At 31.9% G+C, this 72089-nt stretch overlaps 2 pseudogenes; both read right to left on the bottom strand.

Moving 5' to 3' along the window:
• Positions 1-11492: 11492 nt before the first annotated feature.
• Positions 11493-15983, bottom strand: LOC124919820 (annotated as a pseudogene).
• A 14064-nt stretch (positions 15984-30047) lies between these two features.
• Positions 30048-37787, bottom strand: LOC124919811 (annotated as a pseudogene).
• Between the last annotated feature and the right edge of the window lie 34302 nt (positions 37788-72089).

The following is a 72089-nucleotide window of genomic DNA, read 5'->3' as shown; positions in this document are numbered from 1 at the left end:
TGTCGATATTACGGGATGCAAACGTGCAACCAGAAATAAATGTTTAAGCAACTTCGGTCAAAGGTGCTTGAAACATTATGATTTCTTTTGTAGAAATCATGTGATATGGTGAATATTTATTTGATTAAATATTCTAATTTCTTTTATAGAAATTAAGTGTTGAAATAAATATTTTAATTGATTAAATATTTTTAATTTCTTATGTAGAGATTATGTGAAGAATGATTTATATATGAGTAAACATTCTAATCTCTTGTATAGAAATTATATTTTATTCAATTAAATATTTATGATATAGTTATCTTATTTATTGTATGATAAGTATAACAAAAGAAATCTGTAAAAAAACTGTGTGAAAATTTCTTGATTAGAAAATCATTGATTTAAATCATACAAATGTGTGTGATTTAAAAAGGATACCAACACGAATGTGGGGGCAAATATTTTTATTGATTATAACACAAAAATAATTGTGTATATTATGATAAATAAAAAGATAATTTATTGTTAGAGAAATATGTTCTCTATAAAAGATAAAGTTGCGCAACTTTACAAAAAGAAAGAAAATAACAAGAAAATGTCATGTTTATATTTGCTGAGTTGGTGCTCAAATCGATATTTAAAATTTGAGGATTTTGAAATCAAGAAACGTGTCATATTTTGACATTACTTTCATAATTTTTTTTGAAGAATCAATGTCTTCAAAAAGATTTATGAAATAAATGAAAAGGAATGTTTATAAAGTTTTGATATGACTTATAATAAATTTTATAATAATGATATGAAAATTTGATCATACTTTTATTAGAAAGTGGATGTGACAATTATATATATCATGAAGACAATGAAAATTGTTTCATTACGTGTCTTTTTTACATTATTTTATCATTTAAAATTACGATAAAAATGATTAAATCCATTAAGGATGTGAATTGCACTACACGAAATATCATATTGTTATCAAATAATATATTGATATTATTAATTAAAATACTGTACGTCTACAAGTGAATATGTTTACATTGGAAAGTACAATCTACGTATGGAAATCTTCTAAAAAAATTATGATGGATAGATTAAACGTTATAATCTATGTTTCTGACTTATGTCGAAAAATAAAATATTTTTATGCAAAATATATAATTGTTTACACGAAGGAAGAATAGTTCAAAGACATTTTGTCTACTAGTTAGCCAAGTAAACAATATTTTCATAAAAATGTTTAAATGGTAAGCATGTACGAATGACTATGCTTCTTATTAGAAGATATTCCAAGATTATTAGAAATTTCTAATTATTGTAATAATAATTTGAAATTAGATAAACTTAAAGTCAATGACAAGTTTAGACATACACGTCTTAGACATAATGTCATTAGACTATACTCTCTAATGGAGTTATCAAATTTGACTATGTAAGTCAAAGATAACTTTGTGGATCCACTAATAAAATTATTGAATAGAGAGATAGTTTGAAGTCTTATGAGACATCAGCCTACTATAAGTTGGTATGAAGGAAAACTCAACCTATGCAGACTGGAGATCCCAAGAACTAGGTTCAATGGGACAACCTAATTGTACTAACTTGGAAAGTTATTGTTGAGGATTAATCCTATAACGAAACAATATATATTTTGACGAGAATAAGCATATCGCTTTTAATGATTCTTTGTGAGAAAAGAGATCACCTATGTGAGGGAGAAGTGGGACCGTTTTGAAAGAATTACACGGCTCAATTCTAGATTCTCTCATAGAACCAGACACGTGTTCCTGGCCAAAATGGACACAACCATGAGAGCTTGACATGTATTAGGGAGAATTATATGTGAAAGTGTGTAATCGTTTACACAAATGGCGAAATAGTTCAAGGACATTGTAACCTTCATGATATTATTGCTATCAATTTATTGCTATCAATTTATTAGCAAGAAAATCATGTAACGTGTATTTTCTATCGAAGAGAAAATACAAAGGGCAATGAAGAGGAAATCAAGGTCAGCCATTGGATCAAAGATTAATGGTTGATTTTATTTTTATGAAAATTTAACTTTTCAACAATATAAAACCCCTCATCTCTAATCTCAAACACTACATTATCTTATATTTTTTCTCACACTAGAATTCTAAAATTCTTCTTCTTGTTTTGTGAGTGTTCTTCGAGTTCTTTGTTCGATATTTCCGTTGAAACCCGGTGGTAGTTCAGGTACGCTGATCAAGTTCGACGAGTAGTGATTTCAGTGCAGAATCACTACAAGATTCGTTGTACCCTGGGAGACAGCCATCTGCGATAAGTTTCAGCACAAACGGGAGACGATGGAACTGTTTTAAGGGAAATGTGCTAAGCACATGCCTCGAATCAACAATTTATTCGGTGATATTGTTCTTCATATATTTTATTTATTTCATCTATTTGTAACATTATTTTATATATATTTCTGTAATTTAGTTCAAGACAAAATATCTAACAATCTTAAAACAGTTTTCATGTGCTAAGGTATAAATGCTTTTACATGAACATATAAATGGTTTTACATAAATGTGTTAATGGTTTTACATGAACATTTATATATATTTAATATATAATTATATAAAATATAAAATAATTTAAATAATTTTTTTTAAATATCTTACAAATAAATTTAAAAATATTTTGTTTTACAAATTTATTTAAATATATTAAAAAAAAATTTGAACATATTGTTATATATATATATATATATTTAATATATAATCATATAAAATAATTAAAATAAATTAATTTAAATATCTTACAAATGTAAATATCAAGTGAAGTTTGCTTCACTTCTATCAGCGCTGTAAATATTGAGTGAAGCAAGCTTCACCTAGTAGTGCTTGTTTCACTCATTTGAGCGCGGTAAATACCCAGATGAAGCTAGTTTCACCTGGTAGTGCTTTTTTTTTTTCAGACTTACATTAAGACATAAATGTTTTTACATTAACGTATAAATGTTTTTACATAAATGTGTCAGTGGTTTTACATGAACATTTACATATATTTAATATATAATTATATAAAATATTAAATAATTTAAATATTTTTTTTTTAAAATATCTTACAAATAAATTTTAAAATAACTTTTTTACAAATTTTTTTAAATATATTACAAAAAAACTTTGAACATGTTTTATATATATATATATATATATATTTAATATATAATCATATAAAATAATTAAAGTAAATTCATTTAAATATCTTACAAATTTAATATCAAGTGAAGTTTGCTTCAATTCTATCCGCGCTGTAAATATTGAGTGAAGCAATCTTCACATGGTAGTGCTTGTTTCACTCATTTGAGAGCTGTAAATCCCCAAGTGAAGTTTGCTTCACCTGGTAGTGCTTGTTTTTTTATTCGTTTGCAGACTTACTTGAAGGCATAAATGCTTTTACATTAACGTATAAATATTTTTACATAAATGTGTTAGTGGTTTTACATAAACATTTATATATATTTAATATATAATTAAATAAAATATAAAATAATTTAAATATTTTTAAAAAAAATTCTTACCAATAAATTTTAAAATATTTTGTTTTACAAATTTATTTAAATATATTACAAAAAAATTTGAACATTTTGTTTATATATATATATATATATAATATAATCATATAAAATAATTAAAGCAAATTCATTTAAAAATCTTACAAATTTAATACCTAGTGTTTAAATATTGAGTGAAGCAAGTTTCACCTAGTAGTGTTTGTTTCACTCATTTGAGCGTTGTAAATACCCAGGTGAAACAAACTTCACCTGATAGCGCTTGTTTTTTTTATTCTTTTGCAGACTTACATGAAGGCATAAATGCTTTTACATGAACATTTAAATGTTTTTACATAAATGTGTTAATGGTTTTACATGAACATTTATATATATTTAATATATAATTATATAAAATAATTTAAATAATTTTTTTTAAATATCTTAAAAATAAATTTAAAAATATTTTGTTTTACAAATTTATTTAAATATATTAAATTTTTTTTTGAACTGTTATATATATATATATATATATATATATTTAATATATAATCATATAAAATAATTAAAATAAATTAATTTAAATATCTTACAAATGTAAATTTCAAGTGAAGTTTGCTTCACTCCTATCAGCGCTGTAAATATTGAGTGAAGCAAGCTTCACCTGGTAGTGCTTGTTTCACTCATTTGAGCGCTGTAAATACCCAGGTGAAGCTAGCTTCACCTGATATCGCTTGTGTTTTTTTTTTTTTTTTTTTTTTTTTTCAGACTTACATGAAGGCATAAATGTTTTTACATTAACGTATAAATGTTTTTACATAAATGTGTTAGTGGTTTTACATGAACATTTACATATATTTAATATATAATTATATAAAATATAAAATAATTTAAATATTATTTTTAAAAATATCTTATAAATAAATTTTATAATATTTTATTTTACAAATTTATTTAAATATATTAAAAAAAAATTTGAACATGTTGTTTTATATATATATATTTAATATATAATCATATAAAATAATTAAAGTAATTTCATTTAAATATCTTACAAATTTAATATCAAGTGAAGGTTGCTTTACTTCTATCAGCGCTGTAAAAATTGTGTGAAGCAATCTTCACCTGGTAGTGTTTGTTTCACTCATTTGAGTGCTGTAAATCCCCAGGTGAAGTTTGCTTCACCTGGTAGTGCTTGTTTTTTTTTGTTTTTTTGCAGACTTACATGAAGGTATAAATGCTCTTACATGAACATATAAATGTTTTTACTAGGGGTGTTCATCGGTTCGGTTTTCGGGTTATTCGAGTTTTCGGTTCGGGTTCTTCGAATTTTTATTTTTTTTAAGCAAATTCGAAAACCGAACTGATTTGAATAAATTCGAATTCGGTTTATTCGAATTCGATGAATTCGAATTCGGTTCGAATTCGGTCGGATATTCGGTTTAGACCAAATATAGAACATCACCTACCCATAAGATAATTTTTTTTAAAAGAGTTAACAAAATAAATAATTTGTTAAAGAGATCTTATATACTTAAATTATAAAAAAAAATATAAATCACGCAAACTTAGTGACTAACGCTAATATATATTCGATAATTAAACGACGAAAATAAAACAGTGTCGACGACGACAATAAATGGCGGTCGAGAGGTGTGGACAACTAGAGAAAGGGGAAAATGAAATAGGGATTATGGATTTAATGTAGGGATCTAATAGGAGGCCCATGATAATTTAATATATAATATGTAATAAGTTATATATTATATAATAAAAATAAATAATAAAAATGAATTCGGTTTTCGGTTTAATTTTCGAGTTAAAACCTAAACTCGAAAACCAAACCGAAAACCGTATTTGAATTCGAATCGGTTTAAAATTCGATTCGAAAACCGAAAATGTAATTCGAATTCGGTTTATTCGAATTCGGTGAATTCGAATTCGGTCGGATATTCAGTTCAGACCAAATATTGAACACCCCTAGTTTTTACATAAATGTGTTAATGATTTTACATGAACATTTATATATATTTAATATATAATTATATAAAATATAAAATAATTTAAATAATTTTTTTTAAATATCTTACAAATAAATTTAAAAATATTTTTTTTAACAAATTTATTTAAATATATTTTGTTTTACAAATTTATTTAAATATATTACAATATTTTTAACATGTTGTTATATATATATTTAATATATAATTATATAAAATAATTAAAATAAATTAATTTAAATATCTTACAAATGTAAATATCAAGTGAAGTTTGCTTCACTTCTTTCAGCGCTGTAAATATTGAGTGAAGCAAGCTTCACTTGGTAGTGCTTGTTTCACTCATTTGAGTGTTGTAAATACTCAGGTGAAACAAGCTTCACCTGATAGCGCTTATTTTTTTTGTTTTTTTATAGATTTACATGAAGGCATAAATGTTTTTACATGAACGTATAAATGTTTTTACATAAATGTGTTAATGGTTTTACATGAACATTTATATATATTTAATATATAATTATATAAAATATAAAATATTTTAAATATTTTTTTTTTAAATATCTTAAAAATAAATTTTAAAATATTTTAATTTATTTAAATATATTACAAAAAAAAATAGTTTTGTTTTACAAATTTATTTAAATATATTTACAAAATTATTTAAATATCTTTCAAAAATAATTAAAAATATGTTTTTATATGTATATATTTAATATATAGTTATATAATTATATAAAATTTTAAATAATTTGTCAAAATATATTTCAATACATTATAAAAAATTTGTGCATATTAAATATTTAAATATATATACATTATGAAATAATTTGTACAAATTCATTTGAATATATCACAATTATAACATATAATTATAATCATTCATAAAAATTAATTTAAATATCTTAAATCACATAATTTATGATTATTATTTTAAACTAATCTTAAAATAAAATTATATTAATTCATAATTATTATTTTATATATATTAGAAATAAAATTATATGAATTATTATTTAATCATTTAAATACATCACAAATAAATTTATAAACAATTTTTAAATCAGAGTCAATTTAAGTTTGCTTCACTCAACAGTGAATATATATCAATCAATTTTACATGGACAACCTCATGTAAAACAGTGTAGACTGTCTCTTCAATAGTCAAGTAAAACAGAGTGAAGCGAAGGAAGCTTCACTCATTTACATTTCTGCTGAACCCGGAATAAAATACGGGTTCTGGGTTCTCTCTCTTCCTTTCAACCCAGTTTTAATTTATTAATATAATAATAATGATGAGTTTTGATTGGTCCGCAACAGAGGTGTGAGTTTAAGCATTGATTGTGAGAAAATATAAAGTTGTAGGCCTTTATTGATGTTAGTGTATATAATATAATAATATATTATATTGATATATTATTATATTATACAATATAATATATTATATTATTATATTGTCTTTTATACCATTAGGGTATATTTAATTATTAATGGGTTTGGGCCTATATGTATAAATAACTTAGGGTTCTAGGCTAATTACTCCTATATAAGGATGGTTTGTAAAGGTTGAATATACAACACTCAAGTTTTTTCAAGACTTTTTCTTCTTTAGCAAATATCTATTTTCCAGAGTTTCATATCTTCATAGTTGTTCTTAGAAAGATCCAATAGTCAAAGCCAACATTTGGTATCAGAGCTAGATTGAAGAACATGTCGTCGACAAGATCAACCAAAGATGCGGCGGCAATGAAGATTGGAAGAGAAGGGAATGTGACGCTCTCATATCCGTTACTCACGAAGAGTAACTACTCGGTTTGGGCATTGAAGATGCGGGTAAACTTACAAGCACAAGGAGTGTGGGAAGCCGTGATGCTCGAAGATGTCGACGAACGGATGGATAGAATGGCTCTCGCCGCCATCTATCAAGCACTCCCCGAGGACGTCCTTCTCATGGTGGCTGAGAAGGATTCCGCCAAGCTAGCGTGGGAGACGCTAAAGACAATGCATGTTGGAGTGGAGAGAGTCAAGGAGGCAAAAGTGCAAACCTTGAAGACACAATTTGAGGTGATTCGTATGAAGAATGGGGAATCGGTGGATGATTTCGCCATGAAATTGACATCCATTGTGACTGGTATCCGCTCGTTAGGAGAGAAGGTGGAGGAGATCTCCGTCGTCAAGAAGTTCCTTAGAGCCTTACCACAAACATACATGCAGATTGTTACAGCGATCGAGCAATTTGGTGACCTCAAGAATATGACCGTCGAAGAGATCGTCGGTCGTCTCAAAGTCCACGAGGAGAGACTTCGCGGATACGGAGACCAAGAGGAGAAGCATCTATTGCTCACGCATGATGAATGGATGTCACGAATGAAGAAAAACGGAGAAGCCGATTTTTCTTCTGGATCATCGAGTCGTAGCGGCAACGGTGGAGATAACCGAGGTCGTGGCAAAGGGCAAGGGCAAGGTCAAGGGCGAGGTTGTGCAGAAAGCTCACCTCGACAAGAAGGTACCAAGCCCCGCAAAGACAAGAGCACAGTGAAGTGTTACGCTTGTCAAAAGTATGGGCACTACGCGTCTAAGTGTCCTAACAATAGGTCTGACGGTGAGGCAAACATCACTAGCTTCTATGATGAGGAGCCAGCATTAATGTTTGCTGAGCTAGTGACGAAAGCTTTGCCCAAAGAAGATGATGCAAACCTCGCTAGCTTCTATGAAGAGGAGCCAGTATTAATGTTTGCTGAGGGAGACGAGAAGACAAACCTTGAAGAGTTCATGCAAGAACCGTCCAAGGAGGAACCAGATGTGGTGTTGTTCAGTGAAGAGAAAGTCATGGAGAAACTCCTCGTAAGTGGCGATGAGTGTAATCACACTAATGTGTGGTACCTTGACAATGGAGCAAACAACCATATGAAGGGCCATCGAGAGAAGCTCAATGAGCTCGACGAGAAAATTACTAGAAATATGAAGTTCGAAGACGGAAGCGAGGCGCACAAGTTTCCTAATTCATCTTACAGGGAAATCTATGTGAGCAGAGACGCTATATTCGAGGAGGAGAAAAAGTGGGAGTGGTGCAACGACAACAACAAGCTCGTACAAAATTCAAAGGAGTTTGGAATCCTACGAGATGTCTACGCGGAGGCACCACTAGTAGAGATGGATCCTGATGAATTGTTGTTGCTCACCACCGATGAGCCAACAACATATCACGAGGCATTAGTCGAAGAGTCGTGGAATGAAGCCATGAACAAAGAGCTCGAGTCTATCAGGAAGAATAATAAGACATGGGAGCTCACCGACTTACCACCCAATCACAAGACCATCGAGTTAAAGTGGTTTTTCAAGTTTAAAAGAGACAGTGAATGCAACATCCTCAAGCACCAAGAGAGATTGGTAGAAAAAGGCTATGTGCATAAGCAAGGTAATGATTTTGAGGAGAACTTTGCACCGGTGGCGAAACATTACAATGTCAGGTTAATTCTTGGTATCGAGGTGGACCAGAAGAAAGATAGCATTAAGGTAAAGCAGGAAGCTTATGCGAAGAAGATGTTGAAACAGTTTGTAATGGAGGATTATAACTCGAGCAAGTATCCTATGGAAGCAAAGTTGCAGCTCGGAAAGGATGTGGAAGGAAGCTTAGTGGATCCGAAGGAGTATTGGCGTATCATCGGGTGTCTCAGGTACTTGACACACACTCGACCGGATATCTCTTATGTAGTTGACATAGCGAGTCGATACATGGAGAAGTCTGCCACTCTACACCAACAGGCAGTAAAAGACATTCTTCGTTACGTGAAGGGAACGATGAATTATGGGATTCAGTTAAGAAGAGGACGAGAAGTTGAAGAACTCGTTGGTTTTACTGACAGTGACCTATCCGGTGACACAAATGACAGAAAAAGTACTGGAGGGATGGTGTTTTATCTCAACGGGAATCTGATCACGTGGCAATCTCAGAAACAACGAACTGTTGTTTTATCTTCATGTGAGGCGGAGTTTATGGAAGCTACTGCAGCGTCGTGCCAAAGACTTTGGCTAAGAAACTTATTGAGCGAGGTGCTCGGATGCGAGATGAGGCCGGTAACCCTCTATGTCGACAACAAGTCTGCAATAGAATTAATGAAGAACTCGGTGTTTCATGGACGCAGAAAACACATCGACATTCGGTTCCACTTCATCCGTGAATGCATCAAGAATCAACAGGTCGTTGTAGAGTTTGTAGGCACTAGAGAGCAGCGTGCAGACATTCTCACTAAGGCACTAGCAAGAGTCAAATTTGCAGAGATGCGAGAGATGCTCGGCGTGAAGTATCTCGAACCAAATCAAGCTTATGGGGGAGATTGTGAGTTTAAGCATTGATTGTGAGAAAATATAAAGTTGTAGGCCTTTATTGATGTTAGTGTATATAATATAATAATATATTATATTGATATATTATTATATTATACAATATAATATATTATATTATTATATTGTCTTTTATACCATTAGGGTATATTTAATTATTAATGGGTTTGGGTCTATATGTATAAATAACTTAGGGTTCTAGGCTAATTATTCCTATATAAGGATGGTTTGTAAAGGTTGAATATACAACACTCAAGTTTTTTCAAGACTTTTTCTTCTTTAGCAAATATCTATTTTCCAGAGTTTCATATCTTCATAGTTGTTATTAGAAAGATCCAATAGTCAAAGCCAACAAGAGGAACACCCTATTCGGTAGCAAAAGATCTGATCTGCTTGTTAAATGTTCCTAGATAGACTTCTTTATTGTTTGTATGACTTTGATCTTAGTTTTATGGAATAGTTTATTTTGAGCATAATTCAATTGGAGTTTTATCTTCAGATAGGCTAATCTTCAAAAAAAAAAAATTTATTAAAAGAAATGCAATAAAATTGCCTAAACTATTGCCCACTTAAGTAAAGAATTATCTTAAACCGATTAAAAAATTTCTTGTATTTTTTATTCCAAAATAAATGTAATATAATATTATAATAAAAAAAAAAAGTATCATCCATGAATATAGATTTACAAATATCACTACTAAGTGAGCAATAAAAATTACAAGTTCAAAACGAAAGATTCTCCAATTTTTTAGGTTTTTTCTTGTAAAATAATTTAATTACTTTCAATTCAAACAAAATCAATATGGTTTACACAGCACTAACTAGCTCTACGTTAAATACTACACAGCACTAACTAGCTCTACGTTAAATACTAGTCACTGTTTGTTCTGTTCCATCGACTATGCGAGGTTTTGGCCGAACTTTGACCTCGCTCTTTTTATTCTTTCAATTTTTTACGAATTTCCAAACTAATGTTTCGAACTCAACCTTTGATATAAAGAAAGACTGAAAAAGTAAGATCTAAGTATATAATTATTATCAATTTTAACCCCATTAGCCAAAACAGTGGCTATGGACACACTAACAAAGCAACATAAACATATATAACAGAGAAAACAATAAAATAAAAGAATTTTATTGAAACATGTTTTATTGAAATGAATTTAGTGATAATAATAGAAGTACATAATCTTATTTATAGAACTATAGGGTAAGAATTAAAATAGAAATAGAATAATGACAATTAATTAAAGTTTATTATTATGAGAGTCTTGAAATTTTTTTATCGGAATTTTGATTTCCGGCTTTGATTTCGTCTCGGATTGTTGCGGGCCAGCAACAACTTTACATTTTTAACAAAAGTAAATATGATGTTTGCCTTCAATGGCTTCCTTCAATTTGGTACCCTGCAATATATCAAGTTCCAGTAGATCAAACCTCTTCCCTTAACTAGACATGTTCACAGTTTCAAAAAAAGAAAGAAAAAGAAAACTAGAACTTCTCTATAGGTTATTGAAAGTAGATCAATATGAGCTTTTAGAAAAGTTATCAAATCGTCAACTAAAAAAAGGCTGGTAATGAACTTACCTGGAATCTAGCACACTCCCGAACAGTAAATAAGATCCTATCTTTGTTTGGGTGGGTCAGTGATAAGATTGGAATATTTTCATCCCAATCCAATCTTCCAAACAGACATTTCCACTGTTTTTTGGAGTGTTTGAAAGACACCAGATTATCAAATCCACAGTTTTTCATTGCTCAATCAGACATGTAAGAAGGTGATGTTATTTGCATGTGCTTCATTATTTTGTGCTATTTTATTATCAATGTGAAAGAAATGATAAAATCAGACCGAAAAGGAAGAAGATAAAATCCACAAATGCCTCGAATAATAAATAGTACTTTTCATAAATAAGATTTATTTGCTTCAAGGGCTTCCTTGAGTTTTGTCCCGAGAGCAAATGCCAGTGGTGGAGGGACAGCATTTCCAATTTGACGGTGTTTGTGCTGAATATTCCCAAAAAGCTTGTAGTTATCTGAAAAGCCCTGCGACGTAAATATAAACATATATATATATAGTCATGACATTATTTTTCATAAATTAATCAAAATAAAAACCTCAAAGGAGCTCATATCAACTTTGAGCTCGACTCTCTTAAGAAATGCAGCATGTGCATGAACTGTTATTGTTTTAGATTACATATTAATGTTTATTTAGAAAAGAAAAACTCATTCATTTTCAACGAAAGTACTAGTCCCCAAAATAAAACATAACTAGAACTTCTCCATAGGTTAATAGTGATTCAATCAATAAGTTTTTCAAAAAGCTATATGCACATAGAATTAGCCCAAAGAAAGGAATCTAAGAATTTCGTTGGGAAAATAAGAAGAAAAAAGGAGGGTAATGAACTTACTTGTGATCTAGCACACTCGCGAACAGTAATAATCCTATCCTGGTTTGGATGGAAGCACATCCCAACCTTGCCCGCAGGTTGTGGGTTTGTGATAGAGGTTGGAAAATTTCCTTCCCAATCCATCCTTCCATACAGACCTTTCCACTGGTTATTCCTTTTTGAAGAGTTTTGCAGGAACCCGGGTATCAAATCCTCATATTGTCCTTCGCTCAAATGGACCTGTAAGGAGAAGATGTTATTTGATTGTTCTCCATTACTTAGTGTCATTTATGCTCAATGAGACAAAAAATAATGCAACTATTAGTAGTTACCTTCTCATTTGGAAGATCACGCCAATCAGCACCTGGACGAATAGGAATTCTTTTACATCTGATTAGATTAATCTCATTCATTTCTTTAGATATGTGATCTGTTAAAACTTCCATATTGTCTCTTATTATCTTCTGAAACCAGGATATTGGGTCCACTCCATACTGCAGAAGCAAAAAAGAAGAAGTTGTTATTGTTTAATGTTTGTGATGTCAATCAGTCTTATTGAACCAAAGACAGAACACATACTTTCATGGATGTTACTGAAGCCCCACTGTTAACAGCAGGAAGATCGCCTATGGTATCTCGAACAGTGATTGAACGAAGTGGAGCACCTGATGAGGTACTTCTAACAGCAACGTGAATGAACAGTTCTGTTTAAGTTGATCTTAAGATTTGGAGTGGCAAATACATGAACTGGTTCAGGCCAATCAGGTAGCTTCTCATCAGGTGCGGCTGCCCATATAAATGTCCGCTTCCTCGATTGCGATATACCATAAGCCCCAGCTTCCAAAACGCCAAATCTCACCTGCAAATTAAAAAATATATATACGTCAATATAAATGTCTGCATTTCTTTTATGGAAAAGGATTACAAAATTTCATAATTTCATAATTACATGAAAGTAGCCATGAAAACAACCTAACAAAAACAATACAAGTCTTGATATTTAGAAGGAAATAATTTCTTTACATTTTAATTTCAGGAAATTAAGAATAAAGAAAAAGGCATCCATAAAAGAAACTGACTGTTGAAAATATGATTTACCTGATAACCCATCTCGATAAGTGATGCTAGGGTTAAGCGAAATGTCTGTCCTTTATTGAATGAAACAAAGTTCATCACATTCTCTAAAAGGAAATACTTGGGCCGGTAGTAATCCGCAAAAGATAAGAATGCTAAGATCATTTCACACTGAAGCTCACTCCAGGAGCTCTGATTAAATCTATTCATCAAAGAAAAACCCTGCAAATAGGTATACAAAACAATCTAAATACATGCGTCCTACAACACATTTTTTCATGATCCCAACTTTGATGAATTTTTTTTCAGTGTGCAAATAGTATTAAGAAAACAATGAATTATACATTCAAGAATTCTTAAATACACGTATCAATAATCGGAATAATAAAGGATTGGGTTCAAAGATGAAAAAGGTCCTTAAAAGGTTGAAATATACATGAACTATTATTAACAAGGTCATTTAATTCAAAACACTAAATGTGCATGGGTCATTTCTGTTTCTTCAATGTTTGTTTAGTCAAAACATAAATGCATGAACCTTATGTCCTTTTATTTTTCTTCACTTTCTGCTTTGAAAAGTTGTTAACATGCAAGGAAAAACAAAAAGTCAAACATTCACGAAGAATCTAATCATTTACCTTTGAAATGTGAAAATATATATTAATAGAGTTGCCATGAATGAGACTTTAAATAATACAAACACCATACATACCAAATTGTTAACGTTGAATTGGTAACAATTATAGTATACCTGACATGGAGGTCCTCCATTTATGAAGTCAACTTGTCCCGGCATAGGCAATTTATTCATCAGCTTCTTATCAAGATTTTTGGCCAATTCTGTAGCCTCAGAAGTTGAAATGCAGTCATGGGAATCCCCACATGCATCCATGATTGCCCTAAATATCATCCACAAATAGTCAATTATTGAGGACATAAAGAGTTGCAACAATTCTAAAAACGGATAATAAATTATCTCGTCAGAAATAGAAAATGAAAATATATATATATATATACAAGGCAAGCAAAAGAATAGTGACATTACTTCGTACCTTAGATGATTTTGTCTGAAAGCTTTCCCGGCAGCTTTCTCATACTCAATGGCCCACTTGGTTTCACAAATACAAGTGATGCCAATTTTACTAGAATCTATATAAGCTAATAATCATCAATTTTATCAGTACAGAAAGTACTTGCCTGATTGTCTTAGCCCTTCCGATAAACCACCACAACTAGCAAAAATATCGAGGGTTGATAAGGGAGTAATGAGATTATCCTTCCTTTTGTTTTTGTTTCCTATTGCATCTATACCTTTTGAGAAACTTTCTTTCATATGAGTTGGCAACTGTAGAAAAATAGCAAACTTAAATGAGAAGTGGACATTCCTCATATATATTGTAAAAAATATTTAATTACCTGGTCGATTTTGCCACTTTTATGATCAAAAAAACAATCGCAGTAGAAGATATGATCGAAAACTCCCAAAGGCTGCACATGTGAAACATCTTGTTTTCTCCTTATTTCACATTTACCCTTAATTGCTGTTATAGGAAGACTCACTATTTCTCCACTGTAGTATACCTACATAATTATCAAAGAAGAGTCAAAAACACATACAAGATAATATAAAGGAAAATATCCATATTTACAATTATATTTATTTTTAATGAAATAAATAATCACGTGACATTAAAATTACCTCTCGAATATTGGATCGATATGCTATATCAGCAGAAATGTCCTCTGATCTGAAAAATCTTCGAATTTTAACCCTAAGGGATTTATGATCCACTTTTCTAGTATTATTTATGACTACGATTTCCACTAGTTGACCAACGACGTAAGCTTTCAATCCCACGTTTCTTCCTCCCTTGAAAATTTCACACTTTTTTTTGTTAACCTCAAAATAAGAAGGACCCAAATATAAAATATTGAGGTAATACTCATCTCCCATAAATGTGAAACCAGTTGAAGTAGGAACTATCTTAAACATCTCTTTCTCCCTTAGAATTCTATTTTTTTCACAAGAATGGCACATCCCAGTACCAAGGCCTATGGTATCTTTCTGAAAAAAGAAGAAACCACCCTCATCAGGGCAATATAGGAATTTGCAGAAATATTCAACGGACAAACCTTTGTTTTTTCTATCTTCAGCTTTATCCCTGTCTAATTTATCCCAGATAGAATTTTCCTTCCTATGCTGATAATCCCATGACATTGAGCGGATCTCCACAACTAAGTTTTGCACAATATCACTTAGATCAAATACCAAACAATTATTTGTCAAAAATACTTCCCTTTCATTGGCAGTATCCCCGAGAACGGTCTGAAACCCTTTTACCATCAATCTACCATGAACCATCTTTCTTGCATTTGAATTCTCAAAAAATATTCAATTAGACAAATAGAAGGTTCCACCAACTTATTTGACTCAACAAGCACGGAACAACCTATCGACACAACACTTGCACGAACTATCGCTTTCTTATAAATAACATTACCGTCATTCATTCCAACTGCCTCTCCATCCCATCTAATTTCTCCGTTCGAAGTGTGTGAAGTCAACTGATCCGGCTTTTCACAATGGCAGATGGTTAGGATTTTAATTTCTTCTTCGAGCTCTTGTTTATCGTCGTCTGGTTGCATCTCGTCAGCTTCACGTTCCCTCTCGTCCATCTCAGAATCGGCCAAGCTTCATGCTCTAAAGATTCTATGGACCAGTTTTGTTATAGTGGCTGGCATAGCCATTTTTTTCGACTTTGTTGAAGTCAGCATTAGTGCACTTGGATTCAGATTCCATTTTTCTTCAATAGCCACTTGGTATGATGTCTTTGTTCCATTTCTTCGTTAAGACCTTTCGCGAAAGAAGATCTTTGTATGGATTAATCCGGGAACTCAACAAATTGTTGCAAGATAATTTGTCCATGAACTATTACATACCTCTCCACTGTTTTTGGATCAGATGAAATGTAAGCTGGATGATTCTTCTCAAATTCAGCCACTTTCTTAATGACTTTAGAGAAAGAAAGACGCGAAACTCTGGGTTGTTCCTTTAGCATGGTGATGATGCCAATAGCAAGCCTTGAAGGGGAGAAGAGAAAAATCAAACACATTAAATAATAAAATATGATAAATAAACTTTATTGCACGTCAGAATTGTCTTCTCCATCAAGGAGATCCTCACTTCCATCATCATCTTTCATTCTACCCGATCCAAAAATTACTACATCCATATTTGCACAAGATCTCATTGGTAGGAGCTCCAAGCTAATGAGGCGAGAATCCGAATTATTGAGAGACCAATTGTGCAAGATTGCTTTAGGAAGTTCATTCGAGCTACTTGTCTTGTAACACTCATCAAATTTGTTGAGATGTATGCTTTGTCTAGCACCAGCGAGACTATCAATGATAACTTTTATTTTCTGCAGATATTAGGGGTCATTGGGGATGAGCCCTTATTTACGGTTTGGAGCTGGAAACGAAGCTGCATCAGACGAGCTTGATAAATGAGAATGTGTGTTCTAAAAGAGATTACAGGACGTGGTGCATGCAGGATTTGTCAACCACTTGAGTTAGGATGAGTTATGAAAGGGTTTAGAGAAACCAGAAAATGATCACAAAATAAAGTGAAAATGTATAAATATGCACAGATTAAAGTTACATAGTTCTGTTCCATGTATCTCACTTTTTTTTGGTTTGACACGTGTAATAAGCTCTACAGTTCTTTTCTTTCTTTCTTGAGATTCATTTTTTATCTTTTCAGGAGTAAACTAGCACAACATTACATATCACAGTCATGAAAGATCTAAGTATTTTAAATAAATAATTAACCATCATATATTTAAATAATATTTACTCACGAATATGAATAAATATATACTTTTAAATGGTCCGGTAAGACTCTATCCATTATTGAACTCTCAAAACATACATACACAGATTTGCTTAGCCAACAATTGCAAATTGAAAACCAAGAGGATCCTATAACTTTTCTTGTGAGAAGGCACAGAGGGAACACGCTACATTGGTAGCAGAGGATCCTGTCCCCTCAGGAAAGGCTTTGGCGGAAATGAATGTTTTAACTTTTCTTATGAATTATTTCAAAATAAATGAATATAAAAATATTGTATTTTGTGAGAAGAGGATCTGAAAAAAAAAATTGTATTATCTTTTTACAAGATTGGGACCTTCTTTGAAAGTTGAAATTTGATCAAATAATCCTAAAATTAGTCCTCATCTCAAAACTAATCCTTACAAAAACATTTTTGCAAATATAATATTTTTTTAAAATTCTGACCATTTTACCCTTACTAATTTTTTTTATTAACATTAGTCGGGAAATTTGATCAAATGACCCCCAAAAGAGGGTTCATCTCAAAACTAACCCTGATAAAATATTTTTTGAAAATATAATCTTTTTTTTTAAAATTTTAACAATTTTACCCTTACTAATTATTATTATCATTCACGTTTACCCTCTTTTCCCTCTCATTTTCACTCCTCTCCTTTCTCTTCTCCAGCCCTACGACCGTTGTCCCATCTCTCCTTCCCCTTCTCATCTCCCCGACTCCCCAAGCAACGCCCTAGGACGACGTGACCCACCTGCAATGTCGGAGGACGAAGTTCCCCGACTCTAACAGCATCGCCGAACCAAAGACGCATGCAACTATAAACCTGACCGACCAGCATCATCGCCATCAAAAAGGGTATGTTAATTTCTTTCATTCCCATTTAGCTGAACAATCAATAGCTGAAATAAAATATGAAATATGTTTGGTATGTTTGCAATGTTGTGTGAAAATGCGCACCACACAAATTGCGCCCCACGCAATTTGCGTTGGCATCCCACGTCCCACGCAATTTGCGTTTGCGTCCCACGCCCCACGCAATTTGCGTTGGCGTCCCACGCCCTACACAATTTGTATTTGCGTCTCACGCCCCACGAAATTTGTGTTTGCGTTCCACGTCCCACGCACCACACCACGATAATATGGTTTTATTTACTACGCTAACATTTCAATTTGTATTAATTACATATCCCAATTTATTTGTTAGTTGTTTTGTCCTCTATGATGGAGAGTGGAAAGTTGATGATGGAGTTAGTTCTTTTGTCTTAAGTTCATGCATAGGTGTGACTCTATCCCTAAATACTACATATGACAAATTAACTAACATTGTCTATGATGCTATTCGTGTGGACAAATTCAGATATGATTTAGTGTTCAAAGTCAAGTATAATTTGGTTTTGAAAACTGCTTCTCCTGTTGTTATCCAATATGATAGAGATGTAATGTTTTATGTAAAAGAAATTTCGACTTCACCCCACCAGCTTCACACTCCTCCGTGTGTGTCTTTAGTAGAGAAATCACTACATTCACACTCAACTCATGAAAAACTCTTTGTTTTGGATCGATTTATTCTTTTATAAATTTATTTGCTTAGATTTCTTTCGAATCTCATGAAACTAAACGAAAAGATCACTCCATTAAAGGTCGTCTCTCTAACGTGAGATGAAGAACCAAATATAGGATTCTAATCAAACGAGACATCTGACCGATTTAAGAGTCGTCGCTTAACTTGTTTTTACAAAATTAGAAAATAATTTTTTTTAGAAATAAGGGTTCGGTGTTTGATGACGCATGAAAAATGGTCTCGGCGATATGGTTCAAAATAATTGGCCTCTTCAAACTTGAAGATTTTTACCCTAGTGTTTGAGTTTAAGACCTATGATTGTTTGTATAAAGTTTGTAGCCTACATCTAAAATGGATTATGCCTATATTGTTCTTAGAAGTGACTATATAATATGTATAATATTAGACAGGCTGAAAATGAAAGCGATAAAAGAAACTTAAATAATGAGAGAATATAAAATAAAGCATAAAATATGAAGTTTCCAAATTATGATTTGATGGGTATGATTTTGTTAAGAAAAATATTATAAGCATGTAAGAATTTTTTCTCATTATTCTTAAGTTATAAAAATCAAATTGTGATATCACAAAATTAATGAAATTTGAGATTTAAACATCTCCTAAAAATTATGAAATTTTTATTTTTGGTTAAGAAAAATATTCTTCAATATTATTTTATTTTTTCAAATTTTTATAAAATGTTTTGAACATTTAAAAGTGGAAACCAAGTCGAAATAATCAAAAATATAAACAAACAAGTCCTTCCAAAGGCTCGGATGAAGGTTGCGCGCGGCTTAGGCTCGGGACTCGGGAGACTGGCCTCGAGAGTAGATCCTCAGCTTGCATGGCTCGATGGGGCTCGGTGTTGGCTTGGGTAAATATAAAGGCAGTGAAAGGTTTGATCCATGTTCAAGGTGCGGAGGGAGCTTCGAAACTTCAAGGCTCCATGCTCGGGAAATACTTTGGGGGAAATGAATGCTTTAACTTTTCTTATGAATTATTTCAAAATAAATGAATATAAAAATATTGTATTTTGTGAGAAGAGGATCTGGAAAAAAAATTTTGTATTATCTTTTACAAGATTGAGACTTCTTTGAAAGGTGAATTTGATCAAATGATCCTAAACTAACCCTCATCTCAAAACTAACCTTTATAAAACGTTTTTGCAAATATAATATTTTTTTAAAATTCTAACCATTTTACCCTTAGGGTGTGTTTGATGAGGGGGAATTGGAATTGGCATTGGAATTCTAATTCCAATTCCATGAGAATTGACATTGAATTACAATTCAATTCCTATGTTTGGAAAAGTTATAAAAATGTAATTCAATTCCAATTCCTATGTTTGGGGAAATGATAGAATTGTAATTCAATTATAATTCCGATGTTTGTAAAATAAAATATCGGTTCAAAATATTAACTTTTTAAATATGTTTTCACATTTTTGGCACGTTTAATACGTTTTTGACATGTTTAACACGTTTAACACATTTGTACACGTTTTTGGCACGTTCAAACACGTTTTTGACATGTTTAACACATTTTCACACTTAAAACACATTTTCACACGTTTAACATGTTTTTCACGTTTTTGACACGTTTTTAACATGTTTAATACATTTTTTCACACGTTTAACATGTTTTTCACGTTTTCACATGTTTAACACGTTTTTGACATGTCTAACACGTTTTACACATTTTGACACGTTTACACGTTTTTTCACGTTTTGGCACATTTAACACGTTTTTTTACACGTTTTCACGTTTTTCACGTTTTTTACACATTATAACAAGTTTAACACGATTTTCACGTTTTTGGCACATTTTTAACATGTTTAATACGTTTTTCACACGTTTAACATGTTTTTCACGTTTTTCGCACGTTTAACACGTTTTTGACATGTCTAACACGTTTTACACATTTTTGAGACGTTTAACACGTTTTTTTACGTTTTGGCACATTTAACACGTTTTCACACGTTTTTCACACATTACCACGTTTTTTCCACATTATAACAAGTTTAACACGTTTTTCACGTTTTTGACACGTTTTTGACATGTTTAATACGTTTTTCACACGTTTAACATGTTTTTCATATTTTTCACACGTTTAACACGTTTTTGGCATGTCTAACACGTTTTACACATTTTTGACACGTTTTGACACATTTAACACGTTTTTCACATATAACACGTTTTTCACATGTTAAAATGTTTTTCACGTTTTTGGCACGTTAAACACATTTTTGGCATGTCTAACACGTTTTACACATTTTTGACACGTTTTGGCACGTTTAACACGTTATTCACGTTTATCACACGTTTTCACACGTTTTCACACGTTTTCACACGTTTTCACACGTATTTCACACGTTTTCACACATTTTCACATGTTTTTAACACATTTTCACGTTTTCACACGTTTTCCACACATTTCCCACATTTTCACACCTTTTTCACGTTTTTCACATTTTCACACGTTTTTCACGTTTAACACGTTTTTCATGTTTAACACGTTTTCACATGTTTTTCACATTTAACACGTTTCTCACGTTTTTGGCACGTTAAACACATTTTTGGCATGTCTAACACGTTTTACACATTTTTGACACGTTTAACATGTTTTTCACGTTTTTGCATGTTTAACACGTTTTTCACATTTTCACACGTTTTCATGTTTTTGGCACGTTTTACACATTTTTCATGTTTTGGCATGTTTTTCACGTTTTCACATGTTTTTAGCACATTTAACACGTTTTTGACATTTTTAATACGATTAACATGTTTTTTTCACACATTTTGATAAGTTTAAAATGTGTTAAACGTGTCAAAAACGTAGAAATGTGTTAAACATATCAAAAATGTGTTAAATGTGCGAAATAAGTGAAAAATTTGTTAAACGTGCCAAAACGTGAAAAACGTGTTAAACGTGTTTAAAACGTGTTAAATGTGTTAAAAATGTGTCAAAGGTTTCAAAAACATAAAAAACATGTGAAACGTGTCAACGTGTTAAATATGTTTAATGTGTTAAAAACGTTTTAAACGTGTTAAAAACAAGAAAACTTGTCAAAATGTGTTAAACGTTCCAAACATGTGAAAAACTTTTTAAACGTGCCAAAACGTGAAAAACGTGTTAAACTTGTAAAAAATGAGGTAATTGTGTCAAAAGTGTAAAAAAATGTGTTAAGGTGTCAAAAACGTGAAATCATGTTAAACGTGTCAAAACGTGTTAAACGTGTCAAGGACGTGTTAAACGTGTCAATGACGTGAAAAACGTGTTAAATGTGTCAAAAACTTGTTAAACGTGTCAAGAATGTGAAAAACATGTTAAGTATGTTAAAATGTGTTAAACGTGTCAAAAACGTGTTAAACGTGTCAAAAACGTGTCAAAAACGTGTTAAAAACGTGAAAATCATGTTAAACATGTCAAAAATGTGTTTAACATGTCAAGGACATGTTAAACTTGTCAAGGATGTGAAAAACGTGTCAAGGACGTGAAAAACGTGTTAAATGTGTCAAAACGTGTTAAACGCGTCAAAACATGTTAAACGTGCCAAAAACGTGTTAAATGTGTCTAAAAAGTGTTAAACGTGTTAAAAACGTGAAAATCATGTTAAACGTGTCAAAAACATGTTAAACGTGTCAAGGACGTGTTAAACGTGTCAAGGACATGAAAAACGTGTTAAATGTGTCAAAAACGTGTTCAACGTGTCAAGAACGTGAAAAACGTATTTAATGTGTCAAAACGTGTTAAACGTGTCAAAAACGTGTTAAACGTGCCAAAATCATGTTAAACGTGTCAAAAACGTGTTAAACGTGTCTAGGACGTGTTAAACGTGTCAAGGGCGTGAAAAACGTGTTAAATATGTCAAAAACGTGTTAAACGTGTCAAGGACGTGAAAAACGTGTTATATGTGTCAAAACGTGTTAAACGTGTCAAAACGTGTTAAACGTACCAAAAACGTGTTAAACGTGCCAAAAACGTGTTAAATGTGTCAAAACGTGTTAAAAACGTGAAAATCATGTTAAACGTGTCAAAATGTGTTAAACGTGTCAAGGACGTGAAAAACGTGTTAAATGTGTTAAAAATGTGTTAAACGTGCCAAAATATGAAAATATATTAAACGTGTTAAAAATGTGTTTAATGTGTGAAAAACGTGTTAAACATGTCAAAAAATGAAAAATGTGTTAATTTGGAATTACAATTCTAACCTAAAAAGATTAGAATTGAGAACTATAAAATTACACTATATTGAATTACATTGGAATTCTAATTCCAATTCTAATTCTTAATATTAAAGTGTCTAACAAACATAAGAGTTGGAATTGAACCCTCCAATTCCAATTCCAATGCCAATTCCAGGGTTATCAAACACACCTTTACTAATTTTTATTTATTTTTATTCACATTAGTCGGGAAATTTGATCAAATGACCCCCAAGAGAGGGTTCATCTCAAAACTAACCCTTATAAAATATTTTTGAAAAAATATATATTTTTTTAAATTTTGACAATTTTACCCTTACTATTTTTTATTATTATTCACGTTTACCCTCTTTTCCCTCTCATTTTCTCTCCTCTCTCTCTCTTCTCCGACCCTACGACTGTTGTCCCATCTCTCCTTCTCCTTCTCATCTCCCCGACTCCTCAAGCAACGCCGTAGGACGACGAGACCCACATTCAATGTCAGAGGACGAAAACAAGTTCCCCGACTCTAGCAGCATCACCGAACCACAAACGCATGCAACTATAGACCTGACCGACCAGCATCATCGCCATAAAAATAGGTATGTTAATTTCTTTCATTCCCATTTAGTTGAACACTCCATAGCTGAAATAAAATATGAAATATGTTTGGTATGTTTGCAATGTTGTGTGAAAATGCGCACAACACAAATTGTGCCCCACGCAATTTGCATTGGCTTCCCACGCCCCACGCAATTTGCGTTTACTTCTCACGCCCCACGAAATTTGCGTTTGTGTCCCACGTCCCACGCACCACACCACGATAATATGGTTTTATTTACTACGCTAACATTTCAATTTGTATTAATTACAGATCCCAATTTATTTGTTAGCTGTTTTGTCCTCTATGATGGAGAGTGGAAAGATGATGATGGAGTTAGTTCTTTTGTCTTAAGTTCATGCATAGGTGTGACTCTATCCATAAATACTACGTATAATGAATTAACTGACATTGTCTATGATGCTATTCGTGTGGACAAATTGAGATATGATTTAGTGTTCAAAGTCAAGTATAATTTGGTTTTAAAAACTGCTCCTCCTATTGTTATCCAATATGATAGAGATGTGATGTTCTATGCAAAAGAAATTTCGACTTCATCCCACCAGCTTCGCACTCCTCTGTGTGTCTCTTTAGTAGAGAAGTCACTACATTTACACTCAACTCATGAAAGTAAAATACCATGAGAGGAGGTTCCTCAATTCCCTATATTTGAGCAGGATGTATTACAAAGTCAAAATGACATACACCATGTACATGAAGGATAACAAGTCTCATGTTTGCGTCCGAGTGAATTGGTTGCTAGTACCCCTCCTTCTTTTGCACCCCGACAACCCATCACTTTCCATATGAGGAAAACATCCAGCCATAATGAGTTGCTTGATTCATTTGAATCAATCGAGGTTGAAACACATGCTCAATTAACCCTTGAAAGTAGATTGGAAGTGGGTACGTTTTTTGAGGACAATAAAGAAATTCAATTGAGGGTGCATAGACATGCGATGGCTATTCATTTTGAATTCAAAGTGGATAAGTCAACAAAAGATCTTTGGTTTGTGAAATGTGTGAATGAGAACTACAAGTGAAGATTGCGTGCTGTGAAAGAAAATTTCAGGAGATGTTTGAGATTCGAAAATTAGTAAAAGAACACGCATGCTCAATTTTGACAAGGCAAAAGAATGTGAGGAAATCATCATCATGCGTAATTGCGGAGTGCATCAAATGTAAGTACATGGACCATCACCATGACCACATGCCTAAGAAAATAATGGAAGACATGCAGACAAGCTATGGGTTTAAGCTGGCCTATAATAAGTGTAGAAATATCTTCAAATATGGAAAGTCAGTAGCAAATCAATCAATTAGACTAATTGATTTGCTAATTGATCGAGAAACTAATTGATTTTCAAATTGATTGAAGATTTGATATTAAATCAATTATATGATTTTATTGTTTAAATCATTTCCTTTTTGCATATGTAATGTTCACTATTTAAGCACTGGAGTACTTATGTAAGAAACAACAAAACACAAGAAATAAAATTTCTCTCTTTCTCTTCTTTATTTTTTCTATATGGTATCAGAGCGGGTTTTTTCATCTTGAAGAAACCGACTCACAATTTCCCGCTGCCTCCTCCAATGGTGGAAATAACCATTGGAGGAGAACTTAAATGATTCTATAATCTCATATTTCTCTAAAATTATTATCACAAATCTCAGTGTATTTTTTTCCATAGTTCAGTCGAATCTGTATCGAGTATCGTCTTCATGTATCGACAAATTTCTTTCAACATTTTATCTGTTCAAAAATTATCATTTTTCACTTTAAGAGCTGAGCCAAGAGCCAAGAGCAAGAGCAAGAGCAAGAGCAAGAGCAAGAGCCAAGAGCCAAGAGCCAAGAGCCAAGAGCCAAGAGCCAAGAGCCAAGAGCCAAGAGCCAAGAGCCAAGAGCCAAGAGCCAAGAGCCAAGAGCCAAGAGCCAAGAGCCAAGAGCCAAGAGCTAAGAGCCAAGAGCCAAGTGCCAAGTGCCAAGTGCCAAGAGCCAAGTGCCAAGAGCCAAGAGCCAAGAGCCACTCTTCTAACTAAGTGAATCATGATTTTTGAATCAGTCAAATTGATAGAATGTCATCAACAATTTATCGGCAACACCCTCTTCAATCTCTGTCAAGGCTTTATTACACTCCTTTACGTTACATCCCGCAATCAGGTGACTAACATACTCACCAAGCCGACTCAAGGAAGCATGTGCCAAGTTGGGAAGTCTCAACATCTACTACCCAACTTGAGGGGGAGTGTAGAATTATCTTTGAAGAAAAAAAATAATTCCAAGAATGGAATGTTGAGAAAGTCAGCAGCAAATCAAACAATTAAATTAATTGATTTGTAAATCAATCAATTAGACTAATTGATTTGCTTGATTTGCTAATTGGCCGTTGATTATCAATTACATGATTTTACTATTTAATTATTTCATTTTCTGCTAATGTAATCTTACTATTTAAGCACTAGACAATCTTATGTAAAAATCACAACAAAAACACAAGCAATAAAATTTCTCTCTTTTCATAAATTTTCTACATGTAGAATTATCTTGGAAGAAAAAAAATAATTTAAAGAATGGAATGTTGAGAAAGTCAGCAGCAAATCAAACAATTAGATTAATTGATTTATAAATCAATCAATTAGACTAATTGATTTGCTTGATTTGCTAATTGGCCGTTGATTATCAATTACATGATTTTACTATTTAATTATTTCATTTTCTGCTAATGTAATCTAACTATTTAAGTACTAGACAGTCTTATGTAAGAATCACAACAAAAATACAAGCAATAAAATTTCTCTCTTTTCTAAAATTTTCTACATGGTATCAGAGCAGGTTTTTCCTTCTTGAAGGAACCTATTCACAATTTTCTGCTGCCTCCTCCAATGGTGGAAATAGCCATTGGAGGAGAACTCAAATGATTCTATAATCTCAAATTTCTATAAAATTATTATTTATCTCAAATCCCAGTGCGTTTTTTTTCATAGTTCCGTCGAATCTGTATCGAGCATCATCTTCGTGTCTCGACAGATTTATTTTTTCTCCTTTTTTGGCAAGCATCATCTTCATGTCTCGACAGATTTCTTCCAACATTTCAGCTGTTCAAAAATTATCACTTTTCACTTCAAGAGCTGAGCCAAGAGCCAAGTGCCAAGAGCCACTCCTCTAACTAATTGAATCATGAATTTGAATCAATCAAATTGAAAGAATGTCATAAACATTTCCATCTCCTCGACAACATCCTCTCCACTCTCATAGCTGCCCAATGCCTTTCCTATTAGGTGACTAACATTCTAATTAAAGCTCTTTCAAGTCGATTTGAGAAAGTATGTGGAAAGTTGGGCAATCTCAGCATTATTACCCAACTTGAGGGGAGTGTAGAAATATCTTCAAATATGGAAAGTCAATAGCAAATTAATCAATTAGACTAATTCATTTGCTAATTGACCGAGAAACTAATTGATTGAAGATTTGATATGAAATCAATTATATGATTTTATTGTTTAAATCATTTCCTTTTTTGCATATGTAATGTTCACTATTTAAGCACTGGAGTACTTATGTAAGAAACAACAAAAACACAAGAAATAAAATTTCTCTCTTTCTCTTCTTTATTTTTTCTATAATAAGACTTTGAGGTCTAGGGAAATGGCCTTAATGTCGGTCCGATGAACTGTGGAGGAATCCTATAAAAAATTGACATCATACCTGTTCATGTTGGCGAAGAATAACCTGGGTACCATAACTGACATCTAGACGGATGAGCATGGCCACTTCAGGTATATGTTCATGACCCTAGGCTTCTCAATTAGGTGTTTTAGAAAATGTTGTCGTCTTACATTGTGCGTCGATGTCAATTTTCTTAAGCACAATGTTGGAGGTCAACTATTGGTTGTGATTGCATTGAATGCGAATGAACAACTATATCCCATTACTTTTGGCGCCGTTGATTCCGAGAATAATAACTCTTAGACATATTTCATGCAACAACTTAGAGTGACAATTGGAGTAGTCCCGGTTCTCGTCTTCGTATCTAATAGACATCCAAATACTGCCAATGCCTTATCCGCGGTTTTTCCATAAGCACATCACGGTGAATGCACATACCACATCAAAATGAATATTATGGCCAAATTTAAAACTGATAACTGCTACGTTGAGTTTAATATGGCTTCATGCACATATACAGTGCCACGGTTCTATCAATATTTTGACAATATCAAGGATAAGGACCATCGGATTGCTGCTTATCTGGAACAAATAGGAATTGAGAGATGGAGTCGTGCATTTTTCACTGGTTTGCGATATAGTCAAATGATAAACAATTACGGTGAGAGCTTTAATAGTCAGAGTAGAAATGCTAGGAAATATTCCATAACAGCATTAACTGAGTATTTACAATTCACACTACAAGATTGGTTTCATAATAGAATAGAAAAATCTTCCAACCACACAGAACGTTTATCTCCATATTATGAAAAATTCTTACGTGAACAAGTCGAGAATGCCAGATTCTACAACATTAATCCGCTTAACCGATACCGTGTCTGGAAAAATGCGTCGGGCACTTGGAGACACCCATTGTAAGAAGAGAACCAAACCCGATTTGCTTCACGGCTTCCCTCTGTTCTACGCTCAATTTAGGAATCAGTTGAGCGAGGCCATGAGGTGACGATCTTGTTAGGAATGTCAGTTTCCGTTTCTTGATGGTTTTGGTTTTTTGGGGAGATGGTGGTAACTCTTCATCGAATAGTGTAGTACACGGAGAAATATTAGTGGTTTCTAGGGGTGGTTTTGGTAACTCTTCATCGATTGGTGGAGTGGATGTAGGAATAACATTGGGTTTTTTTTTGTGGGGGAAAAGGTGGTGGTAAAATCTCATCAAAATGTGTAGTACCTGCAACAATATCAGTAGCATCGACAGCAACTGTGGAAACTGATTCAGCAGTCGATGACTTCGTATTCGTCTTCGTATTTCTCTTCCTCTTCCTTTCATATGTAACCAAGTTATTAAACCTCGAAGTCATTATTTTTGGTGGGATAGCATAAATCAGTATTCAACTAAATAAATGGAATAAACATGTGTAAAATTAGTAGAAAAAATATAAACACAATAAGATTAACCTACCTCTCTGGTTTATTGCGGGGATTGACGTTGGATGCATGATTGGGGGCAGTTTCGTTTTCGTTTATGCTCTTACAAACCTGCAAGACGACCTCTCGGGAGTCGATGGTATCCACTTCCATGTTGTTGCCTTGGTTCTCTGACATCTTTAGAAGAAATCCTTGTAGAATAGAAGAAATCTCTAGGGTTTCAACGTTGAGTATTTGGATGATCGTCGGGAGATAGAGAGAGAAGAATATGAACAGTTGCTTATGAAAATGAAAATGATGGAGAGTGGGATTGTAGCGGGAAATTGAAATTATAACAACAATTAATTGAAGCGAATAAATATTCGTTCTATATCGTATCTTCGTAAAAAAATTCATAAAATAATTTAAAACTAAAAACTATTATTTGAAGCGAAGATTTATTCGCGGGATGTAAATGTACGGGTAAGTGAATTTACATGACAGACAAGAGGTCTTCTCATGGGAGGGAAACGGGTTTTACATGAACGTCAGGCTAAAAATATATGAAAAGAAGAAATATTCGCTTTCAATCGTCTCGTCGTAAAAAAAATTAAAAAAATTGTGAAGTAATTAAAGCGAACATTTGTTCGTTTCCTGCATGTCATTTTTAATTAATTGAATTAATATTTAGTAAACGGAAATATAAAATTAATAATAAAAAAAGACTAAAGTGATTAAAGCGAAGATTTGTTCGGTTGTTGCATGTGATTTTTAATAAATTGAATTAATATTTAAAGAATGAAATTATAAAAATAATGTCAATTTTGGTCTTTACATAGACGGGTAAGTGTAATTACATGACAGACAAGCGGTTTTCTCATGGGTGGGTTGGGGGGTTTACATGAGGTTTTTATCAAAATTAATTTAAGCGAATATATCTTCGCTCCTGAGCGTCTACCGGCAAAAAAAAAATAAACTAAAAAACTAAAAAATAAGAATGAATTAATTGAAGCGAATATTAGATCGTTGCATGTCATTTTTAATTCATTGAAGTAATATTTAATAAACGGAAATTTAAAATCCCTGTAATTTTGGTCTTTACATAGACGGGTAAGTGTATTTACATGAAAGACAAACGGTCTTCTCATGGGTGGGTATGGGGGGTTTACATGAGGGTCAGGGCTCCTGGGCGTGCAAATCTTCACTCCAGTCGCTTTTCACCCTTTCCTATGACACGGTGCCCGGAGCGAAGATATCTTATCCGGGTTTCATATGAATATTATAATATTTCCTGGCGTTAACAGGCGCTGCCGTTAACGGCGTCTGGTGTGAACCCGGAATGAAACACGGATTTCGGATCTCCCTCCCTCCATCTCCTACCCAGATTGATTTATTATTATAATAATAATGCTGCAATCTGATTGGTCCGCAACAGGGGAACACGGGAATCGGTAGCAAAAGATCTGAATTGCTCAATCAGACCTGTAAGAAAGTGATGTTATTTGCATGTGCTTCATTATTTTGTGCTATTTTATTATCAATGTGAAAGAAATGATAAAATCAGACCGAAAAGAAAGAAAATAAAATCCACAAATGCCTCGAATAATAAATAGTACTTTTCATAAATAAGATTTATTTGCTTCAAGGGCTTCCTTGAGTTTTGTCCCGAGAGCAAATGCTAGTGGTGGAGGGACAGCATTTCCAATTTGTCGGTGTTTGTGCTGAATATTCCCAAAAAGCTTGTAGCTATCTGAAAAGCCCTGCGACGTAAATATAAACATATATATATGGTCATGACATTATTTTTCATAAATTAATCAAAATAAAACCTCAAAGGAGCTCATATCAACTTGGAGCTCGACTCTCTTAATAAATGCAGCATGTGCATGAACTGTTTTTGTTTTAGATTACATATTAATGTTTATTTAGAAAAGAAAAACTCATTCCTTTTCAACGAAAGTATTAGTCCCCAAAATAAAACATAACTAGAACTTCTCCATAGGATAATAGTGATTCAATCAATAAGTTTTTCAAAAAGCTATATGCACATAGAATTAGCCCAAAGAAAGGAATCTAAGAATTTTGTTGGGAAAATAAGAAGAAAAAAGGCGGGTAATGAACTTACTTGTGATCTAGCACACTCGCGAACAGTAATAATCCTATCCTGGTTTGGATGGAAGCACATCCCAACCTTGCCCGCAGGTTGTGGGTTTGTGAGAGGTTGGAAAATTTCCTTCCCAATCCATCCTTCCATACAGACCTTTCCACTGGTTATTCCTTTTTGAAGAGTTTAGCAGGAACCCAGGTATCAAATCCTTATATTGTTCTTTGCTCAAACGGACCTGTAAGGAGAAGATGTTATTTGATTGTTCTCCATTACTTAGTGTCATTTATGCTCAATGAGACAGAAAATAATGCAACTATTAGTAGTTACCTTCTCATTTGGAAGATCACGCCAATCAGCACCTGGACGAATAGGAATTCTTTTACATCTGATTAGATTAATCTCATTCATTTCTTTAGATATGTGATCCGTTAAAACTTCCATATTGTCTCTTATTATCTTCTGAAACCAGGACATTGGGTCCACTCCATACTGCAGAAGCAAAAAAGAAGAAGTTGTTATTGTTTGATGTTTGTGATGTCAATCAGTCTTATTGAACCAAAGACAGAACACATACTTTCATGGATGTTACTGAAGCCCCACTGTTAACAGCAGGAAGATCGCCTATGGTATCTCGAACAGTGATTGAACGAAGTGGAGCACCTGATGAGGTACTTCTAACAGCAACGTGAATGAACAGTTCTGTTTAAGTTGATCTTAAGATTTGGAGTGGCAAATACATGAACTGGTTCAGGCCAATCAGGTAGCTTCTCATCAGGTGCGGCTGCCCATATAAATGTCCGCTTCCTCGATTGCGATATACCATAAGCCCCAGCTTCCAAAACGCCAAATCTCACCTGCAAATTAAAAAATATATATACGTCAATATAAATGTCTGCATTTCTTTTATGGAAAAGGATTACAAAATTTCATAATTTCATAATTACATGAAAGTAGCCATGAAAACAACCTAACAAAAACAATACAAGTCTTGATATTTAGAAGGAAATAATTTCTTTACATTTTAATTTCAGGAAATTAAGAATAAAGAAAAAGGCATCCATAAAAGAAACTGACTGTTGAAAATATGATTTACCTGATAACCCATCTCGATAAGTGATGCTAGGGTTAAGCGAAATGTCTGTCCTTTATTGAATGAAACAAAGTTCATCACATTCTCTAAAAGGAAATACTTGGGCCGGTAGTAATCCGCAAAAGATAAGAATGCTAAGATCATTTCACACTGAAGCTCACTCCAGGAGCTCTGATTAAATCTATTCATCAAAGAAAAACCCTGCAAATAGGTATACAAAACAATCTAAATACATGCGTCCTACAACACATTTTTTCATGATCCCAACTTTGATGAATTTTTTTTCAGTGTGCAAATAGTATTAAGAAAACAATGAATTATACATTCAAGAATTCTTAAATACACGTATCAATAATCGGAATAATAAAGGATTGGGTTCAAAGATGAAAAAGGTCCTTAAAAGGTTGAAATATACATGAACTATTATTAACAAGGTCATTTAATTCAAAACACTAAATGTGCATGGGTCATTTCTGTTTCTTCAATGTTTGTTTAGTCAAAACATAAATGCATGAACCTTATGTCCTTTTATTTTTCTTCACTTTCTGCTTTGAAAAGTTGTTAACATGCAAGGAAAAACAAAAAGTCAAACATTCACGAAGAATCTAATCATTTACCTTTGAAATGTGAAAATATATATTAATAGAGTTGCCATGAATGAGACTTTAAATAATACAAACACCATACATACCAAATTGTTAACGTTGAATTGGTAACAATTATAGTATACCTGACATGGAGGTCCTCCATTTATGAAGTCAACTTGTCCCGGCATAGGCAATTTATTCATCAGCTTCTTATCAAGATTTTTGGCCAATTCTGTAGCCTCAGAAGTTGAAATGCAGTCATGGGAATCCCCACATGCATCCATGATTGCCCTAAATATCATCCACAAATAGTCAATTATTGAGGACATAAAGAGTTGCAACAATTCTAAAAACGGATAATAAATTATCTCGTCAGAAATAGAAAATGAAAATATATATATATATATATACAAGGCAAGCAAAAGAATAGTGACATTACTTCGTACCTTAGATGATTTTGTCTGAAAGCTTTCCCGGCAGCTTTCTCATACTCAATGGCCCACTTGGTTTCACAAATACAAGTGATGCCAATTTTACTAGAATCTATATAAGCTAATAATCATCAATTTTATCAGTACAGAAAGTACTTGCCTGATTGTCTTAGCCCTTCCGATAAACCACCACAACTAGCAAAAATATCGAGGGTTGATAAGGGAGTAATGAGATTATCCTTCCTTTTGTTTTTGTTTCCTATTGCATCTATACCTTTTGAGAAACTTTCTTTCATATGAGTTGGCAACTGTAGAAAAATAGCAAACTTAAATGAGAAGTGGACATTCCTCATATATATTGTAAAAAATATTTAATTACCTGGTCGATTTTGCCACTTTTATGATAAAAAAAACAATCGCAGTAGAAGATATGATCGAAAACTCCCAAAGGCTGCACATGTGAAACATCTTGTTTTCTCCTTATTTCACATTTACCCTTAATTGCTGTTATAGGAAGACTCACTATTTCTCCACTGTAGTATACCTACATAATTATCAAAGAAGAATCAAAAACACATACAAGATAATATAAAGGAAAATATCCATATTTACAATTATATTTATTTTTAATGAAATAAATAATCACGTGACATTAAAATTACCTCTCGAATATTGGATCGATATGCTATATCAGCAGAAATGTCCTCTGATCTGAAAAATCTTCGAATTTTAACCCTAAGGGATTTATGATCCACTTTTCTAGTATTATTTATGACTACGATTTCCACTAGTTGACCAACGACGTAAACTTTCAATCCCACGTTTCTTCCTCCCTTGAAAATTTCACACTTTTTTTTTGTTAACCTCAAAATAAGAAGGACCCAAATATAAAATATCATTGAGGTAATACTCATCTCCCATAAATGTGAAACCAGTTGAAGTAGGAACTATCTTAAACATCTCTTTCTCCCTTAGAATTCTATTTTTTTCACAAGAATGGCACATCCCAGTACCAAGGCCTATGGTATCTTTCTGAAAAGAGAAGAAACCACCCTCATCAGGGCAATATAGGAATTTGCAGAAATATTCAACGGACAAACCTTTGTTTTTTCTATCTTCAGCTTTATCCCTGTCTAATTTATCCCAGATAGAATTTTCCTTCCTATGCTGATAACCCCATGGCATTGAGCGGATCTCCACAACTAAGTTTTGCACAATATCACTTAGATCAAATACCAAACAATTATTTGTCAAAAATACTTCCCTTTCATTGGCAGTATCCCCGAGAACTGTCTGAAACCCTTTTACCATCAATCTACCATGAGCCATCTTTCTTGCATTTGAATTCTCAAAAAAATATTCAATTAGACAAATAGAAGGTTCCACCAACTTATTTGACTCAACAAGCACGGAACAACCTATCGACACAACACTTGCACGAACTATCGCTTTCTTATAAATAACATTACCGTCATTCATTCCAACTGCCTCTCCATCCCATCTAATTTCTCCGTTCGAAGTGTGTGAAGTCAACTGATCCAGCTTTTCACAATGGCAGATGGTTAGGATTTTAATTTCTTCTTCGAGCTCTTGTTTATCGTCGTCTGGTTGCATCTCGTCAGCTTCACGTTCCCTCTCGTCCATCTCAGAATCGGCCAAGTCATTATAGCAAGATGCTCTAAAGATTCTATGGACCAGTTTTGTTATAGTGGCTGGCATAGCCATTTTTTTCGACTTTGTTGAAGTCAGCATTCGTGCACTTGGATTCAGATTCCTTTTATCCTTATCTATTACTGCATTTTTCTTCAATAGCCACTTGGTATGATGTCTTTGTTCCATTTCTTCGTTAAGACCTTTCGCGAAAGAAGATCTTTGTATGAATTGATCCGGGAACTCAACAAACTGTTGCAAGATAATTTGTCCATGAACTATTACATACCTCTCCACTGTTTTTGGATCAGATGAAATGTAAGCTTGATGATTCTTCTCAAATTCAGCCACTTTCTTAATGACTTTAGAGAAAGAAATACGCGAAACTCTGGGTTGTTCCTTTAGCATGGTGATGATGCCAATAGCAAGCCTTGCTGTTTTTAGCACTGGTTCATACCATGGAAGATATTGTTTTGATGGTTTTCCAAGTCTATACCTAAAAACAAAGGGGAGAAGAGAAGATCAAAATATGATAAATAAACTTTTTTTGCAAACACATTAAATAATAATATATCTTACCATGCCAAATCTGTTCTGATTGAGATAAAGATCATTGAAGGCTCAAATTCAATCATCCATTCCTTTATTGCACTCAGGTATATTGGAATTCCCTCCACGTCAGAATTGTCTTCTCCATCAAGTAGATACTCACTTCCATCATCATCTTTCATTCTACCCGATCCAAAAATTACTACATCCATATTTGCACAAGATCTCATCGGTAGGAGCTCCAAGCTAATGAGGCGAGAATCCGAATTATAGAGAGACCAATTGTGCAAGATTGCTTTAGGAAGTTCATTCGAGCTACTTGTCTTGTACCACTCATCAAATATGAGATACTCATCAATTTCCTGAAAAGTAGATTTATAATATGCAGGGAGTGGATAGCCATTTGCAATCTCATCTTCGTTAGTTTTTATATAATACTTCTTTGCTGGAGCAGTTGTGCGCTTCCTCTTGCTTTGACTCTTATATTGCCATTTGCAATCTCATCTTCATCTTCGTTAGTTTTGTTTGTGAAAGTCACAAACCAATTTTGGGACTATCCCTATATCATCAACATGAGCTGACCGACTCTCTTGCTCTTTAGCCTCTTCTTCGATCTCCAGTGAACTTTTATGATGTGTTATCATAACTGGCATTGATGATGAAAGATTTTGACATTCATCCCTAAGGGAAGTAAGAACAGGAAGCCCACAAAAGAGCTGATCATTTTTCTTAGATGAATAATCGAAGCTAGTTAGTTGTTTGTAAATGAACTCACCATTTGAAATAATGAATTTCCTAATTGATAAACCTTGAGAAATATTCTTACTTCCCCTCATTGAGTGGACAACCTTCCAGAGTAATTTTCATAACTCATATTCGGATCGCCTCCGTTAGATCCGTTAAGTTTATTGAATATTTCTATACAAGCATAAGCTTTTTCATAGAAAATATCATACAACTCTTTGTAGCTACTAGCGGGCTTAACAGATTTGTAGTCAGCTATTTTAGTTGACAACCAGACAACTGGTGAACCATCCTCATAACCAGATATTTCCCATGTTTCCACGCGTCCAAAGGTCAAGCATTTTATTCCTTTCTCCTTGTGCTTGTTGGAACTTTCTTCCAATGGTAATATACGACCAGAAATGAAAATGTCCGTCACTTCCAACATTTCTACATGTTGTGGTTTTCCATTTACATCGTGGAGGACAAAGTCTATTAACCTTCTATTAGGTCGAGGATCATCAACCCCTCTTGTTAAGGCAATAGCTTCTACTTTCTCGTTTACTATTTGATCTCTTCTCTTGGGTATCTGGCGTGTTTTAGTGTGATTCTTAGATCCACCCATTCCTGTAACAGTAATAAATTTGTGAATTCATAAAAAGTATGTCAAATATAAAATAAAAAATGCACAAACCCTGAAGACTGGAAGTACAAAACTATTTTCTTTTTGTTTTCAAAACTAGACTGCAGGATCAAAAGAAACATAGTATTATGTAAAATTACAATTGATACAACATATGCATGTACAAGAAATATATTGAACTAAAAATATGGACAACGAATGTCTCAATTTCTCGTTGATATAAGCTTGGAACTTATATTATAAATTAAAATAAGCCATCAACATATTTGATAAAATCAAAGTCATCATTTTTTAATGGAGAGAAACGACAAACTAATTTCTTTCCGACAAGAAGATTCTTGTCATTTTTGGTACTTGTTATAAATAGGATATTGTAATAATAATAGCAACCACTTAATATAGATTTATTCCAACATTACAAAGGATTCTTTTGGTAAGTTTCACATGTTTGAATTTGAAACAATAATATGCATCCGCGGTTTTGGAGCATTCAATTTACAATCCCAGGAGCGGCTCAATCCAAAGACGACACGTGGTCATTCATACGATTATACATGCATGCAAACTTCTACATAAAAGTCATGTTCATATAGTTTTCGCATTCAAGAGATATATACCCTATGTATATTCAAATCATTTTTGCCTATTGTATTTAATGTTTTCCTTCAAACGAAGCAGCAGGGAGCACACACCATTAGTTTGTTATGTAATAGAGCAAACCAATTTGACGCAAGTCTATTGGTGAGGATGTTGGCAGATTTATGAGAAACATGTTCACGAATGAAATGCAAATCAATCTCTATATATTTTTGTATGAGCATGCAAAACTGGATTGATAAAGAGAAAAAACAACACCAATGTTTTCACACCAGCGAGTAGGAGGTGTTAAGGTGGGGAGATGCAAAGTTTACGTAGCAAGGATTGTAATCAGAGGAGTTCAACAGGGACAAGATTTGAGACTCCTATATCCGTCTCCCAAATCAGATTGTAGAGTTTTGATAGATGTGTTGAATTGATTTTCAACAAGTGTCCAAAATTTGATAAAATTTGAACCAACAATTGCAAATTGAAAACCAAGCAATATTGTTAATGCATAAGTAAAAAAGGCTTTACAGCAACAAAAATATAATTAATAGCCAAATCCTTTCTTGGACATTGAGTCAATCCATTTCTACAATCAGAAATTCCCTTAACTTAATTTATAAACAAATCTATTTGTTAGCAAAATTGACATGCTCAAAAGATCACTTACCATTCCCAATCTACACTTTTTTTTCTTCTGAAAATCATTAGGATCCAAGAAAAATGAAAAATACAACAGCATGAAGTATCTATCTATCATATCAGTGAAAGAAAATAAGGTTTACCTTGCTAAAGCAGCAAAATCCCTTTGGTTCTCTGAAGTGAATCTTGACAGACAACTGCAAAAGCTATCTCTGCCTGAAAAATGAAAATTACAGCAGTTTGATATCTATCATATCAATGAAAGAAGAAAACAAATTTTACCTGTAGCAAAATCCCTCTAGTTCTCTTAGGTGATTCTCTCTGTTTCTGAATTCCCGTTCTCCCCGATTCAGCAAGCCAATTTTTTGTTGCCAATTCCGTAAGTATAGGGAAATTAAACCCTCCATTTAATAAATTTAATAGATTCTCATAATCAGGCGTAATCTTATAAAGATTCATCTTCTTTTTTAAAGTCAATAAATTTATTAACTTTACCAGAAAAGTTAATAAATGACATTAATAACACTAATTGCAACCAAATCTCCGAAAATTTCCTCAATCTAAAGAATGAAATAAATTTATGATATCGCAAAACCGAATAGGCTTCGAGGAATTTGGGTATTTCACCATTTGTACTTTGGCTTCAAAAGTTGGAAAGTAGAAAGCCAATTAGGAAGCAGCCAAGCCACCATTAACAACTCTCGAAAATAATTTACTAAAAACCTTAAATTTCGTGTTTTTGGAATTGGTATGTATACATAACGACTGTGGGTGTGACTGACCTTTGTGAGAACAAATAGAGTCAGAGTGAGAGTGAGAGTGATGTCCTAACGGAAACAGTTGTTGCAATTTTTACCCTTTTACTCTCCACCAACCCAAGAAGCTATGTAGAAAAAAATTCAAGACATAAAAGTTGTCTAAGAAAACAAAGATAAAATTAACACAAACTTTGTCTTTCTCTTGATCAATGTATTTGTCTTTTTTTTCTTGTTTTTGATAGTTAGGTCTTTATTTATGACTCTATTTTTTCCCTAACTTCATGTTTTGGTGTTAAACTTAAAAGGCAATTTGTATTCATTTAAAACATGAACTTTTTAAAAGAATCAAATTAATTTTATCAAACAAAATTTTGAAAACAATATACAAAATCTCATTCATATCCCTGGTTATCACAAAATCCTTGCAACCCATTATGTAAAGAATCATCTTGAAACTTACATTTACTTCAACTTCTTATTATTATAATTAAACTATTATAATTTGCTTGAAGAATAAAAGACAATATAAGCTCATTCAATGACTTTGGCATTCAACATCTCGATTTTGTAGCCATTAGAAAAGCAAGATCACTCACTCCCTTATTGGAAGTAGAAATAAGCAAAAAGTTAAAGATTACCATTAATATCTACTGATAGGAAGAAGAATGAATATAGCAATTAATAAATAACAGAGCAACTTCAATTCAAGCTGAAGAAACTTATTTAATGATTGGATGGAAATAAAAAACAAGGAAATTCGACTAAACTTAAATTTGGACCGCTATTTGGAAAAACTTTCAATTTTATTCATATAACTGACCTATCCTAGCTCTTCCACCATCCAAATTTAAAAGGGTACACATTTTAGAATGAAATTAGGTATCGGGCGAAGTATTTGAATAACGGAAAAAATGTATAAAGGTCATTTTTATTCTGTGTCTATTTCACTTTTGTTCTCGTACAATCTAAATAACCATAGTTGGAGTTTTCATCTCAAATTGCCATCGATCAATTCTTTGATGTCCAAGCTTAAAGAAGCTCAGTTATTTGAACAATCTGGTGTGCACTAACATTTGTTATGAATTGTTTCACAAGAAATTAATCAAAAGATTAAAAAAGTTCATTTTTTTTACTCAAACAAAGTTACATCCTTGATAATTGAAAACTAAGGGGATGAAGGTATATAATGATCCATTTAAAAAGACTTTTTTTTTTTTTAACTCAATTTAATTTCAAATTTTGATTTAGATACATCATACATACAAACATAAAAATAATGTATATAATTTTGTTCAAAAGAAATCAAGTGAAACATGATCACATTCCAAACATTAGAAATTTTCTCATCATTTGTGCTTCATTTAGAAAACAACCCAAATTTAAAGTTCATGTGTAGTTTATATTTTCCACTTAAATGATTAAATATGCCAAGTTGATCATTCCTTTATTTTATTTTAAATCAAACAATATTAAACTCATTTGAATATTACCAAATGCAAGACCATTTAGTATAAAATGTGATTATTTGTAATTATTACATGTAGAGTTGAGAAAAAATAAATACAAAATCACTAGTATATGTTTATGAGGAACATATTTATTATTTATTTAGCATAATTCTTTTTCTTTTTTAATTATTATTCTTATTATTGGGCAGGGAATCCGGGTCTTTGCGGCCCCCCACTTCAAGCTTGCACTTCCAACACAAACTCAAACTCAAAATCAACTTATCAGGGTATTTTGTGAGAAGAGGGTGTGGAAAAGAATTTCATTAATTGTTTTGAATTATCTTTTAAAAGATAGGGGACCTTCTTTGCGACCCTACCCTTGGTCGCCTTGAACAACTTGGCGAAATCCAAATCAACGCAGAAATAAATCGCAATATTTAGGAACATTTAAGACACTTTGGGGAGCTTAGTTTTTCTAATGGTTAGAAACCAATAAGAATAACCAATAATGGAGATGAAAATACAGATAGAATGGATTGAAAAACAGTAGAGTTAAAGTGGGAATAGAATATGAATAAGGTGATATAGGATTTGTCATTGTGGCTACAATATTCAACAAACATAAGATATCACTGATTACCCTTTATATACTACATTTGGTAGGCATAACTATTACATAAAATGGCCCATGGTTTTAGAGAATAATAACTCATGGAAAATAAGAGGTTTCCGATATATATATACATCTACATAGCAGAATATTATGCACATGCAACCATATGAAAACACTTTATGCGTATGTCTCACTAAGTTTTTTTCCAAACGTGATCTCATCAGTCCTTTGATAAATGCTCATCACACATCACCATAAGAAAAAGGAATGGAACCGAGGGCTCACATATATCAAATTGAACGAATTCATTTGCTAAAAGTAACAGGTAAATGTTCCATGTTTATCAAGTGTCAGATAGATTAGCAAAAGTAGTATTAAAAATCATAAAGATGTTTATCCTTGAGGAAACCGTTGAAATGAGCTGGTGGAACAATTGTCGGCCAACTAAACACTGAAGTGACCAACCCGAGTTGTTGAAACGGTGCTGGAAACTAAAGTTTGATCCCACAGACAACGATAAAAAGCGAGGATGAAATCGGGTTGTTGAGGCAGAACCTTTAAAAGATGTCTGAAAATCCCCAATCTTTTCCCGGCTGAAGACTGACGATTTGCAGCACGCCAGATGCTTGTTGAAAAGCGTAGGAGAAACTCTCTTCTCGTATGGTATAAGCGAAGAGTAAAAGGAGTTAATTTAGTGCAGTATGCCATGGGGGAGCTGGGAGCATAGAAGTGAAATTTGGGTTGTTTTAAGATTCGATAAACCTGTAAAAGAAGTTGCCCCCAGAATCCTCCAGAAACTAAATAAGGGTTTTTAGTGTACGATTATGATTGACAATGCGAATCAAGAGCTCCAAGATGACGATGAGGACGGTTGCGACTTCACTTTCTGTGTGTATCGGAAGCTTCTATTGGAATAAATAATGTCAAATAAGGAACGCCTATCTCTCTCCACCTCCTTCGGCTGGCGTTGCGGTGGACGGTGGCTGGCTGGCTGGCTGGCTGCTTATCTCTCAAAAAATAAAACTTTTAATTTGAACAAAATTAAATTATTAATGCACTTTTTTTTTTAATAATCTTGTAAGTATCAATTTGTTTCCTTGGTTCTATGAAAAACGCTTTGTTTTGGTTGATTTATTTTTTTATAAATTTATTTGCTTAGATTTATTTCGAATCTTATAAAATTGGACGAAAAGATCATTTTTTTAAAGGTTGTCTCTATAACGTGAGATGAAGAATCAAATATAGGATTCTAACCAAATTTAAGAGTCGTCGTTTAATTTGTTTTTAAAAAATTAGGAAATAATTTTTTTTTTAGAAATAAAGGTTCGGTGTTTGGTGACGTGTGGAAAATGGTCTCGGCGATGTAGTTCAAAATAATTGGCCTTCAAACTTGAAAATTCTTACCCTAGTGTTTGAGTTTAAAACCTATGATTGTTCGTATAAAGTTTATAGCCTACATCTAAAAGGGATTATGCCTTTATTGTTCTTAGAATTTTTTCTCATTATTTTGAAGCAAATTGTGATATCACAACATTAATGAAATTTGAGATTTAAGCATCTCCTAAAAATAAAAATTATGGAATTTTTATTTTTGGTTAAGAAAAATATTCTTCAATATTATTTTATTTTTTCAATTTTTTATAAAATGTTTTGAACATTTAAAAGTGGAAACAATCTGAAATAATCAAAAATAGAAACAAACAAGTCCCTTCCAAAGGCTCAGATGAAGGTTGGGTGCGGCTTAGGCTCGGGAGACTGGCCTCGAGAGTAGATCCTCAGCTTGCATGGTTCTATGGGGCTCGGTGTTGACTTGGGTAAATATAAAGGCAATGAAAGTTTTGATCCAGGTTCAAGACGCAGAGGGAGCTTCAAAACTTCCAGGCTTCAGGCTCGGGAAATACTTTGGGGAAATGAATGCTTTAACTTTCCTTATGAATTATTTCAAAATAAATGAATATAAAAATATTGTATTTTGTGAGAAGAGGATCTGAAAGAAAAAAAATTGTATTATTTTTACAAGATTGGGACCTTCTTTGAAAGGTGAAATTTGATCGAATGATCCTAAAACTAACACTCATCTCAAAATTAATCCTTATAAAACGTTTTTGCAAATATAATATTTTTTTAAAATTCTTATCATTTTACCCTTACTCATCTTTATTTTTTTATTCACTTTAGTCGGGAAATTTGATTAAATGACCCTCAAAAGAGGGTTCATCTCAAAACTAACCCTAATAAAATGTTTTTTGAAAATATAATCTTTTTTTTAAAATTTTGACAATTTTACCCTTACTAATTTTTATTATTATTCACGTTTACCCTCTTTTCCCTCTCATTTTCTTTCCTCTCCGGCCCTCCGACCGTTGTCCTATCTCTCCTTCCCATCTCCCTGACTCCCCAAGCAACGCCGTAGGACGACGAGACCCACCCAAGGGCGGACATATCAAGGGGCTGAGGAGCCCACCCCTAGCTCATTCATAATTTTTTTATATACATATAGTTAAGAGGAATGTGTATAAGAATGCAATTTGAAGTTCTTTTAAGCCTTGTTTGAGATAGAGAGAAAGAAATGTTAGATATATTTATTTTATTTTTGTTTGATTTGAATGATTATTTGAATTTTAATTATATTTTAGAAAAGAAGAGGTTAGTTTTGTGTGATTTGAATGATTATTTGAATTTTAATTATATTTTAGAAAAGAAGAGGTTAGATATATTTATTTATTTTTTTTGTTTGATTTGAATGATTGTTTGGATTTTAATTATGTTTTAGAATTTGTCAGATATAATTTTTAATATTTTTATAATTTATGGTTACTTTTTATCTTTCAAATTTATTTATTTTCTTTATATTCAAATCATATTTTATAATAAATAGTTATTTTATTTAAATAATTAATATTAAAGTAGTATATTTCACACTTTCAAAAATAATAATAATATTATTATTTATATAATACCTACTTTGATCTTTTTCTAAATTATATTTTATGAATTTTGTCAGTTACATATCATTTATTTTTTAATTTTTTTTTCCAAATATTATTTTATATTTTTTTTTATAAATCCGCCTTAATGATGACATGAATGAATTCAACTTTCAATAAAAACATATATAAGAGAGTCTTTTAATAAAAATTAATTATTGTTGAAATTTTTATTATTATTATTTACATGTTATAAATTGAATTTGAAATATTATATTATATTTAATTATATGAAAACTTAATTAAAATTTTGTTTTATTAATTTTATTTTAATTTTATAATATATATATTTTTAATATTCCCTTATATATAAGAATTACTCTCTCTCTCTGAGTGATTTTGCTATAATAAAATATAATATTTTGTCATAGTAGAAAATGAATATGGTTTCTTCATTTTTTTTTAATTTTTATTCATTATTTTTTTTATAAATCTAAAAAAAACTAAACTCGTGTTTATACCTTGTTAAATCTATAATTATCTCATTATATTATTCAATCCCATTTAATTTTTTTTTAAACCCATTTTAATTTTTCTTCAAGCCCACCCTAACCGTAATTCCTGGATCCGTCCCTAGACCCACCTGCAATGCCAGAGGACGAAAACAAGTTCCCCGACTGTAGCAGCATCGCCGAACCACAGACGCATGCAACTAAAGTCCTGACCGACTAGCATCATCTCCATCATAATGGGTATGTTAATTTCTTTCATTCCCATTTAGCTGAACACTCGATAGCTGAAATAAAATATGAAATATGTTTGGTATGTTTGCAATGTTGTGTGAAAATGTGCACCACACAAATTGCGCCCCACACAATTTACGTTGGCATCCCACGCCCCACACAATTTGCGTTGACGTCCCACGCCCCACGCAATTTGCGTTTGCGTCTCACGCCCTGCAAAATTTGCGTTTGCGTCCCACGTCCCACGCACCACACCACGATAATATGGTTTTATTTACTACGCTAACATTTCAATTTGTATTAATTACAGATCCCAGTTTATTTGTTAGTTGTTTTGTCCTCTATGATGGAGAGTGGAAAGATGATGATGAAGTTAATTTTTTGTCTTAAGTTCATGCATAGGTGTGACTCTATCCCTAAATACTACATATGACGAATTAACTGACATTGTCTATGATGATATTCGTGTGGACAAATTGAGATATGATTTAGTGTTCAAAGTCAAGTATAATTTGGTTTTGAAACTACTCCTCCTGCTGTTATCCAATATGATAGAGATGTGATGTTCTATGTAAAAGTAATTTCGACTTCACCCCACCAGCTTCGCACTCCTCTATGTGTCTCTTTAGTAGAGAAGTCACTACCTTCACACCCAAATCATTAAAGTAAAATACCATGATAGGAGGTTCCTCAATTCCCTATATTTGAGCAGGATGTATTACAAAGTCAAAATGACATACACCATGTAGATGAAGGACGACAAGTCCCATGTTTGCGTCTGGGTGAATTGGTTGCTAGTACCCCTCCTTTTTTTGCACCCCAGAAACCCATCACTTTTCATATGAGGAAAACATTCAACCATATTGAGTTGCTTGATTTATTTGAACCAATCGAGATTGAAACACATGCTCAATTAACCCTTGAAAGAGGATTAGAAGTGAGTACATTTTTTTATGGCAAAAAATAACTTCAATTGAGGGTGCATAGACATGCAATGACTAATCATTTTGAATTCAAAGTGGAAAAGTCAACAAAAGATCTTTGGTTTGTGAAATGTGTGAATGAGAACTACAAGTGGAGATTGCGTGCTGTGAAAAGAAAATTTCAGGAGATGTTTGAGATTCGAAAATTAGTAAAAGAACACGCATGCTCAATTTTGACAAGGCAAGAGAATGTGAGGCAATCATCATCATGGGTAATTGCGGAGTGCATCAAATGTAAGTACATGGACCATCATCTTGACCACATGCCTAAGAAAATAATGGAAGACATGCAAACAAGCTATGAGTTTAAGTTGATCTATAATAAGACTTTGAGGTCTAAAGAAATGGCCTTAATGTCGGTGCGATGAACTGTGGAGGAATCCTATGGAAAATTGCCATCATAAATGTTCATATTGGCAAAGAATAACCTAAGTACCATAACTGACATCCAGACGGACGAGCATGGCCACTTCAGGTATATGTTCATGACCCTAGGCTTCTCAAATAGGGGTTTCAAAAACTGTTGTCGTCCTGAATTGTGCGTCGTGAGCATAGCCACTTCAGGTATATATAATGATGCTTAATTTTAAAGTGTCCGGATTGTCGTGTCGAGAGCTGTGTTAATTTGGATATTTATGTGAGAGTAAATAGATATTTGAGTCGGATTGTGGGTTGACCTGCCCATAAACTTAAAACGGTTAAAAATAAAATTAAAAATGTTATTTGTATGTTTCGAACTTGCAACCTAACAAAACAAGTACAATCCTTTAACCAACTAAGCTAACAACATTTTATATTTAAATTTCAACACCAAATTTGATGAACGCGAGAGATTTTAACAATAAAAGTTCAAATTTTTAACTAACTAATCTATATATATATATATATATATATATATATATATATATATATATATATATATATATATATATATATATATATATATATATATATATATATATATATATATATATATATATATATATATATATATATATATATAACGATGCTGAATTTTTAAAGTGTTCGGATTGTCGGGTCGAAAGTTGTGGTTAATTTGGACATTTATGTGAGAGTAAATGGATACTTGGGTCGAATTGTGGGTTGACCTGCCTATAAACTTAATACGGTTAAAAATAAAATTAAAAATGTTATTTGTATGTTTCGAACTTACAACCTAACAAAACAAGTACAACCTTTAACCAAGTGTGATTGAGATGTGGTTTGCCGAGGGATAATAGACCGATATCATTTGAATGTGGTTAAACAAATATGAATCAAATATTTGATTGACCAAAGTTTGAGGTCACGATGGTAATTATTAAAAAATATGAATCAAATATTTGATTGACAGAGTGAAAGTATAAAGTCACAAGATAACAGATTCATTCGAAAAAAATATATGATGAATCATGTGAGAAAATAAGTTGTTTTATTGAAGTGAATAAAATGTGGAATGAGAGCGTTATATTTTTATTTTAATAATTTTAAACATTGAATAAATATTATTATAATTTTTTTAATTTATTTTGTTTTTATTCTTATCCGTGTGCATCGCAAGAAAAAATATTCCTAGTTTTTAGTTATAGAGTTATTTAATAATCATGTTCCAGTTAAAGTTTGAAAATAAAATATTAGTATATAATAAAACAAATATTATTTTTATTTAAAAGTTTTTTTTGAGATATTCATTCCATTATAATTTGTTACATAATTACAGAAGAAATCAATTTGACGCAAATCTTTTTAGTGAGGATGTTGACAGATTTATGAGCAACATGTTCACGAACAAAGTGAAAATAAATCTCTATATATTTCGTACGAGAATGCAAAACTAGATTGATAAATAGAAAAACAAAACAATGCTGTCATATAAGGGAGTAGAAGGTTAAGGTGGGCATGCATATGCAAAGTTACTTAGCAAGGATGGTAATCAAAGGAGATTCACATCCCAATTCAGATGGTAGAGTTTTGATAGATGTGATTTTTAAACAGTGTCTTAAATTTGTTACAAATTAGTAGGAGAAAGTTCACTTAAACATAAATAATGATATTTTGGTGAGATATGATTTTCCAAACACCTACTAGACTATCAATGATTACTTCTTCACGGTTTAGAGGTGGAGACGAAGTTGCATCAGACGAGTTTGAGATAAAGGAGAATATGTGTTAAAACAGACTAGAGGGCTTTAGATAGGATACAGGATCGATGAGTCATTTTCACAGTTTAGAGATGGAGACAAGGTTCATCAGACAATCTTGAGATAAAGGAGCATGTGTGTTCTAGTGCAGACCATAGACTTTAGATGTGGTATTTGTCAATAACTTGGGCTATGATGAATTCTGAAAAGATGGGGCTATGATGAATTCTGAAAAGATGGAGAGAAACTAGAAAATGATTATCTCGTCATATTCCTCATAGATGGTAAAACAAATATTTGTAGTGAGGATACTAAATCCATCAGTATCTTTTTTTAAATTGGTAAGATTTGAGATTTTTTGATTAAATTTAATGGAAGTGAGATTGTGGAAGAAATGATGGACTAAAGCAAAAGTTGATGCAGAATACACAATGGTTACAGAGGTTTGTTAAAATCGGGTAATATATCTAATACCAAGTTTGACTTGATAATGTTACTATAAGTAAATAATAGTAAACAAGATTTAAAATGAGAATGTGTTTTTCTTCATTGTATTTTTAATTATAAGAGTATGAAACAGTTGGGAGATGTATAGATTTTTGAAAAAATTAAAAGGTAGAACATGAAAATTAAGGGATTCAAGTGGAGTGAGTCGGTTGAATCTTTTGCTCTTTATTGTAAAATCTTCAAATGAGTTGGTCATAATCCCATTAGGGTGACATAGGTCATTCTAAAGATAGATTTTTTTTTGTTACCCAGTTATAGTAATTTGGTCGTTCACTATCATGTCCATATTTGGCGAGATAATTGCATTTTTTTAAAATATTTTTCAGAAGTAAACTAACACAACATTAAATATCACAATAATGTATTTTAAATGAAATAACTAACCATCATCTATTTGAAACCGATAAAGAAAGACTCGAACCACTATTAGACTCAAAGTGTGCATACATAGATTTGCTTAGCCAACAATTGCAAATTGAAAAAAGCAATATTGTTCATGCAGCACAAGATATCTATCTATCATTGATATGAAAGAAAATAAGGTTGTCTTGACAGACAACGCAAGCTCTCTGTGCCTAAATTTGTGCTCTCCAATTTGGTGTGTCAATTTCTTGTTGACAATGCGTAAGTAGGAGATAAATCCTCCACTTAATAGATTACCAAAATCAGTCATAACAAATAGGACTATGATTTATCTTCCATTGGATAGTCAACAAATTTTCTAATCTGCCGAGAAAATTAATAAATGCAGATATTGAACACTAACGACACTAATTGCAACCAAATCTATAGGTAGAATCAATAAGAGATTTCCTTAATCCAAAAAATGAAACAAATGTATGATATGGAAAAACTGAATAGGGTTTGTGGAATCGTTAATGATAATTTATTATACAGGTAGAATCAAAGTTTATAATAGTAAACATATTTTCTACATATTAGTTTTTAAGTGTATTTTAAACATATCATATTTAGTAGTACTAGTAGTAGTGGATTAGCAGTTAATTTATATTTTCAATTTTATTTTAATTATTGTTAATATATCTTATATGTTATCCTTAGTAAATGAAATAACTCTGTTCTAAAAACTCTTTTTACAATTGGTATCATAACAAATTGATCAAGAGAGAAAAATTGAGGGGTTTTGAATTTGACGTTAACAAATTGATCAAGAGAGAAAAATTGAGGGGTTTTGAATTTGACGTTAACAAATTGATCAAGATTCATCTTCAATTGGATAGTCAACAAATTTGTTATTGTCGCCAACTACATCTCTACGGGAAAGTTAATAAATGCAGATATTGGACACTAATTACACGAAAAAGTTAATAAATGCAAATATTTGACATTAATAATAGTAGTGCACGTATTTGCACATATTAGTTTTTAGTGTAGTTTAAACTTATCATATTTAGTAGTGATAGTATTAGTGGGTTAGCAATTAGTTTATATTTTTAGTTTTATTGTAAGGATCTTACAAGTTATCCTTATAAATTAATGAAATAATTATGTGTTAATAAACTCTTGTTACTATTGGTATCAGAATAAAAAATAGATCAAGAAAGTGAAATCGAGAGGTTTCGATTTTGAAGTTGAGAAAAGACAGCGAGAGCACAAAACTGTGAGAGATTGAGGGGTTTCCGTTGAAGTGAGAAAAAATGTTGGAGAGTACAAAACTGCGAAGACATAGAAGATGAGACTAGACTAACAAGATTTTCTAAATTTTAATGGAAAACATTACAGACTAATTAATGAAAATCTTATACGGGCAAAACGTTGTGGGATTTGATCGAGAAAGATTTATAAAATCTGATGATGACGAAATTTTGAATAGAGATGAACCATCCCCTTAATAGATTACCAAAATCGATCTTAATTCATCTTTCAATTGATAGTAAATAAATTTGCTATGGTTAAGCAGACCTCTCACTTGCATTTTTATCGGAGAGTTAATAAATGTGGTTCTTGGACCCTAATGACACTAATCTATATATATATATATATAATGATGCTTAATTTTGAAAGTGTCCAGATTACCGGATCGAGAGCTGTGGTTAATTTGAATATATATGTGAGAGTAAATGGATACTTGGGTCGGATTCTGGGTTGACCCGCCTATAAACTTAAAACAGTTAAAAATAAAATTAAAAATGCTATAGGAATGTTTCGAACTCGCAACCTAACAAAACAAATACAATTATTTAACCAACTAGGCTAATAACACTTTATATTTTAAATCCAACACCAAATTTGATGAACGCGAGACGTTGTAACAATATATTTTTATCCGTATGCATCGCACGGGGATCTTCCTAGTTGCAAATAATTATATATGTAGAATCAACATGAGAATTCCCTAATTCAATCAATGTGGATTGTATGATGTGCGAAAACCAAATAGGTTCACAGAATTATTAATGATAACTTAATATATTTTTATTAGAAAATTGTTAAACTTTTTCATTAAAATCTCAAAAGTGAAAAATAATCAAAGCTAAACAAATCATAGGCATGATTAAACGATGACAATCAAACGATCCTTAAAAACCTAAATAGTAACAATCAAAACATACAAGAAAAATAAATTACAAACAAAGATTACAAATTATATCAAATTCTAATTATCCCAATCAGGATTTTTATTTTTATACCAACTTATTGTTTCAACATGTTGTCTTCCTCTTTCCCTTGTCCATAATCTTCCCCTTCCTCTTTCTTTTGCAATAAAAAGGGAATGAACTGGAGAGGTTGATAAATACTGTTTATTCTCATTATGATTTTTTTTTTATATAAACTCGTTCTGATTTGATAGATCTCCAGGATTTCCGGGTTCTTCACCTTGTTGTTCTCAACTTGAATTTCGAGATCGTTGTCTTCATTTCTTTCTGCTTTAGCTTTGAAATCCTCATGAACTTTGAATTCCTCTGTATCAACTTTAGAATTATCTTATTCCTCTTGATTAGCCTGAGTATCTTCCCCTCTGTTTTCATTGCAACCACTTCAACTTGATTTGATTGCAATTCCTCAACTATCTCTTCAATATAATTAGGTTGAATTTTAAGATTTTTTCCTTTGATTCCTTAAGCATTAGCTTTAGTATCCTCTACATCAACCTTAGTATCCTCTGCATCAGCCTTAGTATCATCTGCTTCAACTTAATTAGTCTGAGTATTTTCCTCTCTAATTTCCTCTACTACAGCTTGACTTGTTTGAGAATCAACTTCCTTCTTCTTCCTCAACCTATGTTTCATTACAACCTTTATCCTCATCTTAATTAGAGTCCCCTTTACCATCTTTTCTTTCTTTTTAGAGTCCTCATTGGCTTCAACTTCCTACTCTTTCTCCACATTTTGTTCTTTGATTGTAGACTCATTTATTTTATTTTCCTATTTTTTCTCTCCTAGACTTTCAGTATTCTCTGTCATTCTTCTTTAGCTTGAGCACATTTCGTGTTGACATGTTGGAATGTATTACAGATTGAACACATTGTCATTTTATTTGGCAATGTACTTTGAGGATGCACCTTAATGCTAATTTTACAAAGGAAATATGATTCATCCTTCAGTAATTGGGTCCATATATAATGGTTTACCCAATAAACCTGCAAAATGACTAAGAGCTTTTACATTATACATGTGTGCAGGGATATTCCAAAGTTTGAACCATATCTGAGTTATTTCCTTAGGTTTGCTTAATAAGTTAAAATCTCCAGACCATCTTTCCAACTTCATATAGTTAGATCCAATATATGTATGTCCATTTTTTTAGAATTTTATCCAGATTTGATCACTTCTTGATTTTTAGAAAGTAGAGATCAGGTACATTTACTGAAATTTTCTCCAGTCAATTTTCCTCCCATTGCTTCATAAGTGTTTCTTTGATGACTGGGAAGGAAACTTTATTATTTTCTATGTAGTTTCCTACAACTACATTTTCACATTCTTTGACACAATTTTCTTCTATTACAGTAGACAATTTAAATTCAAAAGGAGAGTTCAGTACCTCCACTTTTGTTTGTACATTGCCGAAGTAAAATTTTCCTTTGTATGCATGATCTTTAGCCTTTTTTCCAATGTTGTTTTTCCAGACTTCATTGATTTTCCATGTAAAATTACTTCTGATAGTATAGGTTTTTAATTTAGGAGTCTTCATTAACTCTCTCATTGTTATAACATACCATTTTACTATCACTTCATATTCATCCTTCTTGAGTAAATTTCAGTCCTGGAGATAGTGAATGTTAAGTTGGACTGTTGTGTTTTGCATTTTCTCTTTACTAAGTACATTCTCTTTTCTTAGCATGCATCAGGAGTTTGGTGATTTAATTTTTAAGTTTAAATAAATTGACTCTTTCATTATACCCTATCATCCAAACTATTTCTTTCTTTTCCTTAATACCTGCATTATTTTCCAAAGGCTTTTGAGCAGCAATTGAGTCTTTGTTGCTTTCCTGCACTTTTTCATTCATTACTTCTTCAGCTTTTCTGTTAATTTCCTTCTTTGCAGTTTTGTTGATTCCTTTAAGAACAAAGTCATGTACTTCTTTCGCCTTGTTACTTTTCATTTTACCCATATTCCAATAAAACTTCAGAATAGGGGATTAAAGTTAGAGCAACAATCTTGAACGAATACCTTGTTCAAACCCTAACCGATGTTTCTTGTTGTGCCGCGAACGTGTTAGACGTGCCAAACGTGTCGATCGTGCTGAACGTGTCAAACGTATCGACGATCTTTACTCTGACCACATTTTCCATAACCGACTACCAAATCAATTGAATCGCGTGACTGTACTGACTGTGCTGAACGTGTCGATCGTGTTGATTGTATCAAACGTGTCGATCGTCACTTATTATATTAAGTTTAAAATAGTACACTATTTTTCCATATAATTTTTTAGTGCAATTTAAACTAATTATATTTAGTATTGTTAGCGGTAATGGGTTTAAATTAGTTTATATTTTTAATTTTATTATAATTGTTGATAAGTATCTTATAAGTTATCTTTAATGAATAAAATAAACTTTTTTTTACAATTGGTATCCGAACAAATCGATCAAGGGAGAGAAGTCGAGAGGTTTCAATTTCAACGGCGAGAAAAGGTAGTAAGAGGACGAAGTTGTAAAGAGAGATCGAGGGTTTTCGATTTCGACTTTGAGAAAAAAAAATTGGAGAGTACAAGCTGATTGGATAGGGGAAAATTAAAGAATGAGACTAGACTAACAATAATGGACTGAATTAATGGAGAATCTTATAAAGACAAAAAGGTTTGTGGGATTTGATAAAAAAAAAAGGTTTCACAAAACCTAATGATGACAAAGTTTTGAACCCTTAAACCCTTCACCTAATAGATTAACACGACCAGTCCTAACAACTAGGAATCTGTTGGGAATAAAGCGAAATAATCACCAAATTTGTGATAATAAACTATTCCCCACTTGATTGGATCTTTAGGAACGAGAAACAACAAACATAAAAGGAAATATAAATGAACCAAGAACACCAAGAATTTAACGTGGAAAACCTCCTCAAATTAAGGAGTAAAACCACGGGACTTTTGTCCAAAAGAAGCTTCACTATAATCAAATATTAAACACGAAACAAATGAAGATAAGAGCTAAACAAAGAAGAGATCTCACTATCTCTCTACAAATGTATGCTAGATGACTTTCAGATGTATTTTGATAAGCCACTTCCTCATCCTTTTATAGTAGAACATGGACAGCTCAAAAGTCTTTTCTCAATAAGACAACTCTGCCCCTATTTAATACAAAAGGACTCTTGAGCTTCTGGACTTCTGGGCTTCTGGGTTTCTGAACTTCTGGGCTTCTTAAACGTACTGGGCTTTTTATTTCATAGTTGGGAGCCCAATCAAAATAACCCAACAAACTCCCCCATCACAACTATGGAAGGGTTGTTATCAAACCCGCAGTTGAACAACAAAACTCGAACTTGCCTTTTGGAAGTGCTTTGGTCAGCATATCAGCGTCATTATCATCTGTATGCACTTTCTCTAAAACCAACAACTTTTCATCTAGAACATCACGTATCCAATGATACCTCACATCAATGTGCTTCGATCTAGAGTGAAATGTTGAGTTTTTAGCAAGGTAAATCGCACTTTGACTATCACAATAAAGCATGTATTTATCCTGCACAAAATCAAGTTCAGATAATAATTTCTTAACCCAAATTAATTCTTTACAGGCTTCAGTTGCTGCAATAAGTTCAGCTTCAGCGGTTGACAACGCAACACATTTTTGAAGTTTGGATTGCCAGGCAACAGCTCCCCCTGCAAAATTAATCAAATAACCAGAAATAGATTTTCTCGAATCAACATCACGTTCCATATCAGAGTCGGTATAACCAACTAAATCCAGACTCTCATTCCCAAGGCAAAGTCTCAAACTTGATGTACCTCAAAGATATCTCAATATCCATTTGACAACTTCCCAATGTTCTTTTCCTGGATTGGAAAGGAACCTACTCACAGTGTCAACGACATGAGCAATATCTGGTCTTGTGCTAACCATGGCATATATAAGACTTCCAACAGCAGAACCATAAGGAATATTCTTCATATCTTCTTTCTCATCATCGTTAGAAGGACAAAGTTCCGAATTCAATTTAAAATGTGCTGCAAGAGGTGTGGAAACACTATTGGCCTTCTCCATATTGAATCTCTACAACACTTTTTCAATATATTGTTCTTGAGACAACCATAATTTCTTTGTCTTTCTATCACGACTTATTCTAATTCCAAAAATCTGGTTCGCTGATCCAAGATCTTTCATTGCAAAGGACTCCCTTAAGTCTTGTTTCAACCTATTAATTCTCACAACACTTTGACCAATAATAAGCATGTCATCAGCATAAAGTAAGAGAATAATAAAGTCATTAGGAGAGAGTTTTTGCACAAACACACAATGGTCAGAAGTAGTCTTCTTATAGCCGTGTTCCTTCATGAACAACTCAAACTTCCTGTACCATTGTCGAGGTGCTTGTTTCAAGCCATACAAGTTTTTCTTCAATCTGCAAACATAATTCTCTTTACCTTTGACCTTAAACCCATCAGGTTGATTCATGTAAATCTCTTCTTCTAATTTACCGTGAAGAAAAGCCGTCTTCACGTCCATTTGTTCAACTTCCAAATCAAGACTAGTTGTCAAACTCAAGACAACTCTTATTGAAGTCTATTTAACAACAGGAGAAAAAATTTCATCAAAATGAATACCCTTTCTTTGACTAAACCCTTTGACAATCAAACGAGCTTTGTGTCTTGGAGCTGAAGTATGCTCATCTTGCTTCAGTCTATACACCCACCTATTTTTCAAAGCTTTCTTTCCTTTTGGTAATTCTACCAACTCAAATGTATGATTGTCATGTAAGGATTTCATCCCATCTTTCATAGCATCAACCCATTCTTTGTTATCTTTAGCCTCTTCATATGACTCTGGCTCCCCCCATCCGTCACCAACGTATATTCATCAGGAGAATATCTCGTTGAAGGCTGTCGGTCTCTCATAGATCGTCTAAGTGGAATTGTAGATAATTCACCTTGCTCGCTACTATCATTCTTCATGTGAACGTCATGTTCACCCTCAGCATCATCCTCTTGCATCCGATTTTCTGTTGAAATAGGTGAATCAGATAAATGAACTTTATCTAAATTTATTGACTCACCTTTTCCCTTCAACTCATCGTGTTTAGCCTGATCACTTTTCTCATTATTCTCATCTTCAAAGAAGATAACGTCACAACTTCTGACAAGCTTCTTTGCAACTAGATCATACATTCTGTAGCCGAACTCATCTTGGCCATAACCCAAGAAGATGCACTCACGGCTTTTCACATCCAACTTTGATCTTTCATCCTTTGGAATGTGAACAAAGTACCTGCATCCAAATACTTGTAGGTGATCATAAGAAACATGTTTATTTGTCCATACCTTATTTGGAACTTCACCGTCCAAAGCGACTGTAGGACTCAAATTAATAACATGTACCACCGTGTGCAATGCTTCACCCCAAAACGTTGGGGGCAACTTTGTTTCTGAAAGCAAGCACCTAATCCTCTCAACAATTGTCTTGTTCATCCTTTCTACAAGGACATTCAATTCAGGAGTCTTTGGAGGTGTCTTCTGGTGTCTGATCCCATATTGTTTGTAGTATGCATCAAATGGACCACAATACTCCCCATCATTATCACTACGAATGCACTTGATCTTCTTTCCAGTCTCTCTTTCAACAAGAGCATGAAACTCCTTAAACTTGTTTAAAACTTCATCTTTAGTTTTAAAAACATAGATCCAAAGCTTCCTGGAATGATCATCAATAAATGTTACAAAGTAAAGAGCACCACTATTAGTTCGTACCTTTAAAGGTCCACAAACGTCTAAATGCACCAACTCTAAGAGATCTGACTTTCTTGAGGGATGATTATGCTTGAACAAAACTCGAGTTTTCTTTCCCACAAGACAATGAGAATAATTCTCCAAATCTGTTTCACTCAGACCCAGAATAGTATTTTGCTTAACTAGCAAATTCAACCCATTTTCACTAATGTGACCAAGTCTTCGGTGTCATAACTTTGAAGCTTCTTTACTTCTGTACGCGTTCATTTCGTTCCCTTCCGCTTTCTGGCGCGTGTGCCCCCTTTTTTAATTGATTGGCATACGCTCCTTTTTTTTCGAATTGAATTGGCTCGTACAGGTTTTAAATCAATACACTCGCAAATGTATCAATCTAATTGACTTGAGAGTCGCCACTTTAGTTTACTTCCCAAAGAAATTAAAGAAAAGAAAAATCAGAGATTCATTTTAAGAGTTCGGTGTTTGGTTACGTATTAGGAAAGGGCCTACGGCGCTATGTCCTATACGCCTGTCTTTACAGACAGTCTCTACTCTTAAGTAATTGGCCATATGATGTTTGAAAGATTGTTACATTTTCGTTCTGAGTTTAGAACTCTTTTTCTTGTGTGAGAAAATCTTAATCATTTGCAAGGGGCTAGTCCTATTCATGAGGTACTCGAAGAGGATAAAGCATTGAAAGGCATTAAAGCATTGAAAAAGCATCGAAGAGCATATAGCAAAGTTCTCAGGAAAAACAAGAGTCACGATTCCAGATGGAGGACTTACAAGTGTGAACGACCAGGACAAAGTTTCGGGTTGAAGATTGGAAATATAATGCTCTTTGGACAAAGGAGAGAAGATGATGAAATAACTCAAGGTCCCAAGTGTTTCCCATTTTTTAGAATTTTCAAAGTTAAAGAAAACTCTGAGTACAACTCATTAAAATGAGTCATTTTCAAAAATAATTCCTAAAATTCCCAAAAATTCATATGATAGTCAAAAATATTATTAGGAGCTCATAAGAATTGAGTTTGGAATTTTCGGAGTTATAGAACCCCCGATATGACACTGCAAAGATAGCGATTCTTCCAAACGGGCCCTAAAAAATTCCGGGAAAAATTATTTTTGAAGAAAATAACATTTTTGAATTTTTGGGAAATTTTGAGAAAATTTGAAAGTGGTTTGGATGTCCGAATCCTTATTTTAAAGTCGTTTGTAAAATTTGAGAAACAAACAGGACCTTAAGTTTATTTTATTTTTAGTTTTTTTTTTAAAAAAATTTAAATTAAAAATAAAAGCAAAAGAAAGTTTAGGGGTCCAATTGAAAGGAAGGAAAGGGTTCAAGGACTACTTTAATTTCGAATTAATAAATTAATTCGAAATTAAAGTTTTCAGGTTGTTTTAAAAATAAAAGAGGTCCAGGGACCTCTTTGTAACTTCAACAGAAGTTGGGGAAATCAAAATGAAGCAGCTGTCGGCCTTCTTTTCTGAAATAAGTGCATCTACCTTTCGTTCGACGCCTGAACTCTTTGGGTTTGTCGGATTTAGTGAAGCAGCATCAGCATCAGGAAGCTGGTCTCTTATTACCTTGTCGCCATTATTAGTTGATGAGGTAGTTATTACATCTTTGATAGCAGGGGAGGCACCAATCTCCCGTAATGGCTTTAGCAAAAGAAACTTTCCACCAGCATTAGCAGTAGTAGTAGTAGACCTTGGACTTGAAGCATCAGATCTAGTTTGTCCATCACGAATAGAATGATGGGATGAAAGCAGTGGCTTTTGAGGAGGACCTTTTGTAGACATTGTCATCTCAGAGTTCCTAATTGAAACTTTAGGCTTTAATTTACCTAACGAATTATAAACTGAGGGTTTGGGCAATGCTGGAGGCATCGGTATTAATTGACGGCTTTGCTTTATCGACAATTCCTCGCGCATTTGTGTCTTATCGAGCACCTGAGGGGCAGTATTTGATTGAGATGAAACTTGTGACAATGCCACTGCCATGTTAATACCTCCAAGAGACAAGTTCTGTACTGCCTTGCTCAAACCAGTAGATGAAACTCAAGCTACATCAGTTATTCCTTGTTTCATTTCACTTCCAAGAGAAAGAAAGTCCTTTTCAAAGGTAGCTTTGCGAATGCTACTTCCAGTGACTGGACCATTGTTGTCAAAGGGACTGTTCCGACCACCATTTCCTAAGCCCACTACCCTTCGGGATAAAATATCAGTAGGTTTCCTACCAACCAATCTCGGAGATTGCCTCATGGAATTTTTCTCATAGCGACTAGGCAATGTTTCCCTCAAGGGAACATAACTATCAACATCCAAAGAGTAACTCACAAGAAACTGCTCTTTCGGCTTGTCACGGTGGTTACGGATAAACCATTTCGATAATTAGACGAAGATGTTTGATCTAGGACAGAAGAACAGGTACTGTTTTTATCAGTTGCACTCTTAGATGACCTATTTCTCGTAAAAGGTGCAGTAGTTGAAAGAATATCTGAATGTGAAGAGAATGCAAAATGATGTGTATTCCCAGAGGTCCTCAACCATTCAGGAACTAACGTAGGCTCACCTCTTTCCCTGAGAACCAAACATCATCAAGTATAACAACAAAAGATAGGTTGGATTATTTCTCCTCCATCAAACCACATGCTCAACAAACCAAACCTCAGCACAAGTAACCAATTCACAATTCTTAGCATCAACGCATCAACCTAATTAAGATCTCTACAATAAACTAGGTGTTTCGTTCGTCCTTAACTGTAACCTATCAAGTAAGACAGATCACTTACAAAAGCATAACGATTCGATGATGCCAACAACATAAACAGTACTCAACTCCATTCGACAGAAGCATAGATTAAAGGAGCACAAATCAATGCAAGATGAAATCGACAGTGATATCCACAAAATGCAAGATGAAATTGAGAATAACAAGAAGAAAAAAACCTCTTGAAAGCTTTGATTCTAGAGATGGAGGAGCAAACCTATATCCGTCAATGGAAGATGAAGAGAACGTCGATGTAACTGCCTGCAGGAGAATTGCAGCAAACCCTAACCGTTTGAATGAGAGAAAATCGGTAAAATGTATATCATCAATGTGCGAAGTAATGCTGCATCAGTTAGACGGCGGGCGAGAAGATAGACACCTATCGATTGATTATTCAGCCAACAATCCAAATCAAAATACAGTAACACAGTATCAAACTAAACAAATTTCATATGCAAACCTGCAATCCAATGTCCACAGTTAAATGGTATCTAAACCGTCCCTAACACAATCTATCAGCTAGGAAGTTAACCAAACAAATAGAACATGCAACCATAGCAATCAACAAATTCAATGAACAATCAAATGGATTCTTAAACAAATAAACGACATCGATGTACATAATTGATGCCTCAATCATTGAATAAAGGTCTACATTGTTGTAGGGGTTACATGAATCACAGAAGTTGAAAGAACAGGCAATGAATTCGAAGTCCGCCGAATGTGCCTTTCCTCTTTATTTCGGTGATTGTCCTTCGTCTTCTTCAACGGAACGGAGTGGTCAGCTCTCCAAGAACAAGATTCGTCAAGTCTCCTGCAATGGAACCGCCCTCTCAGATTTTGTAACCTCTTTTCTCTCTCAAGAACTGAAAAAAAGAAAAACCTCCTTCTTCAAAAACTGATCGGGTCTCCTTCTTCTTTTTGCACAGGGACCTATTTGGAATTTTTGGAAAACTTCAAGGGCACGCTCAGAATAAAGAAAATATATATATATATTTTTTTTTTCTTTTCGTTTTTTCTTTTCCAGTTTTTTCCTTTCTTTGCACATTCACACTAAATGAATCACCCCGATCCCATCATGGATCCAATGGCTCTGAAATTTTTATGACAAATTCCAACACAATAAGGATGAACCTCCTTTTTGAATCAGCTCAAATAGTCATTCGTATCTCGAGTTATGATTTTTCAAAGTCTTCAACTATTTATCCTTTCGGTTCTTGTATCAGCTTCACTACGGGCGATCTGGGATGAGTTATGCAACGAACTGAGAAAGATACTTAATATCATTGGAGAGATGATTCAAAGAGCTTTCCAACAGTATCTTATTCATTCTAAACGGATCATTGGTTCAAAAGTTATGATGCTTAGAAGTGTGGCATAGTTTCAACTAGCTCCCAAAATTTGAATCGGTAGTACTGCTTCCCTTGTACAGATCGAATGAGGGCCTTAACCTTCAAATCACGGTTTGGAGATGGTACCATTGGATAGATATGCGAGTCATCTTTCCAACCCAACTTGAATTATTCAAAACCATCAAGCACAGATCAAGTTACGAATTTTTAAGGGAAAGGGTGTTTGATTTAAACCTCTTAGGAACACCTTCCACTCATGACCGGATTTCGTCTAGATATACGGCACCAACGGAAGATCGGGCTACACCATATGAAAGAGAACTAATTTCTATTTTCAAAACATCCAAGATCATTGAATTTCATCCAGTATTGAAGCCGGGATAAATTTATGAAGTCTAGGGTTCCAATGGAAGCTCAATGGGGACTTCAAACTTAAGGATTCTTGATTCTCTTTTCCAATAATCCCCCTTTCAAATAACCCACTTTTCAAATAATCCGGTTTTCCCACTTTAGAAGACCAGTCTACTCTTTTCCACTTCTTCTTGACACGTGCTTGATCCCTCTTTGACCAAGGTTGACTCGTCGGTTGACAGTTTGACTCGGGTTGATCCATTCTCTTGTTTTCCTTCTTTTTGAGCATTTTCTGCACAAATTTGCAAACAATAATATTATACTCAAAATTCAAGATTTTTCAAAACGTACAACATGAACGTGTCACGGGTTGGGAAAATAGAGTCGTTATGAAATTCGATCTTTGGATCGTTATCTTTTAAACTTTACTGGGTCGGTTTTCCACGAGGTGTTTCTAGTTTTGTTTTCCCGGTTCAATAAACAAACATGAGTATTATTTCGGGCCGGGTTTTTTTATTAGGTATCTAGGGTGTAAAAATGGGGTGTCTACAACTTCGTACAACATTCACATTATCTTTACTTATTAAAAATTGCATTAAATATAAATTTGAAAACTTATCTCCTCGAGCTACAACGAGGTTACCTTTCGAAAGTTTCCATTTTCCAGAACCAAAAGAGATTGAGAAACCATCATCATCAAGCTTTCCAGTTGAAATCAAATTCAACCTCATGTCTGGAGCATGTCGAACATCTTTAAGCAGCAACTTCGACCCATTGCTAGATTCTAGGCAAACATCTCCAATACCAATAACCTTACTTACGGCATTATTACCCATCTTCAATACTCCAAAATTACCAGAAGTATAAGATTTAAAGTAATCTTTCTTTGGCGTAACATGTATGGCAGCTCCTGTGTCAAACACCCAAGTTGACTCATCGCATACAAGGTTAATTGTATTCTCGTTGTGAATAGTGAAGAGATCATAAGTAGTTGCTAAGACGCGATCTTCAGAATCATCTTTCTTTTGCTTAGATTCGTTCACTTCATATTTGAGCTTATAACAGTTCTTCTTCATGTGTCCACTTTTTCCACAATGGTAACATTCAGTTGACTTGTATTTTGACTTAGACTTGTTCTGACCCTTATGTCTCGACTTATCTTTCTCGCCTCTACTATCCTGTTTTACTCGGTTTTAAACAACAAACACATTTGACTATGATGAAGAGCCTTGAGATTTTCGTCTCAATTCTTCATTTAAGACACCACTTTTGGCCATCTCCAATGTCACTGCACCATTAGAAACAGAGTTACAAAGAGAAACTTTAAAAGTCTCCCATGAATTAGGCAGAGTAGTCAATAACCAAAGCCCTTGAACATCGTCTTCAAAGTTTATACCCATTCCTGACATCTGATCAAGAACACCCTGAAACTCATTCAAGTGATCAGCCATAGAAGCACTATCACTATATCTCAAATGAATAATCTTTTGGAGCAAAAATAATTTGTTACTTCCTGTCTTTGAAGCATACAAATTCTCAAGATTACCCCATAAAGTAGGTACATTTGTCTCATGTTGTATGTGGTTATAAACATTCTCTTCAACAAATTGTCGAATGAAACCACATACCTATTCATGCTCAAAAGCCCATTCCTCATCAGATTTAGAGATAGGTTTTTCACTACCAAAAATAGGTAAATGCAAAGACTTCACAAATAGAAGATCTTTCATTTTACCCTTCCAAATATGATAGTTTGAACTATTCAACAAAATCATTCTGTTTGTGTTAATCTCCATAAGCCAATCAAAAAATAAACACGCTTATAACCAAGCTCTGATACCACTATGTTGGGAATAAAGCGGAATAATCATCAAACTTGTGATAATAAACTATTCCCCACTTGATTGGATCTTTAGGAGCGAGAAACAATAAACATAAAAGAAAAATATAAATAAAACAAGAACACCAAGAATTTAACGTGGAAAACCTCCTCAAATCAAGGAGTAAAAACTACGGGACTTTTGTCCAAAAGAAGCTTCACTATAATCAAATGTTAAACACAAAATAAATGAAGATGAGAGCTAAACAAAGAAGAGATGTCACTATCTCTCTACAAATGTATGCTAGATGACTTTCAGGACTTTCAGATGTATTTTAATAAGCCACTTCCTCATCCTTTTATAGTAGAACATGGACAGCTCAAAAGTCTTTTTCCAATAAGACAACCATGTCCATATTTAATACAAAAGGACTCTTGAGCTTCTGGACTTCTGGGCTTCTGAGTTTCTGAACTTCTGGGCTTCTTAAACGTACTGGGCTTTTTATTTTATAGTTGGGAGCCCAATCAAAATAACCCAACAGAATCTTACCTAGATTCATCTTCCATTGGATAGTCAACAAATTTAATATTGTCAGTCGGATGCCACTCTGACCTACCGCATCTTTACCGGTAAAATTAATAAATGCAGACATTGGACATTAGGAACACTAATTATAAAAAAGAAACTTTGATAAGAAAAAAATATTGATTTATTTAAATTACGTTGTTGTTATTCACTCTTGTCTAATTATCTACTTGAAGAATGTAATGGCGGTTAAGAGAAACCAATGAGTAATAATATCCCCATTAGCCATACTATGGAGATGTTCTCATTCTCCTTTCTTGGATCTTACCCTATATATTAGAGGCTTATAACATTATTTAATAGAATCACTATAACTATTTCTTTGTGATTATAGAAGAACTAAAATTATGTTTTCAATGTTGGAATTATTTCCAATATTTGGGTACATATATAATTTAATAATTGTATATTAGTTGTTATTATAATAAAGATTAAAGCCCAAATAAAGTGATCTATTAAAGTATAAAAGTTATGGGCTTATTTGGACATCTATAATAAATATGGGGACATATTTGTATAGAAGCAGAAATACCATTCATTATTTCGTTGATGGGCCGAATAATAAATGGGTATATTAGGGCTAGGTCCCCAACCCATATAGATAGTCAGGTTTCTCTCATTGAACAATAAGGATTTAGTTCATATCTCAAGAACTCTCAAGAAGTCTATCGATATAGGGTTGGAAGACTTAAACCCCACCCACATCAAACATTCTGATCCAGGTCCAGATCCAGAACGAGAAGATCCACATTCAGATTCAGGTCCAGATCCAAGAACAAGAAGAAGAGAATAACGAAGAACGGCTTAATGAACCGTTCTTCATTAAAGATCCAGGTACGTTTCCGCAATTACAGTTTATCTCGATTTATTGACATAGAGAATTAAGAATATAGATTTAAGGATTAAAGATCTAGACTAAAGATTCTAACAAGTGGTATCAGAGCCCTCTCTATGTCGATCTATTGAGATTTAAGTTTATAAGAATTTTTAAGAATATGATTAGACATTTTTTTTGTTCTTGATCTAATTTGGCTAGTTATGTTCTTCATCTAATAAAGATCCAGAATGGATAATGATAGAATGAATTAATGAATAGTAACAACAATATTTGATGTATATATTAATCTAAAATTTTGGATTAGATTAAAATAAAGAAAAGACATCAAGTATCTAAATAATTTTAGATATTCAGATTAATATATTTTGTTTAAAGAATTATGATTAAAGAATGGTTCATATTCTCTAATTAGATATAATATATGAATATTTAATTAATTAGAAAGATATAATAAAGAAGTTAAAATAAAGAACTGATCATATGTTATAAAGAAATATATCAAATATTGAAAAGGATTTGTTAAAGAATATTTGTTAAAGCATGAGGAAGATGAACAGTTTAGAAACGATCTTTATTAAATTATATGTTATAGTAAAGAATTAAAGACTCTAGACATCTAAACGATTTTTCAGAAATCATAAAATAAAGAATAAACGTTTTAGAATGATAAAGAATTAAAGACTCTAGACATCTAAACGATTTTTCAGAAATCATAAAGAATAAACGTTTTAGAATGAAGATGGAAAATTTTATTTCAAGAATTGGATTTAATTATTAATTTGAAAATAATAATTCAAATTAATAACCTGAATTTAGATAAAGAGAGAAATATATGGTAAAGAAGTTGAATTTTTTTTTTAAAAGAATTGGTCAAATTAATATCTATTTATATTTATTATTAATTAGATAATTAAAGAGATATTAATAAATATATTATATATATTTCGGTTATATATATATTTTGAGTACGAATTAATTAAGAAAATTTGAATTTTAAAATAATAATTTATTATCTTTCTAATTATATAATAATTATATAAGTATGTAAGGAATTAAGGAATTCAGTTTTGGGATAATAATTAATTATTATAATTAATTTAAGGAATTAAAATAATAATAATAATATATATAAGGAATTAAGGAATTCAGTTTTGGAATAATAATTAATTATTATAATTAATTTAAGAAATTAAAATAATAATAATTATATAATTATGTAAAGAATTAAAGAATTCAGTTTTAGAATAATAATTAATTATTATACTTATTATAATTAATTTAAGGAATTAAAATAATGATAATATTATTTTAATTAGTTAAAGATTGAATAAATATTTATTCCTAAAATAATTGTTAATGTATTAATTGTTATGATTTGAGAATTAAGTAAAGAAAAATAGTTACTTATCATTATCATGTTTATAATCTTTTAAAAATATTGATTACATTAAGTTTGTAATATATTTAATGAATTAGTATAAAAACGGATGTATCATCCATTTAATTTATGACTTAATTAATGTATGGAATATATTCAGAAATTAAGAAAAAGTCAATTTATATAAATATATTCAGAAATTAAGAAAAGACAAGAATAAAGAGATTATTATTTTATTAATAATAATAATTTACAATTAAAGAATAAATAAATATCAATAACTTGTTTATCAAGAATTAAGTTATTTATTCAGAATTAAGGAAATCAATTAACCTAATAATTGATAAATTTAGAATTTTGAGTAATATGTGTAATTGATTATTTAATTATTTATTATATTTGGATGAATAATCAATCATGTTATATTACACATTCAAATATATATACATATTTCGGTCTTTATGTATATATTGTGTTGATTGATATTAAGAAATAATTGAGTGATTAGTAAAATCACAATTATTTGTTTTGTGTAACACATATGGAATTTATGCAATTTTGATACATAAAACAACATTCAGATTTTCGGTGTTAATAACACATTCAAAATTTGGTACAATTTTAGGCCCACTTAAATTTGTAATTATGCGGTTGTTAATCGGCCCAAAGGAAGGTTAATAATTGGTCGGATTGCAAATTTAAATAATGTACAAATTATTAATTTATAGAACATATTTGTTTTATAAGATTAAGACGGTTGTGTTTGTAACTATGCGATTATTAATCGGACAAAAGGAAGTTTAATAATTGGTCGAGTTACACACTTAAAGTATGTACATAAGTTATTAATTTATTAAATCAATTAATTGAAGCAACATCCTACCAAAGTAGGCTCTCTTGTGAAGGTTAATATGTTTTATAAATTAAGAAGGTAGTGTGTATGTATTTCATGCGGTTATTTAATTGGCCCAAAAGAAGATAAATAATTGGTCAGAATAACATTATGCACATGTGGTAATAAATATGTAACAATTATTCGGTGGGCCATGTGAATAATTGGAATATCTAAAGATAACCAATTATTTGACAGGACTTATTGTTAATATTTGATTACTACAAAAGAGTACCGTTTGCAAGTTAATATTTAATGTCCAAAGACTAAATATTAATGTTGCGTTTGGTATCTTATGATGAGACGTACCATTATTTTGAATTTATGTGATTATTAAAATTTTGTGAGTATGGTTGTTCATTTGTTTTGTTATCTAATCAAGTTAACACTTCTGCTTATACGGATTATTTTTTTTTTTGTCAACATCTTAAGTTCATTTTATATGATATAATTTTTAAGACATATTTAGAATTTGTTGTATTTTTAAGAATTATATCTAAAATGGTTAAAATTGCTAAGGGTATTATTAGAATAAAGATTTCATAAATAATATATGTTTTATTTTGTTTCAAAAGTAATGCATTAAAGTCAGAGTTACATTAATGTATTCTCATGCATCTAATTTGGATTTTCTTATTTACACTTGAGTTAATTGATGTGAATTGTAGTTGTCTAAAGGGAGACATAGTCTCTATATGAACTCACATCAATTGTGTGTAGGAAAAATAAAAGATTGAAACAAAAATAACATAAATAGTGTTCACTTAGCAAATACCTTAATACATAATAAAGAAATAAAGTTGTAAGAATTGCAGATATTGCACCTAAAAGAAAATTACTAAAGAAAGTGGTGCATAAAAGAATACATATTATAGTTTGTTTTGTTTGTTCTAAGAGTAATTTAACTTCAGTACTCATACACATTTGATGGTAACTTCAGTATTACTAAAGTAAATGTGTTGATGTACGGTTGAGTTAATTGTCAAAAGTCAATTGATGGTAAAAGAAACATCGGCGTGGGCATTGACAATTCATATTAAAGATGAATAAATAAAGAATTACTTTAGATACTTTTTTATTTGGAAACAAACATTTATGGAATATCTTCATGTAATTGATTCATTTGGAAGGAAGAGTTAAGAATTACAACTTATATATGGAATAAAGATTCAACTAAAACAACTAGTAAATTCCTTTGGGGTTGTCCAGTTAAGGTCAGGCCTTATAGGTCTAAAGAAAATAAACTAGACTAAAGAATTTCTAGATGTTAATTATTGGATATTTTGAAAGATCTAGAGATAAATTTAGTCTCATAAGTACTTCAAGATTAGCCTTGAAAATAAATATATATACATAATACTCCTTAAACAAGAGTTTAATGTATGCTCTAGATTATATGAATCAAGAAATCAAAAATATTTATGATGTTGGACAAATACTTGAAGGATCCTGGTTTGGATCATTAAGAAAGCAACCAAACAACTAATGTGATATTTTAAGAACAAAACATTGCATACTCATATAGTGAAATCGAATCGGATAGAGATCATTTGGTATATTGATTCGAATTTTGTTGGATACTAAAACAGTCGAAAATTCGTGCCACATCATTTTAGTTTAAAGAATTAATTTTTGGAAGAGTGTTAAGTAGACACTCGAATTATTTCAAGTTGATGGCAGAATTTATTAGGTGTTTTGTGGTATCCAATTAAAGAATCTGACTGCAAAATTTTGTCACGAGGTTGCAAATTATGAATGATATAGAAAGACCACTAAAGTTATTACGTGACAATAATTTGCAGTTCTTTTACTTTAATAGTAATATGAGTTTGACTAAGTCGAACTATTTGGAAAATAAAGAATTCAGAATGTTTATTTATCTATTGAGCATATTTGGACAAACTCTAAAATTACGGATCCGTTCTCTAAATATTTGCTATCCGAGGTCTTTCATGAACATATTGTTCATATGGATATTACATATTTAGATGATATACAGTTTTAGTGGGAGTTTGTATTGTGATGCTTGTATAGATACAATTTGGAATTTATGTGCACATTAAAGAATTAGTTTCTAAAGAAATTAAAGATTTAGTTTTTAAAGAAAATCAGGATTTTAAAGTTATTCAGATTGATCTCTATAAGGAATAAAGGAGGACCAGTTGGTATTAGACATGTTAAAGATCACACTACATGTTAATCCACACTACACACCCATGTTTAATCTATGTCATTTGATTGTATTGACATATGTGACTATTGAGGGTTTAGTTACGAATTAATGTAACAAAACCGTTTTAATCCTATGTTGTTATAATTGATGGACGAGATTGATATAGATGTATTTGTAATGATAACAATATTTTGAGCTCTTAAGGTTATAATATGCAATTGAAGGAAATATTATATGACCCAAGTGGGAGATTGTTGGAATTATTTCCAATATTTGGGTACATATATAATTTAATAATTGTATATTAGTTGTTATTATAATAAAGATTAAAGCCCAAATAAAGTGATCTATTAAAGTATAAAGGTTATGGGCTTATTTGGACATCTATAATAAATATGGGGACATATTTGTGTAGAAGCAGAAATACCATTCATTATTTCGTTGATGGGCCGAATAATAAATGGGTATATTAGGGCTAGGTCCCCAACCCATATAGATAGTCAGCCTATTTGTTTCTCTCATCGAACAATAAGGATTTAGTTCATCTCTCAAGAACTCTCAAGAAGGCTATCGATATAGGGTTGGAAGACTTAAACCCCACCCACATCAAACATTCCGATCCAGATCCAGATCCAGAACGAGAAGATCCACATTCAGATTCAGGTCCAGATCCAAGAACAAGAAGAAGAGAATAACGAAGAACGGCTTAATGAACCGTTCTTCATTAAAGATCCAGGTACGTTTCCGCAATTACAGTTTATCTCGATTTATTGACATAGAGAATTAAGAATATAGATTTAAGGATTAAAGATCTAGACTAAAGATTCTAACATTCAAAAGTAATAAGAGTTATTTAATATATTGCATTTTTAACAAGGACAATTTAGAACCCAACATTTGAGTTATTAATTGAGATTTTAAACTTATCTTCTTAAATCTTAAAATTTCGGGGGCTGTCTATAGTTGGTAATGTACAATATGCACATGCTCTGTATAAGAAGTTTGAACTACATATTAGTAGTTAAAGTGAAGACAATTTTGAGAATTTGAAAGTGTATGACAAAAAGGAGAGAACAAATATTTGTTTGTTAGTTATAGAAAAAGAAAGAATGAATATAATTTTAAGAATAAAAAACATTATTATTAAATATTGTTATAAGTTATCAAATTCTTTATTTTTATAATAGTTTTGATTTCATTCAAAATTATTTATTATTGTCAATTTCTTACTATATTATACATTTCAATTTTCTTTAGTCACATCATATCTATCATAAAAGAATTACAATCTTAATTATACATAGAGCCCGCCCCGAGTTTTGGGTTGCCCCAGACCCCGTTAGAAAAAAGTTCGATATTTTTTTGTTTCCCTAGTTCGAGTTAAAAAATTTAATAAAAAACTGGTTTTTGGTGAAGTTTGACCCATAACCAAAACAAAACTTTTAAATTTTTTTATCTAGAACCACTAGATTACAATATCTTATGTTCAAAATTATAATATATTTAATTAAAACCTTACAATTTTTAACCATTTATTAAATATCGTAAGGTATTTAGTTAAATTTATTATAAGTTTAAACATAAGATTTTTTGTGGTTTAAGGTAAATTTTTAAATTTTTATTTGGTTATGGGTTCAAATCTCATCAAAAACTATTTTTTATATTAAACTTAGGGCAACAAAAATATATCAACCTTATTTTCTATCCGATCATATACAAAATGTGTAATTCACGTGTTTTCTACTTAGTTTTATTTGTTGCGTTGCTTGTAATATCATAAATAACTTTGTCATATGTGATTATTATGATTCTTTTCTATTCATCAACAACAAAAAAAATTCTAGGAGATTTGTTAGGTTCTTGAGCAGATATATCAAATTCTTTATTTAAATATCGAACCAAATCAATGTAACTATTTTAACATATTTATTAATATTAATTTATATTTTTTCTTATAAATTTTTGAAATAGTTTAAAATTAAGAAATATAAAACACTATTATTATTTTAATTTTTATCTTTTACCCTTATAAATAATTTGTATTATTAATTACATTGAAATAAATAAAAAATAATGTATAATTATTATATAAATATAATTTTAAAATAAATAATATTTTTATTAGTATAAAATAAAATATTAATAATTATGAATTAATTTATAGATAAATTATATAAGTTTTTAAAATATAATAAATTAAAGGTGAGGATAGAGAGGCCAGGGTTTAATCACCTAATTTTAAGTTTTTAATTTAGGTAGAACTGGAGCCCACCCTAGCCGGCTCCGTCCCTGAGAGAAACCAATGAGTAATAATATCCACCATTAGCCATACTATGGAGATGTTCTCCTTCTCCTTTCTTGGATCTTACCCTATTAGAGGCTTATAACATTATTTAATAGAATCGCTATAACTATTTCTCTGAGATTATGGAAGAACTAAAATTATATTTTCAAAAGTAATAAGAGTTATTTAATATATTGCATTTTTAACAAGGACAATTTAGAACCCAACATTTGAGTTAATTGAGATTTTGAACTTATCCTTTTAAATCTTACAATTTTGGGCTATTTATAGTTGGTAATGTACAATATGCACATGCTCTAGATAAGAAGTTTGAACTACATATTAGTAGTTAAAGTGAAGACAATTTTGAGAATTTGAAAGTGTAAGACAAAAAGGAGAGAACAAATATTTGTTTGTTAGTTATAGAAAAAGAAAGAATGAATATAATTTTAAGAATAAAAAACATTATTATTAAATATTGTTATAAGTTATCAAATTCTTTATATTTATAATAGTTTTGATTTCATTCAAAATTATTTATTATTGTCAATTTCTTACTTTATTATACATTTCAATTTTCTTTAGTCACATCATATCTATCATAAAAGAATTACAATCTTAATTATACATAGAGCCGGCCCCGAGTTTTGGGCTGCCCCAGCCCCCGTTAGAAAAAAGTTCGATATTTTTTTGTTGCCCTAGGTCGAGTTAAAAAATTTAATAAAAAATAGATTTTGGTGAGGTTTGACCTATAACCAAAACAAAACTTTTAAATCTTGTATCTAGAATTAAATATCGTAAATATCGTAAGTTATTTAGTTAAATTTATTATAAGTTTAAACATAACATTTTTTAGTTTAGTGGTTTAAGGTAAATTTTTAAATTTTTATTTAGGTATGGTTCAAATCTCATCAAAAACTATTTTTTTTATTAATTTTTTATATTAAACTTAGGGCAACAAAAATATATCAACCTTATTTTCTATCCGAACATATACAAAATGTGTAATTCACGTGTTTTCTACTTAGTTTTATTTGTTGCATTGCATTGTAATATCATAAATAACTTTGTCATATGTGATTATTATGATTCTTTTCTATCCATCTACCATCAACAACAACAAAAATCTTTTTTTTCTCTCAAATATCCTTTTATATATATATATATATATATACTAAAATTGGTAACAATTATATATCTTAAATTCAAGATCAATCATTCAATAGACAAAAGAAAATGGTGATCAAAGAAAATATGATCTAAACATATATAAAAACTTGAATATAAAAGATAAAAATAAAAAAAATATAATAAATTCAATTTTAACTAAGAATATTTTAAATAAATAAAAAATCATATTTGTATTATCAATATTATCTTCTTACACTAATATGTACTATTAGAATTGAGAAAAAGTTGTATTAATTAAATAAGTTAGATTTAATATATTGATTATAAATATTATATCAAACTTATAAAGAAACTAATATAATAATATATTATCACTATTAGTTGGAAAAATGATAAAAGATGAGGAGAGAGAAGAGAGAGAAATTTTGTTATTTTTTTGGCTAATTAAATTGCGACACGTCA

Source organism: Impatiens glandulifera, chromosome 1 (genome assembly GCF_907164915.1).
Source record: "Impatiens glandulifera chromosome 1, dImpGla2.1, whole genome shotgun sequence".
NCBI lineage: Eukaryota > Viridiplantae > Streptophyta > Magnoliopsida > Ericales > Balsaminaceae > Impatiens > Impatiens glandulifera.
The sequence above is the reverse complement of the archived record's forward strand: the minus strand, read 5'-3'. Positions and strand labels throughout refer to the sequence as shown.